Source organism: Colletes latitarsis, unplaced genomic scaffold, assembly GCF_051014445.1.
Source record: "Colletes latitarsis isolate SP2378_abdomen unplaced genomic scaffold, iyColLati1 scaffold0018, whole genome shotgun sequence".
In the NCBI taxonomy this organism is placed as follows: Eukaryota; Metazoa; Arthropoda; class Insecta; order Hymenoptera; family Colletidae; genus Colletes; species Colletes latitarsis.
Window position 1 is genome coordinate 16,937,879 of NW_027488369.1, and position 72,089 is coordinate 17,009,967.

Genomic DNA, 72,089 nt, shown 5'->3' on the forward strand with positions numbered 1-72,089 from the left:
CCAAACCAGAGAAAACCCAGGATCTGGCCAACAGGTATGCGAAAAACGCGAAAGTACGAGCCAGATGGGGGCAAATCCCAGACCTAACCGAGACATAACCAGCGTTATCCTCTAAAATATTAATCGCAACCACGTTTAATTGACTGTTTCGGAGTGGTACCGCATTACTACGTGATCCAAACCGGAAAGAGGCCAGGATTTGGCCAACAAGAATGCGAGAAATGCGAAAGTACGCGCCAGATGAGGGCAAATATCAGACCTAACCGAGACATAACCGGCGTTATCCTCTAAAATATTAATCGCAACCAGGTTTAATTGACTGTTTCAGTGTGGTACCACATTACTACGTGATCCAAACCAGAAAAAGCCCAGGATCTGGCCAACAAGTATGCGAAAAACGCGAATGTATGAGCCAGATGATTGCAAATACCAGAACTAACCCAGACATAACCAGCGTTATCCTCTAAAATACTGATCGGAACCAGCTTCTATTGACTGTTTCAGTGTGGTACCACATTACTACGTGATCCACACCCGAAAAAGGCCAGGATCTGGCCAACAAGTATGCGAAAAATGCGAAAGTATGAGCCGGATGATTGCAAATACCAGAACTAACCCAGACATAACCGACGTTATCCCCTAAAATATTAATCGCAACCAGGTTTAACTGACTGTTTCGGTGTGGTACCGCATTACTACGTGATCCAAACCAGAGAAAGGCCAGGATCTGGCCAACAAGTATGCGAAAAATGCGAAAGTACGATCCAGATGAGGGCAAATCCCAGACCTAACCGAGACATAACCGGCGTTATCCTCTAAAATATTAATCGCAACCACGTTTAATTGACTCTTTCGGTGTGGTACCGCATTACTACGTGATCCAAACCAGAAAAAGGCCATGATCTGGCCAACAAGTATGCGAAAAATGCGAAAGTATGTGCCAGATGATTGCAAATACCAGAACTATGCCTGACATAACCAGCGTTATCCTCTAAAATACGAATCGGAACATGCTTTTAATGACTGTTTCAGTGTGCTAACACATTACTACGCGATCCAAACCAGAAAAATCCCAGGATCGGGCCAACAAGTATGAGAAAAATGCGAAAGAACGATCCAGATGAGGGCAAATCCCAGACCTAACCGAGATATAACCGGCGTTATCCTCTAAAATATTAATCGCAACCAGGTATAATTGACTGTTTCGGTGTGGTAACACACTACTACGAGATCCAAACCAGAAAAATCCCAGGATCGGGCCACACAAGGATGCGAGAAACGCGAAAGTACGAGCCACATGAGGGAAAATCCCAGACCCAACCGAGACATAACCGGCGTTATCCTCTAAGATATTAATCGCAACCAGGTTTATTTGACTGTTTCGGTGTGGTACCACATTACTACGTGGTCCAAGCCAGAAAAAGGTCAGGATCTGGCCAACAAGAATGCGAGAAATGCGAAAGTACGCGCCAGATGAGGGCAAATATCAGACCTAACCGAGACATTACCGGCGTTAGCCACTACAATATTAATCGCAACCAGGTTTAATTGACTGTTTCAGTGTGGTAACACATTACTACGAGATCCAAACCAGAGAAAACCCAGGATCTGGCCAACAGGTATGCCAAAAATGCGAAAGTATGAGCCGGATGATTGCAAATACTACCACTAACCCAGACATAACCGGCGTTATCCTCTAAAATATTAATCGCAACCAGGTTCAGTTGACTGTTTCGGTGTGGAACCACATTACTACGGGATCCAAACCAGAAAAAACCCAGGATCTGTTCAACAACTATGAGAAAAACGCGAAAGTACGAGCCAGATGGGGGCAAATCCCAGACCTAACCGAGACATAACCAGCGTTATCCTCTAAAATATTAATCGCAACCAGGTTTAATTGACTGTTTCGGTGTGGTACCGCATTACTACGTGATCCAAACAAGAAAGAGGCCAGGATCTGGCCAACAAGAATGCGAAAAAAGCGAAAGTACGAGCCAGATGTGGGCAAATCCCAGACCTACCCGAGACATAACCGGCGTTATCCTCTAAAATATTAATCGCAACCAGGTTTAATTGACTGTTTCAGTGTGGTACCACATTACTACGTGATCCAAACCAGAAAAAGCCCAGGATCTGGCCAACAAGTATGCGAAAAACGTGAAAGTACGAGCCAGATGAGGACAAATCCCAGACCTAACCGAGACGTACCCGGCGTTATCCCCTAAAATATTAATCGCAACCAGGTATAATTGACTGTTTCGGTGTGGTACCGCATTGCTACGATGATCCAAACCAGAAAGAGGCCAGGATCTGGCCAACAAGTATGCGAAAAATGCGAAAGTATGAGCCAGATGATTGCAAATACCAGAACTAACCCAGACATAACCGGCGTTATCCTCTAAAATATTAATCGCAAACAGGTTTAATTGACTGTTTCGGTGTGGAACCACATTACTACGAGATCCAAACCAGAAAAATCTCAGGATCGGTCCAACAAGGATGCGAGAAACGCGAAAGTACGAGCCACATGAGGGAAAATCCCAGACCCAACCGAGACATAACCGGCGTTATCCTCTAAGATATTAATCGCAACCAGGTTTATTTGACTGTTTCGGTGTGGTACCACATTACTACGTGGTCCAAGCCAGAAAAAGGCCAGGATCTGGCCAACAAGAATGCGAGAAATGCGAAAGTACGCGCCAGATGAGGGCAAATATCAGACCTAACCGAGACATTACCGGCGTTATCCACTAAAATATTAATCGCAACTAGGTTCAATTGACTGTTTCGGTGTGGAACCACATTACTACGGGATCCAAACCAGAAAAAACCCAGGATCTGGCCAACAAGTATGCGAAAAATGCGAAAGTATGAGCCAGATGATTGCAAATACCAGAACTAACCCAGACATAACCGGCGTTATCCCCTAAAATATTAATCGCAACCATGTTTAATTGACTGTTTCGCTGTGGAACCACATTACTACGGGATCCAAACCAGAGAAAACCCAGGATCTGGCCAACAGGTAAGCGAAAAATGCGATAGTATGAGCCAGATGATTGCAAATACTAGCACTATCCCAGACATAACCAGCGTCATCCTCTAAAATACGAATCGGAACATGCTTTTAATGACTGTTTCAGTGTGGTAACAAATTACTACGTGATTGAAACCAGAAACATCCCAGGATCGGGCCAACAAGAATGCGAAAAATGCGAAAGTACGAACCAGATGAGGGAAAATCCCAGACCTAACCGAGACGTAACCGGCGTTATCCCCTAAAATATTAATCGCAACCAGGTTTAATTGACTGTTTCAGTGTGGTAACACATTACTACGTGGTCCAAGCCAGAAAAAGGCCAGGATCTGACCAACAAGTATCAGAAAAATGCGAAAGTTCGAGCCAGATGAGGGCAAATACCAGACCTAACCGAGACATAACCAGCGTTATCCCCTAAAATACGAATCGGAACACGCTTTTAATGACTGTTTCAGTGTGGTAACACATTACTACGAGATCCAAACCAGAAAAATCCCAGGATCGGGCCAACAAGAATGCGAGAAAAGCGAAAGTACGAGCCACATGAGGGAAAATCCCAGACCTAACCCAGACATAACCGGCGTTATCCGCTAAAATATTAATCGCAACCAGGTTTAATTGACTGTTTCGTTGTGGAACCACAATACTACGGGATCCAAACCAGAAAGAACCCAGGATCTGGCCAACAAAGTATGCGAAAAATGCGAAAGAACGATCCAGATGAGGGCAAATCCCAAACCTAACCGAGACATAACCGGCGTTATCCTCCAAAATATTAATTGCAACCAGGTTTAATTAACTGTTTCAGTGTGGTACCACATTCCTACCTGATCCAAATCAGAAAAAGCCGAGGATCTGGCCAACAAGTATGCGAAAAATGCGAAAGTACGAGCCAGATGAGGGCAAATCCCAGACCTAACCGAGACATAACCGGCGTTATCCTCTAAAATATTAATCGCAACCAGGTTTATTTGACTGTTTCGGTGTGGTAACGCATTACTGCGTGATCCAAACCAGATAAAGCCCAGGATCTGACCAACAAGTATCAGAAAAATGCGAAAGTTCGAGCCAGATGAGGGCAAATCCCAGACCTAACCGAGACATAACCGGCGTTATCCTCTAAAATATTAATCGCAACCAGGTTTATTTGACTGTTTCGGTGTGGTAACGCATTACTGCGTGATCCAAACCAGATACAGCCCAGGATCTGGCCAACAAGTATCAGAAAAATGCGAAAGTTCGAGCCAGATGAGGGCAAATCCCAGACCTAACCGAGACATAACCGGCGTTATCCTCTAAAATATTAATCGCAACCAGGTATAAGTGACTGTTTCGGTGTGGTAACACATTACTACGAGATCCAAACCAGAAAAATCCCAGGATCGGGCCAACAAGGATGCGAGAAACGCGAAAGTACGAGCCACATGAGGGAAAATCCCAGACCTAACCGAGACATAACCGGCGTTATCCTCTAAAATATTAATCGCAACCAGGTTTATTTGACTGTTTCGGTGTGGTAACGCATTACTGCGTGATCCAAACCAGATAAAGCCCAGGATCTGACCAACAAGTATCAGAAAAATGCGAAAGTTCGAGCCAGATGAGGGCAAATCCCAGACCTAACCGAGACATAACCGGCGTTATCCTCTAAGATATTAATCGCAACCAGGTTTATTTGACTGTTTCGGTGTGGTACCACATTACTACGTGGTCCAAGCCAGAAAAAGGCCAGGATCTGGCCAACAAGAATGCGAGAAATGCGAAAGTACGCGCCAGATGAGGGCAAATATCAGACCTAACCGAGACATTACCGGCGTTATCCCCTAAAATATTAATCGCAACCAGGTTTAATTGACCGTTTGAGTGTGGTAACACATTACTACGTGGTCCAAGCCAGAAAAAGGCCAGGATCTGACCAACAAGTATCAGAAAAATGCGAAAGTTCGAGCCGGATGAGGGCAAATACCAGACCTAACCGAGACATAACCGGCGTTATCCCCTAAAATATTAATCGCAACCAGGTTTGATTGACTGTTTCGGTGTGGTACCGCATTACTACGTGATCCAAACCAGAAAAAGGCCATGATCTGGCCAACAAGTATGCGAAAAATGCGAAAGTATGAGCCAGATGATTGCAAATACCAGAACTGTGCCTGACATAACCAGCGTTATCCTCTAAAATACGAATCGGAACACGCTTTTAATGACTGTTTCAGTGTGATAACACATTACTACGAGATCCAAATCAGAAAAAGCCGAGGATATGGCCAACAAGTATGCGAAAAATGCGAAACTACGAGCCAGATGAGGGCAAATCCCAGACCTAACCGAGACATAACCGGCGTTATCCTCTAAAATATTAATCGCAACCAGGTTTATTTGACTGTTTCGGTGTGGTAACGCATTACTGCGTGATCCAAACCAGATAAAGCCCAGGATCTGACCAACAAGTATCAGAAAAATGCGAAAGTTCGAGCCAGATGAGGGCAAATCCCAAACCTAACCGAGACATAACCGGCGTTATCCTCTAAAATATTAATCGCAACCAGGTTTATTTGACTGTTTCGGTGTGGTAACGCATTACTGCGTGATCCAAACCAGATAAAGCCCAGGATCTGGCCAACAAGTATCAGAAAAATGCGAAAGTTCGAGCCAGATGAGGGCAAATCCCAGACCTAACCGAGACATAACCGGCGTTATCCTCTAAAATATTAATCGCAACCAGGTATAGGTGACTGTTTCGGTGTGGTAACACATTACTACGAGATCCAAACCAGAAAAATCCCAGGATCGGGCCAACAAGGATGCGAGAAACGCGAAAGTACGAGCCACATGAGGGAAAATCCCAGACCTAACCGAGACATAACCGGCGTTATCCTCTAAAATATTAATCGCAACCAGGTTTATTTGTCTGTTTCGGTGTGGTAACGCATTACTGCGTGATCCAAACCAGATAAGGCCCAGGATCTGTTCAACAACTATGAGAAAAACGCGAAAGTACGAGCCAGATGGGGGCAAATCCCAGACCTAACCGAGACATAACCAGCGTTATCCTCTAAAATATTAATCGCAACCAGGTTTAATTGACTGTTACGGTGTGGTACCGCATTACTACGTGATCCAAACAAGAAAGAGGCCAGGATCTGGCCAACAAGTATGCGAAAAACGTGAAAGTACGAGCCAGATGAGGACAAATCCCAGACCTAACCGAGACATAACCAGCGTTATCCTCTAAAATATTAATCGCAACCAGGTTTGATTGACTGTTTCGGTGTGGTAACGCATTACTGCGTGATCTAAACCAGATAAAGCCCAGGATCTGGCCAACAAGTATCAGAAAAATGCGAAAGTTCGAGCCAGATGAGGGCAAATCCCAGACCTAACCGAGACATAACCGGCGTTATCCTCTAAAATATTAATCGCAACCAGGTATAGGTGACTGTTTCGGTGTGGTAACACATTACTACGAGATCCAAACCAGAAAAATCCCTGGATCGGGCCAACAAGGATGCGAGAAACGCGAAAGTACGAGCCACATGAGGGAAAATCCCAGACCTAACCGAGACATAACCGGCGTTATCCTCTAAAATATTAATCGCAACCAGGTTTATTTGTCTGTTTCGGTGTGGTAACGCATTACTGCGTGATCCAAACCAGATAAGGCCCAGGATCTGGCCAACAAGTATCAGAAAAATGCGAAAGTTCGAGCCAGATGAGGGCAAATCCCAGACCTAACCGAGACATAACCGGCGTTATCCTCTAAAATATTAATCGCAACCAGGTATAATTGACTGTTTCGGTGTGGTAACACATTACTACGAGATCCAAACCAGAAAAATCCCAGGATCGGGCCAACAAGGATGCGAGAAACGCGAAAGTACGAGCCACATGAGGGAAAATCCCAGACCTATCCGAGACATAACCGGCGTTATCCTCTAAAATATTAATCGCAAACAGGTTTATTTGACTGTTTCGGTGTGGTAACGCATTACTGCGTGATCCAAACCAGATAAAGCCCAGGATCTGACCAACAAGTATCAGAAAAATGCGAAAGTTCGAGCCAGATGAGGGCAAATCCCAGACCTAACCGAGACATAACCGGCGTTATCCTCTAAGATATTAATCGCAACCAGGTTTATTTGACTGTTTCGGTGTGGTACCACATTACTACGTGGTCCAAGCCAGAAAAAGGCCAGGATCTGGCCAACAAGAATGCGAGAAATGCGAAAGTACGCGCCAGATGAGGGCAAATATCAGACCTAACCGAGACATTACCGGCGTTATCCACTAAAATATTAATCGCAACCAGGTTCAATTGACTGTTTCGGTGTGGAACCACATTACTACGGGATCCAAACTAGAAAAAACCCACGATCTGTTCAACAACTATGAGAAAAACGCGAAAGTACGAGCCAGATGGGGGCAAATCCCAGACCTAACCGAGACATAACCAGCGTTATCCTCTAAAATATTAATCGCAACCAGGTTTAATTGACTGTTACGGTGTGGTACCGCATTACTACGTGATCCAAACAAGAAAGAGGCCAGGATCTGGCCAACAAGTATGCGAAAAACGTGAAAGTACGAGCCAGATGAGGACAAATCCCAGACCTAACCGAGACATAACCAGCGTTATCCTCTAAAATATTAATCGCAACCAGGTTTGATTGACTGTTTCGGTGTGGTAACGCATTACTGCGTGATCCAAACCAGATAAAGCCCAGGATCTGGCCAACAAGTATCAGAAAAATGCGAAAGTTCGAGCCAGATGAGGGCAAATCCCAGACCTAACCGAGACATAACCGGCGTTATCCTCTAAAATATTAATCGCAACCAGGTATAGGTGACTGTTTCGGTGTGGTAACACATTACTACGAGATCCAAACCAGAAAAATCCCAGGATCGGGCCAACAAGGATGCGAGAAACGCGAAAGTACGAGCCACATGAGGGAAAATCCCAGACCTAACCGAGACATAACCGGCGTTATCCTCTAAAATATTAATCGCAACCAGGTTTATTTGTCTGTTTCGGTGTGGTAACGCATTACTGCGTGATCCAAACCAGATAAGGCCCAGGATCTGGCCAACAAGTATCAGAAAAATGCGAAAGTTCGAGCCAGATGAGGGCAAATCCCAGACCTAACCGAGACATAACCGGCGTTATCCTCTAAAATATTAATCGCAACCAGGTATAATTAACTGTTTCGGTGTGGTAACGCATTACTACGAGATCCAAACCAGAAAAATCCCAGGATCGGGCCAACAAGGATGCGAGAAACGCGAAAGTACGAGCCACATGAGGGAAAATCCCAGACCTAACCGAGACGTAACCGGCGTTATCCTCTAAAATATTAATCGCAACCAGGTTTATTTGACTGTTTCGGTGTGGTAACGCATTACTGCGTGATCCAAACCAGATAAAGCCCAGGATCTGACCAACAAGTATCAGAAAAATGCGAAAGTTCGAGCCAGATGAGGGCAAATCCCAGACCTAACCGAGACATAACCGGCGTTATCCTCTAAGATATTAATCGCAACCAGGTTTATTTGACTGTTTCGGTGTGGTACCACATTACTACGTGGTCCAAGCCAGAAAAAGGCCAGGATCTGGCCAACAAGAATGCGAGAAATGCGAAAGTACGCGCCAGATGAGGGCAAATATCAGACCTAACCGAGACATTACCGGCGTTATCCACTAAAATATTAATCGCAACCAGGTTCAATTGACTGTTTCGGTGTGGAACCACATTACTACGGGATCCAAACCAGAAAAAACCCACGATCTGTTCAACAACTATGAGAAAAACGCGAAAGTACGAGCCAGATGGGGGCAAATCCCAGACCTAACCGAGACATAACCAGCGTTATCCTCTAAAATATTAATCGCAACCAGGTTTAATTGACTGTTACGGTGTGGTACCGCATTACTACGTGATCCAAACAAGAAAGAGGCCAGGATCTGGCCAACAAGTATGCGAAAAACGTGAAAGTACGAGCCAGATGAGGACAAATCCCAGACCTAACCGAGACGTAACCGGCGTTATCCCCTAAAATGTTAATCGCAACCAGGTATAATTGACTGTTTCGGTGTGGTACCGCATTGCTACGATGATCCAAACCAGAAAGAGGCCAGGATCTGGCCAAGAAGTATGCGAAAAATGCGAAAGTATGTGCCAGATACGGGGTCGCGGGCGGTTGCGAGTTGGGGCTCGCAGCCGCCACTAAACGCGGCCCCGTCCCGCCGCTATGAGGCAGTGTGTCTACTGGGGGGACCGATTGTCCCCCCGGGGGATGGGCGCGAAAGCGCTGGCACGAGGAGGATACCGGAAGAATGCTTCGAGCGATTCCCGGTATCCTCCCAAAGCGTGCCGAAGGGTCACCGTGGGGTTTTTAGTGGGTAGGTCCCGCGCCTGTCGTTGTACGGGCGCGGGGAATCCCACACACCCCTCCCACCTCTCCCCAAGGAGGTGGGAGGGAGTCTTTCGAAGATTTTCCCCACGACAAAAAAAGAAAAAAAAAAAAAAAAAAGAAAAAAAGTATGAGCCAGATGATTGCAAATACTAGCACTAACCCAGACATAATCAGCGTTATCCTCTAAAATATTAATCGCAACCAGGTTTAATTGACTGTTTCGGTGTGGCACCGCATTACTACGTGATCCAAACCAGAGAAAGGCCAGGATCTGGCCAACAAGGATGAGAAAAATGCGAAAGTATGAGCCAGATGATTGCAAATACTTGCACTAACCCAGACATAGTCGGCGTTATCCTCTAAAATATTAATCGCAACCGGGTTTAATTGACTGTTTCCGTGTGGACCCACATTACTACGGGATCCAAACCAGAAAAAACCCAGGATCTGGCCAACAAATATGAGAAAAAGCGAAAGTATGAGCCAGATGATTGCAAATACCGGAACTATCCCAGGCATAACCAGCGTTATCCTCTAAAATATTATTCGCAACCAGGTTTAATTGACTGTTTCAGTCTGCTGCCACTTTACTACGTGGTCCAAGCCAGAAGAAGGCCAGGATCTGGCCAACAAGTATGCGAAAAATGCGAAGGTCCGAGCCAGATGAGGGCAAATACCAGACCTATCCGAGACATAACCGGCGTTATCCTCTAAAATATTAATCGCAACCAGGTTCAATTGACTGTTTCGGTGTGGAACAACATTACTACGTGGTCCAAGCCAGAAAAAGGCCAGGATCTGGCCAACAAGAATGCGAAAAATGCGAAAGTACGCGCCAGATGAGGGCAAATACCAGACCTAACCGAGACATTACCGGCATTAACCTCTAAAATATTAATCGCAACCAGATTTAATTGACTGTTTCGGTGTGGTACCGCATTACTACGTTATCCAAACCAGAAGAAGGCCAGGATCTGGCCAACAAGTATGCGAAAAATCCGAAAGTACGAGCCAGATGATTGCAAATACCAGAACTATCCCAGACATAACCAGCGTTATCCTCTAAAATATTATTCGCAACCAGGTTTAATTGACTGTTTCAGTCTGCTGCCACTTTACTACGTGGTCCAAGCCAGAAGAAGGCCAGGATCTGGCCAACAAGTATGCGAAAAATGCGAAGGTCCGAGCCAGATGAGGGCAAATACCAGACCTATCCGAGACATAACCGGCGTTATCCTCTAAAATATTAATCGCAACCAGGTTCAATTGACTGTTTCGGTGTGGAACCACATTACTACGGGATCCAAACCAGAAAAAACCCAGGATCTGGCCAACAACTATGAGAAAAACGCGAAAGTATGAGCCAGATGATTGCAAATACCAGAACTATCCCAGGCATAACCAGCGTCATCCTCTAAAATATTATTCGCATCCAGGTTTAATTGACTGTTTCGGTGTGGTACCACACTACTACGTGGTCCAAGCCAGAAAAAGGCCAGGATCTGGCCAACAAGAATGCGAAAAATGCGAAAGTACGCGCCAGATGAGGGTAAATATCAGACCTAACCGAGACATTACCGGCGTTATCCTCTAAAATATTAATCGCAACCAGGTTCAGTTGACTGTTTCGGTGTGGGACCACATTACTGCGGGATCCAAACCAGAAAAAACCCAGGATCTGTTCAACAACTATGAGAAAAACGCGAAAGTACGAGCCAGGTGGGGGCAAATCCCAGACCTAACCGAGACATAACCAGCGTTATCCTCTAAAATATTAATCGCAACCAGGTTTAATTGACTGTTTCGGTGTGGTACCGCATTGGTACGATGATCCAAACCAGAAAGAGGCCAGGATCTGGCCAACAAGTATGCGAAAAACGTGAAAGTACGAGCCAGATGAGGACAAATCCCAGACCTAACCGAGACGTAACCGGCGTTATCCCCTAAAATATTAATCGCAACCAGGTATAATTGACTGTTCCGGTGTGGCACCGCATTGCTACGATGATCCAAACCAGAAAGAGGCCAGGATCTGGCCAACAAATATGCGAAAAATGCGAAAGTATGGGCCAGATGATTGCAAATACCAGAACTAACCCAGGCATAACCAGCGTTATCCACTAAAATATTATTCGCAACCAGGTTTAATTGACTGTTTCGGGGTGGTACCACATTACTACGTGGTCCAAGCCAGAGAAAGGCCAGGATCAGGCCAACAAGGATGAGAAAAATGCAAATATATGATCCAGATGATTGCAAATACCAGAACTAACCCTGACATAACCAGCGTTATCCTCTAAAATACGCATCGGAACATGCTTTTAATGACTGTTTCAGTGTGGTACCACATTACTACGTGATCCAAGCCAGAAAAAGCCCAGGATCGGGCCAACAAGAATGCGAAAAATGCGAAAGTACGCGCCAGATGAGGGCAAATACCAGACCTAACCGAGACATTACCGGCATTATCCTCTAAAATATTAATCGCAACCAGATTTAATTGACTGTTTCGGTGTGGTACCGCATTACTACGTTATCCAAACCAGAAAAAGGCCAGGATCTGGCCAACAAGTATGCGAAAAATCCGAAAGTACGAGCCAGATGTTTGCAAATACCAGAACTATCCCAGACATAACCAGCGTTATCCTCTAAAATATTATTCGCAACCAGGATTAATTGACTGTTTCAGTCTGCTGCCACTTTACTACGTGGTCCAAGCCAGAAGAAGGCCAGGATCTGGCCAACAAGTATGCGAAAAATGCGAAGGTCCGAGCCAGATGAGGGCAAATACCAGACCTAACCGAGACATAACCGGCGTTATCCTCTAAAATATTAATCGCAACCAGGTTCAATTGACTGTTTCGGTGTGGAACCACATTACTACGGGATCCAAACCAGAAAAAACCCAGGATCTGGCCAACAACTATGAGAAAAACGCGAAAGTATGAGCCAGATGATTGCAAATACCAGAACTATCCCAGGCATAACCAGCGTTATCCTCTAAAATATTATTCGCATCCAGGTTTAATTGACTGTTTCGGTGTGGTACCACACTACTGCGTGGTCCAAGCCAGAAAAAGGCCAGGATCTGGCCAACAAGAATGCGAAAAATGCGAAAGTACGCGCCAGATGAGGGTAAATATCAGACCTAACCGAGACATTACCGGCGTTATCCTCTAAAATATTAATCGCAACCAGGTTCGATTGACTGTTTCGGTGTGAGGCCACATTACTACGGGATCCAAACCAGAAAAAACCCAGGATCTGTTCAACAACTATGAGAAAAACGCGAAAGTACGAGCTAGATGGGGGCAAATCCCAGACCTAACCGAGACATAACCAGCGTTTTCCTCTAAAATATTAATCGCAACCAGGTATAATTGACTGTTCCGGTGTGGCACCGCATTGCTACGATGATCCAAACCAGAAAGAGGCCAGGATCTGGCCAACAAATATGCGAAAAATGCGAAAGTATGAGCCAGATGATTGCAAATACCAGAACTAACCCAGACATAACCGGCGTTATCCCCTAAAATATTAATCGCAACCAGGTTTAATTGACTGTTTCGGTGTGGTACCGCATTACTACGTGATCCAAACCAGAGAAAGGCCAGGATCAGGCCAACAAGGATGAGAAAAATGCAAATATATGATCCAGATGATTGCAAATACCAGAACTAACCCTGACATAACCAGCGTTATCCTCTAAAATACGCATCGGAACATGCTTTTAATGACTGTTTCAGTGTGGTACCACATTACTACGTGATCCAAGCCAGAAAAAGCCCAGGATCGGGCCAACAAGAATGCGAAAAATGCGAAAGTACGAGCCAGATGAGGGAAAATCCCAGACCTAACCGAAACGTAACCGGCGTTATCCCCTAAAATATTAATCGCAACCAGGTATAATTGACTGTTTCGGTGTGGTACCGCATTGCTACGATGATCCAAACCAGAAAGAGGCCAGGATCTGGCCAACAAGTATGCGAAAAATGCGAAAGTATGAGCCTGATCATTGCAAATACCAGAACTAACCCAGACATAACCGGCGTTATCCTCTAAAATATTAATCGCAACCAGGTTTAATTGACTGTTTCGGTGTGGTACTGCATTACTACGTGATCCAGACCAGAAAAAGGCCAGGATCTGGCCAACAAGTATGCGCAAAATGCGAAACTACGAGCCAGATGAGGGCAAATCCCGGACCAAACCGAGACATAAACGGCGTTATCGTCTAAAATATTAATCGCAACCAGGTTTAATTGACTGTTTCGGTGTGGTTCTGCATTACTACGTGATCCAGACTAGAAAAAGGCCAGGATCTGGCCAACAAGTATGCGAAAAATGCGAAAGTATGAGCCAGATGATTGCAAATCCCAGACCTAACCGAGACATAACCGGCGTTATCCTCTAAAATATTAATCGCAACCAGGTTTAATTGACTGTTTCGGTGTGGTACCGCATTGCTACGATGATCCAAACCAGAAAGAGGCCAGGATCTGGCCAACAAGTATGCGAAAAATGCGAAAGTATGAGCCAGATGATTGCAAATCCCAGACCTAACCGAGACATAACCGGCGTTATCCTCTAAAATACGCATCGGAACATGCTTTTAATGACTGTTTCAGTGTGGTAACACATTACTACGAGGTCCAAACCAGAAAAATCCCAGGATCGGGCCAACAAGAATGCGAGAAACGCGAAAGTACGAGCCACATGAGGGAAAATCCCAGACCTAACCCAGACATAACGGCGTTATCCGCTAAAATATTAATCGCAACCAGGTGTAATTGACTGTTTCGGTGTGGTACCGCATTGCTACGATGATCCAAACCAGAAAGAGGCCAGGATCTGGCCAACAAGTATGCGAAAAATGCGAAAGTATGAGCCAGATGATTGCAAATCCCAGACCTAACCGAGACATAACCGGCGCTATCCTCTAAAATATTAATCGCAACCAGGTATAATTGACTGTTTCGGTGTGGTACCGCATTGCTACGATGATCCAATCCAGAAAGAGGCCAGGATCTGGCTAACAAGTATTCGAAAAATGCGAAAGTATGAGCCAGATGATTGCAAATACCAGAACTATGCCTGACATAACCAGCGTTATCCTCTAAAATCCGAATCGGAACATGCTTTTAATGACTGTTTCAGTGTGGTAGCACATTACTACGAGATCCAAACCAGAAAAAACTCAGGATCTGGCCGACAAGTATTCGAAAAATGCGAAAGTATGAGCCAGATGATTGCAAATACCAGAACTATGCCTGACATAACCAGCGTTATCCTCTAAAATACGAATCGGAACATGCTTTCAATGACTGTTTCAGTGTGGTAGCACATTACTACGAGATCCAAACCAGAAAAATCCCAGGATCGGGCCAACAAGAATGCGAAAAATGCGAAAGAACGATCCAGATGAGGGCAAATCCCAGACCTATCCGAGACATAACCGGCGTTATCCTCTAAAATATTAATTGCAATCAGGTTTAATTAACTGTTTCAGTGTGGTACCACATTACTACGTGATCCAAATCAGAAAAAGCCCAGGATCTGGCCAACAAGTATGCGAAAAATGCGAAAGTACGAGCCAGATGAGGGCAAATCCCAGACCTAACCGAGACATAACCGGCGTTATCGTCTAAAATATTAATCGCAACCAGGTTTATTTGACTGTTTCGGTGTGGTAACGCATTACTACGTGATCCAAACCAGATAAAGCCCAGGATCCGGCCAACAAGTATCAGAAAAATGCGAAAGTTCGAGCCAGATGAGGGCAAATACCAGACCTAACCCAGACAAAACCGGCGTTATCCCATAAAATATTAATCGCAACCAGGTTTAATTGACTGTTTCAGTGTGGTACCGCATTGCTACGATGTTCCAAACCAGAAAGAGGCCAGGATCTGGCTAACAAGTATGCGAAAAATGCGAAAGTACGAGCCAGATGAGGGCAAATCCCAGACCAAGCCGAGACATAACCTGCGTTATCCTGTAAAATATTAATCGCAACCAGGTTTAATTGACTGTTTCGGTGTGGTACCGCATTACTACGTGATCCAAACCAGAAAAAGGCCAGGATCTGGCCAACAAGTATGAGAAATATGCGAAAGTTCGAGCCAGATGAGGGCAAATACCAGACCTAACCCAGACAAAATCGGCGTTATCCCCTAAAATATTAATCGCAACCAGGTATAATTGACTGTTTCGGTGTGGTACCGTATTGCTACGATGATCCAAACCAGAAAGAGGCCAGGATCTGGCAAACAAGTATGCGAAAAATGCGAAAGTATGAGCCAGATGATTGCAAATACCAGAACTATGCCTGACATAACCAGCGTTATCCTCTAAAATACGAATCGGAACATGCTTTTAATGACTGTTTCAGTGTGGTAGCACATTACTACGAGATCCAAACCAGAAAAATCCCAGGATCGGGCCAACAAGAATGCGAGAAACGCGAAAGTACGAGCCACATGAGGGAAAATCCCAGACCTAACCCAGACATAACCGGCGTTATCCGCTAAAATATTAATCGCAACCAGGTTTAATTGACTGTTTCGTTGTGGAACCACATTACTACGGGATCCAAACCAGAAGGAACCCAGGATCTGGCCAACAAGTATGCGAAAAATGCGAAAGAACGATCCAGATGAGGGCAAATCCCAGACCTATCCGAGACATAACCGGCGTTATCCTCTAAAATATTAATTGCAATCAGGTTTAATTAACTGTTTCAGTGTGGTACCACATTACTACGTGATCCAAATCAGAAAAAGCCCAGGATCTGGCCAACAAGTATGCGAAAAATGCGAAAGTACGAGCCAGATGAGGGCAAATCCCAGACCTAACCGAGACATAACCGGCGTTATCCTCTAAAATATTAATCGCAACCAGGTTTAATTGACTGTTTCGGTGTGGTACCGCATTACTACGTGATCCAAACCAGAAAAAGGCCAGGATCTGGCCAACAAGTATGAGAAATATGCGAGAGTTCGAGCCAGATGAGGGCAAATACCAGACCTAACCCAGACAAAATCGGCGTTATCCCCTAAAATATTAATCGCAACCAGGTATAATTGACTGTTTCGGTGTGGTACCGTATTGCTACGATGATCCAAACCAGAAAGAGGCCAGGATCTGGCCAACAAGTATGCGAAAAATGCGAAAGTATGAGCCAGATGATTGCAAATACCAGAACTATGCCTGACATAACCAGCGTTATCCTCTAAAATACGAATCGGAACATGCTTTTAATGACTGTTTCAGTGTGGTAGCACATCACTACGAGATCCAAACCAGAAAAATCCCAGGATCTGGCCAACAAGGATGAGAAAAATGCGAATATATGATCAAGATGATTGCAAATACCTGAACTAACCCTGACATAACCAGCGTTATCCTCTAAAATACGCATCGGAACATGCTTTTAATGATTGTTTCAGTGTGGTACCACATTCCTACGTAATCCAAACCAGAAAAAGCCCAGGATCGGGCCAACAAGTATGCGAAAAATGCGAAAGTACGAGCCAGATGAGGGAAAATCCCAGACCTAACCGAGACGTAACCGGCGTTATCCCCTAAAATATTAATCGCAACCAGGTTTAATTGACTGTTTCGGTGCGGTACTGCATTACTGCGTGATCCAGACCAGAAAAAACCCAGGATCTGTTCAACAACTATGAGAAAAACGCGAAAGTACGAGCCAGATGGGGGCAAATCCCAGACCTAACCGAGACATAACCAGCGTTATCCCGTAAAATATTAATCGCAACCAGGTTTAATTGACTGTTTCGGTGTGGTACCGCATTACTACGTGATCCAAACCAGAGAAAGGCCAGGATCTGGCCAACAAGGATGAGAAAAATGCGAATATATGATCAAGATGATTGCAAATACCAGAACTAACCCAGACATAACCAGCGTTATCCTCTAAAATACGAATCGGAACATGCTTTTAATGACTGTTTCAGTGTGGTAACACATTACTACGTGATCCAAACCAGAAACATCCCAGGATCTGGCCGACAAGTATTCGAAAAATGCGATAGTATGAGCCTGAGGAGGGCAAATACCTGAGTTAACACAGACATAACCGCCGTTATGCTCTAAAATATTAATCGCAACCGGGTTTAATTGACTGTTTCCGTGTGGAACCACATTACTACGGGATCCAAACCAGAAGAAACCCAGGATCTGGCCAACAACTATGAGAAAAACGCGAAAGTATGAGCCAGATGATTGCAAATACCAGAACTGTCCCAGGCATAACCAGCGTTATCCTCTAAAATATTATTCGCAACCAGGTTTAATTGACTGTTTCGGTGCGGTACCACATTACTACATGGTCCAAGCCAGAATAAGGCCAGGATCTGGCCTACAAGAATGCGAAAAATGCGAAAGTACGAGCCAGATGAGGGCAAACACCAGACCTAACCCAGTCATAGCCGGCGTTATCCGCTAAAATATTAATCGCAACCAGGTTTAATTGACTGTTTCGTTGTGGAACCGCATTTCTACGGGATCCAAACCAGAAAAAAACCCAGGATCTGGCCAACAACTATGAGAAAAAGCGAAAGTATGAGCCAGATGATTGCAAATACCAGAACTATCCCAGGCATAACCAGCGTTATCCTCTAAAATATTATTCGCAACCAGGTTTAATTGACTGTTTCGGTGCGGTACCACATTACTACGTGATCCAAACCAGAAAGAGGCCAGGATCTGGCCAACAAGAATGCGAAAAATGCGAAAGTACGCGCCAGATGAGGGCAAATATCAGACCTAACCGAGACATAACCAGCGTTATCCTCTGAAATAGTAATCGCAACCCGGGTCAATTGACTGTTTCGGTGTGGAACCACATTACTACGGGATCCAAACCAGAGAAAACCCAGGATCTGGCCAACAGGTATGCGAAAAATGCGAAAGTATGAGCCAGATGATTGCAAATACCAGAACTAACCCCGACATAACAAGCGTTATCCTCTAAAATACGAATCGGAACATGCTTTTAATGACTGTTTCAGTGTGGTAACACATTACTACGTGATCCAAACCAGAAGCATCCCAGGATCGGGCCAACAAGAATGCGAAAAATGCGAAAGTACGAACCAGATGAGGGAAAATCCCAGACCTAACCGAGACATGACCGGCGTTATCCTCTAAAATATTAATCGCAACCAGGTTTAATTGACTGTTTCGGTGTGGTACCGCATTACTACGTGATCCAAACCAGAAAAAGGCCAGGATCTGGCCAAAAAGTATGAGAAATATGCGAAAGTTCGAGCCAGATGAGGGCAAATACCAGACCTAACCCAGACAAAATCGGCGTTATCCCCTAAAATATTAATCGCAACCAGGTATAATTGACTGTTTCGGTGTGGTACCGCATTGCTACGATGATCCAAACCAGAAAGAGGCCAGGATCTGGCCAACAAGTATGCGAAAAATGCGAAAGTATGAGCCAGATGATTGCAAATCCCAGACCTAACCGAGACATAACCGGCGTTATCCTCTAAAATACGCATCGGAACATGCTTTTAATGACTGTTTCAGTGTGGTAACACATTACTACGAGGTCCAAACCAGAAAAATCCCAGGATCGGGCCAACAAGAATGCGAGAAACGCGAAAGTACGAGCCACATGAGGGAAAATCCCAGACCTAACCCAGACATAACGGCGTTATCCGCTAAAATATTAATCGCAACCAGGTGTAATTGACTGTTTCGGTGTGGTACCGCATTGCTACGATGATCCAAACCAGAAAGAGGCCAGGATCTGGCCAACAAGTATGCGAAAAATGCGAAAGTATGAGCCAGATGATTGCAAATCCCAGACCTAACCGAGACATAACCGGCGCTATCCTCTAAAATATTAATCGCAACCAGGTATAATTGACTGTTTCGGTGTGGTACCGCATTGCTACGATGATCCAATCCAGAAAGAGGCCAGGATCTGGCTAACAAGTATTCGAAAAATGCGAAAGTATGAGCCAGATGATTGCAAATACCAGAACTATGCCTGACATAACCAGCGTTATCCTCTAAAATCCGAATCGGAACATGCTTTTAATGACTGTTTCAGTGTGGTAGCACATTACTACGAGATCCAAACCAGAAAAAACTCAGGATCTGGCCGACAAGTATTCGAAAAATGCGAAAGTATGAGCCAGATGATTGCAAATACCAGAACTATGCCTGACATAACCAGCGTTATCCTCTAAAATACGAATCGGAACATGCTTTTAATGACTGTTTCAGTGTGGTAGCACATTACTACGAGATCCAAACCAGAAAAATCCCAGGATCGGGCCAACAAGAATGCGAGAAACGCGAAAGTACGAGCCACATGAGGGAAAATCCCAGACCTAACCCAGACATAACCGGCGTTATCCGCTAAAATATTAATCGCAACCAGGTTTAATTGACTGTTTCGTTGTGGAACCACATTACTACGGGATCCAAACCAGAAAGAACCCAGGATCTGGCCAACAAGTATGCGAAAAATGCGAAAGAACGATCCAGATGAGGGCAAATCCCAGACCTATCCGAGACATAACCGGCGTTATCCTCTAAAATATTAATTGCAATCAGGTTTAATTAACTGTTTCAGTGTGGTACCACATTACTACGTGATCCAAATCAGAAAAAGCCCAGGATCTGGCCAACAAGTATGCGAAAAATGCGAAAGTACGAGCCAGATGAGGGCAAATCCCAGACCTAACCGAGACATAACCGGCGTTATCCTCTAAAATATTAATCGCAACCAGGTTTATTTGACTGTTTCGGTGTGGTAACGCATTACTACGTGATCCAAACCAGATAAAGCCCAGGATCCGGCCAACAAGTATCAGAAAAATGCGAAAGTTCGAGCCAGATGAGGGCAAATACCAGACCTAACCCAGACAAAACCGGCGTTATCCCATAAAATATTAATCGCAACCAGGTTTAATTGACTGTTTCGGTGTGGTACCGCATTGCTACGATGTTCCAAACCAGAAAGAGGCCAGGATCTGGCTAACAAGTATGCGAAAAATGCGAAAGTACGAGCCAGATGAGGGCAAATCCCAGACCAAGCCGAGACATAACCTGCGTTATCCTGTAAAATATTAATCGCAACCAGGTTTAATTGACTGTTTCGGTGTGGTACCGCATTACTACGTGATCCAAACCAGAAAAAGGCCAGGATCTGGCCAACAAGTATGAGAAATATGCGAAAGTTCGAGCCAGATGAGGGCAAATACCAGACCTAACCCAGACAAAATCGGCGTTATCCCCTAAAATATTAATCGCAACCAGGTATAATTGACTGTTTCGGTGTGGTACCGTATTGCTACGATGATCCAAACCAGAAAGAGGCCAGGATCTGGCAAACAAGTATGCGAAAAATGCGAAAGTATGAGCCAGATGATTGCAAATACCAGAACTATGCCTGACATAACCAGCGTTATCCTCTAAAATACGAATCGGAACATGCTTTTAATGACTGTTTCAGTGTGGTAGCACATTACTACGAGATCCAAACTAGAAAAATCCCAGGATCGGGCCAACAAGAATGCGAGAAACGCGAAAGTACGAGCCACATGAGGGAAAATCCCAGACCTAACCCAGACATAACCGGCGTTATCCGCTAAAATATTAATCGCAACCAGGTTTAATTGACTGTTTCGTTGTGGAACCACATTACTACGGGATCCAAACCAGAAGGAACCCAGGATCTGGCCAACAAGTATGCGAAAAATGCGAAAGAACGATCCAGATGAGGGCAAATCCCAGACCTATCCGAGACATAACCGGCGTTATCCTCTAAAATATTAATTGCAATCAGGTTTAATTAACTGTTTCAGTGTGGTACCACATTACTACGTGATCCAAATCAGAAAAAGCCCAGGATCTGGCCAACAAGTATGCGAAAAATGCGAAAGTACGAGCCAGATGAGGGCAAATCCCAGACCTAACCGAGACATAACCGGCGTTATCCTCTAAAATATTAATCGCAACCAGGTTTAATTGACTGTTTCGGTGTGGTACTGCATTACTACGTGATCCAAACCAGAAAAAGGCCAGGATCTGGCCAACAAGTATGAGAAATATGCGAGAGTTCGAGCCAGATGAGGGCAAATACCAGACCTAACCCAGACAAAATCGGCGTTATCCCCTAAAATATTAATCGCAACCAGGTATAATTGACTGTTTCGGTGTGGTACCGCATTGCTACGATGATCCAAACCAGAAAGAGGCCAGGATCTGGCCAACAAGTATGCGAAAAATGCGAAAGTATGAGCCAGATGATTGCAAATACCAGAACTATGCCTGACATAACCAGCGTTATCCTCTAAAATACGAATCGGAACATGCTTTTAATGACTGTTTCAGTGTGGTAGCACATTACTACGAGATCCAAACCAGAAAAATCCCAGGATCTGGCCAACAAGGATGAGAAAAATGCGAATATATGATCAAGATGATTGCAAATACCTGAACTAACCCTGACATAACCAGCGTTATCCTCTAAAATACGCATCGGAACATGCTTTTAATGACTGTTTCAGTGTGGTACCACATTCCTACGTAATCCAAACCAGAAAAAGCCCAGGATCGGGCCAACAAGTATGCGAAAAATGCGAAAGTACGAGCCAGATGAGGGAAAATCCCAGACCTAACCGAGACGTACCCGGCGTTATCCCCTAAAATATTAATCGCAACCAGGTTTAATTGACTGTTTCGGTGCGGTACTGCATTACTACGTGATCCAGACCAGAAAAAACCCAGGATCTGTTCAACAACTATGAGAAAAACGCGAAAGTACGAGCCAGATGGGGGCAAATCCCAGACCTAACCGAGACATAACCAGCGTTATCCCGTAAAATATTAATCGCAACCAGGTTTAATTGACTGTTTCGGTGTGGTACCGCATTACTACGTGATCCAAACCAGAGAAAGGCCAGGATCTGGCCAACAAGGATGAGAAAAATGCGAATATATGATCAAGATGATTGCAAATACCAGAACTAACCCAGACATAACCAGCGTTATCCTCTAAAATACGAATCGGAACATGCTTTTAATGACTGTTTCAGTGTCGTAACACATTACTACGTGATCCAAACCAGAAACATCCCAGGATCTGGCCGACAAGTATTCGAAAAATGCGATAGTATGAGCCTGAGGAGGGCAAATACCTGAGTTAACACAGACATAACCGCCGTTATGCTCTAAAATATTAATCGCAACCGGGTTTAATTGACTGTTTCCGTGTGGAACCACATTACTACGGGATCCAAACCAGAAGAAACCCAGGATCTGGCCAACAACTATGAGAAAAACGCGAAAGTATGAGCCAGATGATTGCAAATACCAGAACTGTCCCAGGCATAACCAGCGTTATCCTCTAAAATATTATTCGCAACCAGGTTTAATTGACTGTTTCGGTGCGGTACCACATTACTACATGGTCCAAGCCAGAATAAGGCCAGGATCTGGCCTACAAGAATGCGAAAAATGCGAAAGTACGAGCCAGATGAGGGCAAACACCAGACCTAACCCAGTCATAGCCGGCGTTATCCGCTAAAATATTAATCGCAACCAGGTTTAATTGACTGTTTCGTTGTGGAACCGCATTTCTACGGGATCCAAACCAGAAAAAAACCCAGGATCTGGCCAACAACTATGAGAAAGGCGAAAGTATGAGCCAGATGATTGCAAATACCAGAACTATCCCAGGCATAACCAGCGTTATCCTCTAAAATATTATTCGCAACCAGGTTTAATTGACTGTTTCGGTGCGGTACCACATTACTACGTGATCCAAACCAGAAAGAGGCCAGGATCTGGCCAACAAGAATGCGAAAAATGCGAAAGTACGCGCCAGATGAGGGCAAATATCAGACCTAACCGAGACATAACCAGCGTTATCCTCTGAAATAGTAATCGCAACCCGGGTCAATTGACTGTTTCGGTGTGGAACCACATTACTACGGGATCCAAACCAGAGAAAACCCAGGATCTGGCCAACAGGTATGCGAAAAATGCGAAAGTATGAGCCAGATGATTGCAAATACCAGAACTAACCCCGACATAACAAGCGTTATCCTCTAAAATACGAATCGGAACATGCTTTTAATGACTGTTTCAGTGTGGTAACACATTACTACGTGATCCAAACCAGAAGCATCCCAGGATCGGGCCAACAAGAATGCGAAAAATGCGAAAGTCCGAGCCAGATGAGGGCAAATACCAAACCTAACCGAGACATAACCGGCGTTATCCTCTAAAATATTAATCGCAACCCGGGTCACTTGACTGTTTCGGTGTGGAACCACATTACTACGGGATCCAAACCAGAGAAAACCCAGGGTCTGGCCAACAGGTATGCGAAAAATGCGAAAGTATGAGCCAGATGATTGCAAATACCAGAACTAACCCAGACATAACCAGCGTTATCCTCTAAAATATTAAACGCCACCAGGTTTAATTGACTGTTTCGGTGTTGTACCGCATTACTACGTGATCCAAACCAGAAAGAGGCCAGGATCTGGCCAAAAAGAATGCGAAAAAAGCGAAAGTACGAGCCAGATGTGGGCAAATCCCAGACCTACCCGAGACATAACCAGCGTTATCCTCTGAAATAGTAATCGCAACCAGGTTTAATTGACTGGTTCAGTGTGGTACTACATTACTACGTGATCCAAACCAGAAAAAGCCCAGGATCTGGCCAACAAGTATGCGAAAAACGCGAATGTATGAGCCAGATGATTGCAAATACCAGAACTAACTCAGACATAACCAGCGTTATCCTCTAAAATACAGATCGAAAGCAGCTTATATTGACTGTTTCAGTGTGGTACCACATTACTACGTGATCCAAACCAGAAAAAGGCCTGGATCTGGCCAACAAGTATGCGAAAAACGTGAAAGTACGAGTCAGATGAGGACAAATCCCAGACCTACCCGAGACATAACCGGCCTTTATCCTCTAAAATATTAATCAAATCCAGTTTAATTGACTGTTTCGTTGTGGAACCACATTACTACGGGATCCAAACCAGAGAAAACCCAGGATCTGGCCAACAGGTATGCGAAAAATGCGAAAGTATGAGCCAGATGATTGCAAATACCAGAACCAACCCAGACATAACCAGCGTTATCCTCTAAAATATTAATCGCAACCAGGTTTAATTGACTGTTTCGGTGTGGTGCCGCATTGCTACGTGATCCAAACCAGAGAAAGGCCAGGATCTGGCCAACAAGGATGAGAAAAATGCGAAAGTACGAGCCAGATAAGGGCAAATCCCAGACCTAACCGAGACATAACCGGCGTTATCCTCTAAAATATTAATCGCACCCAGATTTAATTGACTGTTTCGGTGTGGTAACGCATTACTACGAGATCCAAACCAGAAAAAGCCCAGGATCTGGCCAACAACTATGAGAAAAACGCGAAAGTACGAGCCAGATGGGGGCAAATCCCAGACCCAACCGCGACATAACCAGCGTTATCCTCTAAAATATTAATCGCAACCAGGTTTAATTGACTGTTTCGGTGTGGTACCGCATTACTACGTGATCCAAACCAGAGAAAGGCCAGGATCTGGCCAACAAGGATGAGAAAAATGCGAATATATGATCCAGATGATTGCAAATACCAGAACTAACCCTGGCATAGCCAGCGTTATCCTCTAAAATACGCATCGGAACATGCTTTTAATGACTGTTTCCGTGTGGAACCACATTACTACGGGATCCAAACCAGAAAAAACCCAGGATCTGGCCAACAACTATGAGAAAAACGCGAAAGTATGAGCCAGATGATTGCAAATACCAGAACTATCCCAGGCATAACCAGCGTTATCCTCTAAAATATTATTCGCAACCAGGTTTAATTGACTGTTTCGGTGTGGTACCACATTACTACGTGGTCCAAGCCAGAAAAAGGCCAGGATCTGGCCAACAAGGATGAGAAAAATGCGAATATTTGATCCAGATGATTGCAAATACCAGAACTAACCCTGACATAACCAGCGTTATCCTCTAAAATACGCATCGGAACATGCTTTTAATGACTGTTTCAGTGTGGTACCACATTACTACGTGATCCAAACCAGAAAAAGCCCAGGATCGGGCCAACAAGAATGCGAAAAATGCGAAAGTACGAGCCAGATCCCCTCAGGGGCTGCCGGCCTTTCAGCTGCAGTACGGGCTTAACGAACCCGGGGTACCCGAGTCATACACACACCGTAAGCCTCCTGTTGGTCGTCACAACGACCCATTCACAATTCCCTATTGGTTTTGTGAATGGTACGTGACGGCAGGAGGAACGGGGGTCTTGGCTTAACCGCCTGGGCCACGAGTATGGCGACTCTATAAAATCGCCCTCCAATCCTAAGCTATGGTGCGCGGCGATGGGATGCATGTTTGGGGGAGAAGGCCCAATCCCAAGCGACCACCTCCGGGGAACCTGCCGAACCCCCGGAGTATTAGGCTTACCCGGGTAAGGCGGCTCTGCCCGGGTGGACCTTTATTTCCGACCATCTCGTGGGATTTTTATGGACACAGAAAATAAAATGGGGATGGGGCGGGTTTTGTCGGTTGGGGAGGACGGAAACGGGGTTGGGGTTAGGGTGGCGGCGCTCGCGCCCCACTCAGCGCCAGGTCCGGCTTCGTGGAGGGTGGAGGAGGACGACGAGACGGCGTCGGTCTCGTCCTTCTCCTCCAGCACGAGCCACATAGGCTCTAAGAGGAAGAGGACGGGGCAGGCCGTCGTCGAGGTGGGCGGGGCGATGAGCCCGTCGGTGAGGCTGAGTTGCCTCAGGGACGAGGTGACCGAGGAGATATCGGAGAGGATCTCCTCGTCCCTGAGGCGGGTGGAGAAAGTCGCCGCTGCCTGCGCCTTTAAGGGGCAGAAAAGCGGTGGCGCGGAGGCCCTGAAGGCCGCGGCGGAGGAAATGAGGGAGGCGGCGCGGGAGCTCAGAGGGCGGAACGCCCGTCTGCAGCTCCTGTTGGTGGAGGAGCGACAGGGGAGGAGGAGGGTAGAGGCGCTGTGGAACAGCGCGGCCCTCCCTCCCATCCTCCCTCCTCCTCCACCGCCGCGTCCCTCGGCGGAGGTAAATAAGCGGAGTGCGATGGCAGTGTTGCGGGGCACCGCGGGCCCCTCCACCCGCACTCCGCCCGTAAAGAAGTCCCCGTCCTCCTCAGAAGACGATCTTCTGAGGAGGATTGGGGACATGATTGATGGCAAGCTGGCCGCCTTCCGGGAGGAGCTCCTCGCCGGAAGAGCGGTCAGCAGGAAGGCGGTGCCTCCCCGACCTGTTCCGGTACAGTCGGGGAAGGCAAAGAAGGGCGGAGTGAAGGCTCCGCCCAGCGTTGCGGCACCAGGGCCCCGGGTCGCGACCCCCAAGGGGGGTGGTGTACCCGTGGTCGCGGTGGTCGCGTCCTCCACAGCACCCTCCCAAGGGGGGGTGGCGTGGAGTGAGGTGGTGGGGTGGAAGGCGAAGCGGGCGGCGAGGAAGGCCTCGCAACCGCAGCCTCCGCCTCCGCCGTCGGCGGCCAAGGTAAAGGCCGCGAAGGTCGGGAAGGCACGACCAGGTCGTCCCCCAAAAACGGCAGCGGTGACGCTGACCGTTGCGCAGGGGGGCGACCTGACCCTCGCGGAGGCGATGCGGCTCGCCAGGGAGAATATCTCCCTGGAAGAGCTGGGCATCGCCTCCGTGAGGGCGAAGAGGGCCGTGACCGGGGGTCTCTTGCTGGAGATCCCCGGTGCAGAAGGCGGCGCGAAGGCGGATCGTCTCGCCCAGAGGCTCCGGGAGCAGCTGGGCGAGCGAGGTGTCCGGGTCGCCCGGCCCACGAAGCGCACGGAGATGCGCGTTTGTGGGCTGGACGACTCGGTCAGCGCACAGGATGTGTCCCGTGCCCTTGCGAGGGCGGGGGACTGTCCTGTGGAGGACCTGCGGATCGGAGAGATCCGCAGGTCGCCCTCCGGCCTCGGGTCGGTGTGGGCCCGGTGCCCCCTCTCCGCCGCCCGTAAGGTGGCGGAATCCGGGAGGGTGTTGGTGGGGTGGGTTTCGGCGCGAGTGGAAATCCTCGCGCCGCGCCCGCTCCAGTGTCACCGCTGCCTCGAATTGGGGCACGTGAGGCAGTGGTGCACCTCGCCGGTGGACCGCAGCGGTCAGTGTTACCGCTGCGGTGCCAAAGAGCACCGTGCGAGCCAGTGCTCGGCGGCCCCCCACTGCCCGCTGTGTGCGGACATGGGGAGGCCAGCCGATCACAGGCTGGGGAGCAAGAAGTGCTCCCCCCCCTCCCGGAAGGAGAGGAGGAGGCGGGCTGCACCGGCTCCGGTGCCGAGGGCGGTGGCATCGTCCTCCATGGAGGTGGACGGTGCTACGGGGACGGACGGCCGGGAGGAGGCTGGCGCGGCCATTAATTAATGCCGCCCCGCCTCCTCCTCCAGGCCAACCTCAACCACTGCCGCGCGGCACAGGACTTGATGTCCCAAGTCCTCGCGGAGTGGGGGGTTGGCCTGGCGGTCGCCGCCGAGCCGTACCGCGTCCCTGATCACCCTCATTGGGTGGGCGACGCGGACGGCTTGGTGGCGACGGTATGGGGAGGGGGCGACGGGTCCCCACCGTTCTCCTTGTTGGAGCGCGGTCGGGGATTCGTCGCCGTGGACTGGGGGGGAGTCGCTGTGGTGGGGTGCTACATTTCGCCCCGTAGCGGTCACGCTGCGTTCGAGCTGTACTTGGCCGAGGTCGCGGCATGCGTGCAGCGCTACGCGGCCCGGCCGGTGCTGGTCCTGGGGGATTTTAATGCCAAGTCGGTGGCTTGGGGATCCCCCAGGACCTCCGTTCGCGGCGGGATCCTGGGCGATTGGGCGGCGGGGCTCGACCTCCGGGTATTGAACCGGGGGTCGGAGCACACATGCGTGCGGCGATATGGGGGGTCTATCGTGGATGTTGGATTCGCGACCCCCAACGCCGTGCGCATGGTGTCGGGTTGGCACGTGGTCGCGGGGGCAGAGACACTCTCCGATCACCGGTACATCCGGATGGAGGTCTCTGCCGCCGCGAGTGCATCCCGACACGGCCGCCTGCGTGGCACCCCACCACGCCGCTGGGCGCTTCGGCGCCTGGACAAGGACGCCCTGATGGCAGCTGCCCTCGCTGCAACTTGGCCGCAGGGAGCGGCCGAGTTGCCGAGCATAGAGGAGGAGGTCGCCCGGCTCGGAGCATTGGTCGCGGGTATTTGCAACGCGGCGATGCCTCGGGTCGGGCGGGCTTCTCCTCGCCGGGCGGTGTACTGGTGGTCGGACGCGATCGCGGAGTTGCGAGTCGCGACTGTCCGCGCCCGACGCCAGTACACCCGCGCGCGCCGTCGGCAACGTACAGGCGACGGCGTGGCGCGAGCGAGGGCAGCTGATGACCTGTATGGAGCATACCGCGTGTCGCGGGTTGCTCTGCAGGTCGCCATCAAACGGGCCAAGACCCAGGCATGGAAGGAGCTCCTCCAGACCCTTGATGACGATCCATGGGGGCGCCCATATAAGGTGGTGCTGAATAAGCTCCGCCCGTGGGCGCCCCCCGTCACCGAGGGTCTTGACCCCCGGCTGCTGGAGGACGTGGTCAATACACTCTTCCCAATTGGGGAGAGGGAACCGCGTCCTCCGGCGGCGGCGGCTGTCCCAGTGGAGTGGACGGCCGAGCTGGGGGTCACGCAGGAGGAGCTGGCAGCGGCCATCAGACGGCTCGGGGTTCGTAACACGGCCCCGGGTCCGGATGGTGTGCCCGGCCGGGTTTGGGTCTTGACCCAGGGCGTCCTTGGGGCCGACCTCAGGCGGTTGTTCGACCGCTGCCTGAGGGACGGGCTATTCCCCCCCAGTTGGAAGGTGGCGAGGATGGTCCTCCTCCGGAAGGAGGGTCGGCCCGCGGAGTCTCCCTCCGCATACCGGCCCATTTGTCTCCTCGACGAGGTGGGCAAGCTCTTCGAGCGTGTGATTGCTGCCCGCCTCGTCGAGCACCTGTCGCGGGGTGATCCCGGTCTGGCCGACTGCCAGTTCGGTTTCCGGGGGGGCCGATCGACTATCGACGCGATAGGTCGTGTGAGGGCCCTCTCGGAGGCGGCCGTCTCCCGGGGAGGGGTGGCATTGGCAATATCCTTGGATATTGCCAATGCCTTTAACACCCTCCCCTGGGAAGAGATAAGGAGGGGACTCGAATATCATCGAGTCCCCCCTTGTCTCAGGGCGGTCGTCGGGGATTATCTCCGCGGCAGGTGGATCGAGTATCCGGGCCGGGATGGTGATATGCGGAGGGAGGTGTACTGCGGTGTTCCGCAGGGGTCGGTCCTCGGGCCACTCCTGTGGAACATCGCGTACGACTCGGTGTTGCGGGCCGGCCTCCCCGACGGCGTCAGCACGGTGTGTTATGCGGATGACACACTGGTGCTGGCCGTCGGGGCGCACTGGGAGAGGGCCATGCGTCGCGCGGAGGAGGGGTCGCAACGCGTCGTCGACCGGATCAGGGGGATGGGGATGACGGTGGCGGTCCATAAGACCGAGGTGATTGCGTTTCATTCACCTCGGCAGGATCCGCCACCCCCTCTGATTCGGGTGGGTGGGGCTGACATCGAGGTGAAGCCCCAGATCAGGTATCTAGGGCTGATCCTCGATAGCCACTGGCGTTTCGAGAAGCATTTCCGCTGCCTGGTCCCCCGGTTGGAAAGGATGGTTGCGGCTCTGGGCCGGATCCTGCCCAACCTGGGGGGCCCGGCGGGCCGAGTTCGTCGCCTCTATGTGGCAATGGTCCAGTCGGTGGCCCTATATGGGGCCCCCGTCTGGGCGGACGACCTGGCTGCCTCCCGGCGCAGCATGACTATGCTGCGTCGGGTGCAGAGGCGCATGGCGCTCAGGGTCGTCCGCGGGTATCGGACCATGTCACATGAGGCGGCGACGGTTCTAGCGGGGATGCCGCCCATGGACCTGCTCGCGCGGTCGCACGCGGTGATGTACCGGCACCGCGTCGACCGTCGCGCGGGGGTGGGGGCGGTCCCGGGCGGGCAGGAACCTGCTTGGGGCGATTTGAAGCGCCAGGCCCGGCAGTCCGTGTTGCTCGCGTGGCAGGAGCGGCTGGCTCAGCCAACCGCGGGGCACCGGACTGTCGGGGCTGTTCGGCCACTCCTGAAGGAGTGGCTGGACAGAGGCCATGGCAGCCTCACCTACCGGCTGGCACAGGTGTTTTCCGGGCATGGCAGCTTCGGAAGATACCTGTGCCGGATAGGGAAGGAGCCGACGGCGCGTTGCTGCCACTGCGACGCTGAGCAGGACACGGCGGATCATACCCTGGAGGTATGCCCCGCGTGGGAGAGGGAGCGCCGTGTCCTGGTCGGCGTCGTCGGGCGGGATGTCTCGCTGCCGGGCGTGGTGCGCGCCATGCTCGGCAGCGAGGAGAAGTGGAGGGCCGTGGCCTCCTTCTGCGAGAACGTAATGTTGCAGAAGGAGGCCGCGGGGAGGGAGCGCGAGCTTCAGCGGCGCGCTGAAGCTCGCGCTCGTGCGGTGGCCCGAGGTCGTCGCCCGGTCGCGAGGCGTCGCGGGCGGCCGCCTCGGCGTGGCGGATGACCTAGGCTGGGAGGGGGGTCCTGAGGGGACCCTCCTCCCGCCAGGCGGCGCCGGGTCGGACCGGTTGGGAGTAGGAGTGCCTCCCCCTACCGGTCCGACGCAAGGGGAGGCACCCTCGACGGTCTGGTGCGGCCATGAACGCCCGGCTGCCGAGGGGTGGAAACGGGGTCGCGGGCGGTTGCGAGTTGGGGCTCGCAGCCGCCACTAAACGCGGCCCCGGGACGGATAGCGGCGGGATGGAGTGGCCCCGTCCCGCCGCTATGAGGCAGTGTGTCTACTGGGGGGACCGATTGTCCCCCCGGGGGATGGGCGCCAAAGCGCGGGCACGGGGAGGATACCGGAAGAATGCTTCGAGCGATTCCCGGTATCCTCCCAAAGCGTGCCGAAGGGTCACCGTGGGGTTTTTAGTGGGTAGGTCCCGCGCCTGTCGTTGTACGGGCGCGGGGAATCCCACACACCCCTCCCACCTCTCCCCAAGGAGGTGGGAGGGAGTCTTTCGAAGATTTTCCCCACGACAAAAAAAAAAAAAAAAAAAAAAAAAAAGTACGAGCCAGATGAGGGAAAATCCCAGACCTAACCGAGACGTAACCGGCGTTATCCCCTAAAATATTAATCGCAACCAGGTATAATTGACTGTTTCGGTGTGGTACCGCATTGCTACGATGATCCAAACCAGAAAGAGGCCAGGATCTGGCCAACAAGTATGCGAAAAATGCGAAAGTATGAGCCAGATGATTGCAAATACCAGAACTAACCCAGACATAACCAGCGTTATCCTCTAAAATATTAATCGCAACCAGGTTTAATTGACTGTTTCGGTGTGGTACTGCATTACTACGTGATCCAGACCAGAAAAAGGCCAGGATCTGGCCAACAAGTATGCGCAAAATGCGAAAGTACGAGCCAGATGAGGGCAAATCCCAGACCTAACCGAGACATAACCGGTGTTATCCTGTAAAATATTAATCGCAACCAGGTTTAATTGACTGTTTCGGTGTGGAACCACATTACTACGGGATCCAAACCAGAAAAAACTCAGGATCTGGCCGACAAGTATGCGCAAAATGCGGAAGTACGAGCCAGATGAGGGTAAATCCCAGACCTAACCGAGACATAACCGGCGCTATCCTCTAAAATATTAATCGCAACCAGGTATAATTGACTGTTTCGGTGTGGTACCGCATTGCTACGATAATCCAATCCAGAAAGAGGCCAGGATCTGGCTAACAAGTATGCGAAAAATGCGAAAGTACGAGCCAGATGAGGGCAAATCCCAGACCTAACCGAGACATAACCGGCGCTATCCTCTAAAATATTAATCGCAACCAGGTATAATTGACTGTTTCGGTGTGGTACTGCATTACTACGTGATCCAGACCAGAAAAAGGCCAGGATCTGGCCAACAAGGATGAGAAAAATGCGAATATTTGATCCAGATGATTGCAAATACCAGAACTAACCCTGACATAACCAGCGTTATCCTCTAAAATACGAATCGGAACATGCTTTTAATGACTGTTTCAGTGTGGTAACACATTACTACGTGATCCAAACCAGAAAAAGGCCTGGATCTGGCCAACAAGTATGCGAAAAACGTGAAAGTACGAGTCAGATGAGGACAAATCCCAGACCTACCCGAGACATAACCGGCCTTTATCCTCTAAAATATTAATCAAATCCAGTTTAATTGACTGTTTCGTTGTGGAACCACATTACTACGGGATCCAAACCAGAGAAAACCCAGGATCTGGCCAACAGGTATGCGAAAAATGCGAAAGTATGAGCCAGATGATTGCAAATACCAGAACCAACCCAGACATAACCAGCGTTATCCTCTAAAATATTAATCGCAACCAGGTTTAATTGACTGTTTCGGTGTGGTGCCGCATTGCTACGTGATCCAAACCAGAGAAAGGCCAGGATCTGGCCAACAAGGATGAGAAAAATGCGAAAGTACGAGCCAGATAAGGGCAAATCCCAGACCTAACCGAGACATAACCGGCGTTATCCTCTAAAATATTAATCGCACCCAGATTTAATTGACTGTTTCGGTGTGGTAACGCATTACTACGAGATCCAAACCAGAAAAAGCCCAGGATCTGGCCAACAACTATGAGAAAAACGCGAAAGTACGAGCCAGATGGGGGCAAATCCCAGACCCAACCGCGACATAACCAGCGTTATCCTCTAAAATATTAATCGCAACCAGGTTTAATTGACTGTTTCGGTGTGGTACTGCATTACTACGTGATCCAGACCAGAAAAAGGCCAGGATCTGGCCAACAAGGATGAGAAAAATGCGAATATATGATCCAGATGATTGCAAATACCAGAACTAACCCTGGCATAGCCAGCGTTATCCTCTAAAATACGCATCGGAACATGCTTTTAATGACTGTTTCCGTGTGGAACCACATTACTACGGGATCCAAACCAGAAAAAACCCAGGATCTGGCCAACAACTATGAGAAAAACGCGAAAGTATGAGCCAGATGATTGCAAATACCAGAACTATCCCAGGCATAACCAGCGTTATCCTCTAAAATATTATTCGCAACCAGGTTTAATTGACTGTTTCGGTGTGGTACCACATTACTACGTGGTCCAAGCCAGAAAAAGGCCAGGATCTGGCCAACAAGGATGAGAAAAATGCGAATATTTGATCCAGATGATTGCAAATACCAGAACTAACCCTGACATAACCAGCGTTATCCTCTAAAATACGCATCGGAACATGCTTTTAATGACTGTTTCAGTGTGGTACCACATTACTACGTGATCCAAACCAGAAAAAGCCCAGGATCGGGCCAACAAGAATGCGAAAAATGCGAAAGTACGAGCCAGATGAGGGAAAATCCCAGACCTAACCGAGACGTAACCGGCGTTATCCCCTAAAATATTAATCGCAACCAGGTATAATTGACTGTTTCGGTGTGGTACCGCATTGCTACGATGATCCAAACCAGAAAGAGGCCAGGATCTGGCCAACAAGTATGCGAAAAATGCGAAAGTATGAGCCAGATGATTGCAAATACCAGAACTAACCCAGACATAACCAGCGTTATCCTCTAAAATATTAATCGCAACCAGGTTTAATTGACTGTTTCGGTGTGGTACTGCATTACTACGTGATCCAGACCAGAAAAAGGCCAGGATCTGGCCAACAAGTATGCGCAAAATGCGAAAGTACGAGCCAGATGAGGGCAAATCCCAGACCTAACCGAGACATAACCGGCGTTATCCCCTAAAATATTAATCGCAACCAGGTTTAATTGACTGTTTCGGTGTGGTACTGCATTACTACGTGATCCAGACCAGAAAAAGGCCAGGATCTGGCCAACAAGTATGCGCAAAATGCGAAAGTACGAGCCAGATGAGGGCAAATCCCAGACCTAACCGAGACATAACCGGTGTTATCCTGTAAAATATTAATCGCAACCAGGTTTAATTGACTGTTTCGGTGTGGAACCACATTACTACGGGATCCAAACCAGAAAAAACTCAGGATCTGGCCGACAAGGATGAGAAAAATGCGAATATTTGATCCAGATGATTGCAAATACCAGAACTAACCCTGACATAACCAGCGTTATCCTCTAAAATACGAATCGGAACATGCTTTTAATGACTGTTTCAGTGTGGTAACACATTACTACGAGGTCCAAACCAGAAAAATCCCAGGATCGGGCCAACAAGAATGCGAGAAACGCGAAAGTACGAGCCACATGAGGGAAAATCCCAGACCTAACCCAGACATAACGGCGTTATCCGCTAAAATATTAATCGCAACCAGGTGTAATTGCCTGTTTCGCTGTGGTACCCCATTGCTACGATGATCCAAACCAGAAAGAGGCCAGGATCTGGCCAACAAGTATGCGAAAAATGCGAAAGTATGAGCCAGATGATTGCAAATCCCAGACCTAACCGAGACATAACCGGCGTTATCCCCTAAAATATTAATCGCAACCAGGTTTAATTGACTGTTTCGGTGTGGTACTGCATTACTACGTGATCCAGACCAGAAAAAGGCCAGGATCTGGCCAACAAGTATGCGCAAAATGCGAAAGTTCGAGCCAGATGAGGGCAAATCCCAGACCTAACCGAGACATAACCGGCGCTATCCTCTAAAATATTAATCGGAACCAGGTATAATTGACTGTTTCGGTGTGGTACCGCATTGCTACGATGATCCAATCCAGAAAGAGGCCAGGATCTGGCTAACAAGTATGCGAAAAATGCGAAAGTACGAGCCAGATGAGGGCAAATCCCAGACCAAACCGAGACATAACCGGTGTTATCCTGTAAAATATTAATCGCAACCAGGTTTAATTGACAGTTTCGGTGTGGAACCACATTACTACGGGATCCAAACCAGAAAAAACTCAGGATCTGGCCGACAAGCATTCGAAAAATGCGAAAGTATGAGCCAGATGATTGGAAATACCAGAACTATGCCTGACATAAACAGCGTTATCCTCTAAAATACGAATCGGAACATGCTTTTAATGACTGTTTCAGTGTGGTAGCACATTACTACGAGATCCAAACCAGAAAAATCCCAGGATCGGGCCAACAAGAATGCGAGAAACGCGAAAGTACGAGCCACATGAGGGAAAATCCCAGACCTAACCCAGACATAACCGGCGTTATCCGCTAAAATATTAATCGCAACCAGGTTTAATTGACTGTTTCGTTGTGGAACCACATTACTACGGGATCCAAACCAGAAAGAACCCAGGATCTGGTCAACAAGTATGCGAAAAATGCGAAAGAACGATCCAGATGAGGGCAAATACCAGACCTATCCGAGACATAACCGGCGTTATCCTCTAAAATAGTAATTGCAATCAGGTTTAATTAACTGTTTCAGTGTGGTACCACATTACTACGTGATCCAAATCAGAAAAAGCCCAGGAACTGGCCAACAAGTATGCGAAAAATGTGAAAGTACGAGCCAGATGAGGGCAAATCCCAGACCTAACCGAGACATAACCGGCGTTATCCTCTAAAATATTAATCGCAACCAGGTTTATTTGACTGTTTCGGTGAGGTAACGCATTACTACGTGGTCCAAACCAGATAAAGCCCAGGATCTGGCCAACAAGTATCAGAAAAATGCGAAAGTTCGAGCCAGATGAGGGCAAATACCAGACCTAACCCAGACAAAACCGGCGTTATCCCATAAAATATTAATCGCAACCAGGTTTAATTGACTGTTTCGGTGTGGTACCGCATTGCTACGATGTTCCAAACCAGAAAGAGGCCAGGATCTGGCTAACAAGTATGCGAAAAATGCGAAAGTACGAGCCAGATGAGGGCAAATCCCAGACCAAGCCGAGACATAACCTGCGTTATCCTGTAAAATATTAATCGCAACCAGGTATAATTGACTGTTTCGGTGTGGTACCGCATTGCTACGATGATCCAAACCAGAAAGAGGCCAGGATCTGGCCAACAAGTATGCGAATAATGCGAAAGTATGAGCCAGATGATTGCAAATACCAGAACTAACCCAGACATAACCGACGTTATCCCCTAAAATATTAATCGCAACCAGGTTTAATTGACTGTTTCGGTGTGGTACCGCATTACTACGTGATCCAAACCAGAGAAAGGCCAGGATCTGGCCAACAAGGATGAGAAAAATGCGAATATATGATCAAGATGATTGCAAATACCAGAACTAACCCAGACATAACCAGCGTTATCCTCTAAAATACGAATCGGAACATGCTTTTAATGACTGTTTCAGTGTGGTAACACATTACTACGTGATCCAAACCAGAAACATCCCAGGATCTGGCCGACAAGTATTCGAAAAATGCGATAGTATGAGCCTGAGGAGGGCAAATACCTGAGTTAACACAGACATAACCGCCGTTATCCTCTAAAATATTAATCGCAACCGGGTTTAATTGGCTGTTACCGTGTGGAACCACATTACTACGGGATCCAAACCAGAAAAAACCCAGGATCTGGCCAACAAGTATGCGAAAAATGCGAAAGTATGAGACAGATGATTGCAAATACCAGAACTAACCCAGACATAACCGCCGTTATCCCCTAAAATATTAATCGCAACCAGGTTTAATTGACTGTTTCGTTGTGGAACCGCATTTCTACGGGATCCAAACCAGAAAAAAACCCAGGATCTGGCCAACAACTATGAGAAAAAGCGAAAGTATGAGCCAGATGATTGCAAATACCAGAACTATCCCAGACATAACCAGCGTTATCCTCTAAAATATTATTCGCAACCAGGTTTAATTGACTGTTTCGGTGCGGTACCACATTACTACGTGGTCCAAGCCAGAATAAGGCCAGGATCTGGCCTACAAGAATGCGAAAAATGCGAAAGTACGAGCCAGATGAGGGCAAATACCAGACCTAACCCAGTCATAACCGGCGTTATCCGCTAAAATATTAATCGCAACCAGGTTTAATTGACTGTTTCGTTGTGGAACCGCATTTCTACGGGATCCAAACCAGAAAAAAACCCAGGATCTGGCCAACAACTATGAGAAAAAGCGAAAGTATGAGCCAGATGATTGCAAATACCAGAACTATCCCAGACATAACCAGCGTTATCCTCTAAAATATTATTCGCAGCCAGGTTTAATTGACTGTTTCAGTCTGGTGCCACTTTACTACGTGGTCCAAGCCAGAAGAAGGCCAGGATCTGGCCAACAAGTATGCGAAAAATGCGAAAGTACGCGCCAGATGAGGGCAATTATCAGACCTAACCGAGACATTACCGGCGTTATCCTCTAAAATATTAATCGCAACCAGGTTCAATTGACTGTTTCGGTGTGGAACCACATTACGACGGGATCCAAACCAGAGAAAGGCCAGGATCTGGCCAACAAGGATGAGAAAAATGCGAAAGTATGAGCAAGATGATTGCAAATACCAGAACTAACCCTGACATAACAAGCGTTATCCTCTAAAATACGAATCGGAACATACTTTTAATGACTGTTTCAGTGTGGTAACACATTACTACGTGATCCAAACCAGAAGCATCCCAGGATCGGGCCAACAAGAATGCGCAAAATGCGAAAGTACGAACCAGATGAGGGAAAATCCCAGACCTAACCGAGACGTAACCGGCGTTATCCCCTAAAATATTAATCGCAACCAGGTATAATTGACTGTTTCGGTGTAGAACCGCATTACTACGTGATCCAAACCAGTAAAAACCCAGGATCTGGCCCACAACTATGAGAAAAACGCGAAAGTATGAGCCAGATGATTGCAAATACCAGAACTATCCCAGACATAACCAGCGTTATCCTCTAAAATACTTATTGGAACCAGCTTCTATTGACAGTTTCAGTGTGGTACCACATTACTACGTGATCCAAACCAGAAAAGGGCCAGGGTCTGGCCAACAAGTATGCGAAAAATGCGAAAGTCCGAGCCAGATGAGGGCAAATACCAGACCTAACCGAGACATAACCGGCGTTATCCTCTAAAATGTTAATCGCAACCCGGGTCAATTGACTGTTTCGGTGTGGAACCACATTACTACGGGATCCAAACCAGAGAAAACCCAGGATCTGGCCAACAGGTATGCGAAAAATGCGAAAGTATGAGCCAGATGATTGCAAATAGCAGAACTAACCCAGACATAGCCAGCGTTATCCTCTAAAATATTAAACGCAACCAGGTTTAATTGACTGTTTCAGTGTGGTACCACATTACTACGTGATCCAAACCAGAAAAAGCCCAGGATCTGGCCAACAAGTATGCGAAAAACGTGAAAGTACGAGCCAGATGAGGACAAATCCCAGACCTACCCGAGACATAACCGGCGTTATCCTCCAAAATATTAATCTCAACCAGGTTTAATTGACTGTTTCGTTGTGGAACCACATTACTACGGGATCGAAACCAGACAAAACCCAGGATCTGGCCAACTAGTATGCGAAAAATGCGAAAGTATGAGCCAGATGATTGCAAATACCACAACTAACCCAGACATAACCGCCGTTATCCCCTAAAATATTAATCGCAACCACGTTTAATTGACTGTTTCGGTGTGGTACCGCATTACTACGTGATCCAAACCAGAGAAAGGCCAGGATCTGGCCAACAAGGATGAGAAAAATGCGAATATACGATCCAGATGATTGCAAATACCAGAACTAACCCTGACATAACCAGCGTTATCCTCTAAAATATTAATCGCAACCAGGTATAATTGACTGTTTCGGTGTGGTACCGCATTGGTACGATGATCCAAACCAGAAAAACGCCATGATCTGGCCAACAAGTATGCGAAAAATGCGAAAGTATGAGCCAGATGACTGGAAATACCAGAACTATGCCTGACATAACCAGCGTTATCCTCTAAAATACGAATCGGAACATGCTTCTAATGACTGATTCAGTGTGGTAACACATTACTACGAGATCCAAACCAGAAAAATCCCAGGTTCAGGCCAACAAGAATGCGAGAAACGCGAAAGTACGAGCCAAATGAGGGAAAATCCCGGACCTAACCCAGACATGACCGGCGTTATCCTCTAAAATATTAATCGCAACCAGGTTTAATTGACTGTTTCAGTGTGGTACCACATGACTACGTGATCCAAACCAGAAAAAGCCCAGGATCTGGCCAACAAGTATGCGAAAAACGCGAATGTATGAGCCAGATGATTGCAAATAACAGAACTAACTCAGACATAACCGGCGTTATCCTCTAAAATATTAATCAAATCCAGTTTAATTGACTGTTTCGTTGTGGAACCACATTACTACGGGATCCAAACCAGAGAAAACCCAGGATCTGGCCGACAGGTATGCGAAAAATGCGAAAGTATGAGCCAGATGATTGCAAATACCAGAACCAACCCAGACATAACCAGCGTTATCCTCTAAAATATTAATCGCAACCAGGTTTAATTGACTGTTTCGGTGTGGTGCCGCATTGCTACGTGATCCAAAAAAGAGAAAGGCCAGGATCTGGCCAACAAGGATGAGAAAATTGCGAAAGTACGAGCCAGATAAGGGCAAATCCCAGACCTAACCGAGACATAACCGGCGTTATCCTCTAAAATATTAATCGCACCCAGATTTAATTGACTGTTTCGGTGTGGTACCGCATTACTACGAGATCCAAACCAGAAAAAGCCCAGGATCTGGCCAACAACTATGAGAAAAACGCGAAAGTACGAGCCAGATGGGGGCAAATCCCAGACCCAACCGCGACATAACCAGCGTTATCCTCTAAAATATTAATCGCAACCAGGTTTAATTGACTGTTTCGGTGTGGTACCGCATTACTACGTGATCCAAACCAGAGAAAGGCCAGGATCTGGCCAACAAGGATGAGAAAAATGCGAATATATGATCCAGATGATTGCAAATACCAGAACTAACCCTGACATAGCCAGCGTTATCCTCTAAAATACGCATCGGAACATGCTTTTAATGACTGTTTCAGTGACATAGCCAGCGTTATCCTCCAAAATACGCATCGGAACATGCTTTTAATGACTGTTTCAGTGTGGTACCACATTACTACGTTATCCAAACCAGAAAAAGCCCAGGATCTGGCCAACAAGTATGCGAAAAACGTGAAAGTACGAGCCAGATGAGGACAAATCCCAGACCTACCCGAGACATAACCGGCGTTATCCTCCAAAATATTAATCTCAACCAGGTTTAATTGACTGTTTCGTTGTGGACCCACATTACTACGGTACCCAAACCAGACAAAACCCAGGATCTGGCCAACAAGTATGCGAAAAATGCGAAAGTATGAGCCAGATGATTGCAAATACCAGAACTAACCCACACATAACCGGCGTTATCCCCTAAAATATTAATCGCAACCAGGTTTAATTGACTGTTTCGGTGTGGTACTGCATTACTACGTGAACCAGACCAGAAAAAGGCCAGGATCTGGCCAACAAGTATGCGAAAAATGCGAAAGTATGAGCCAGATGATTGCAAATACCAGAACTAACCCAGACATAACCAGCGTTATCCTCTAAAATATTAATCGCAACCAGGTTTAATTGACTGTTTCGGTGTTGTACCGCATTACTACGTGATCCAAACCAGAAAGAGGCCAGGATCTGGCCAACAAGAATGCGAAAAAAGCGAAAGTACGAGCCAGATGTGGGCAAATCCCAGACCTACCCGAGACATAACCGGCGTTATCCTCTAAAATAGTAATCGCAACCAGGTTTAATTGACTGTTTCAGTGTGGTACCACATTACTACGTGATCGAAACCAGAAAAAGCCCAGGATCTGGCCAAGTATGCGAAAAACGTGAAAGTACGAGCCAGATGAGGACAAATCCCAGACCTATCCGAGACATAACCGGCGTTATCCTCCAAAATATTAATCTCAACCAGGTTTAATTGACTGTTTCGTTGTGGAACCACATTACTACGGTATCCAAACCAGACAAAACCCAGGATCTGGCCAACAAGTATGCGAAAAATGCGAAAGTATGAGCCAGATGATTGCAAATACCAGAACTAACCCAGACATAACCGGCGTTATCCCCTAAAATATTAATCGCAACCAGGTTTAATTGACTGTTTCGGTGTGGTACCGTATTACTACGTGATCCAAACAAGAGAAAGGCCAGGGTCTGGCCAACAAGGATGAGAAAAATGCGAATATATGATCCAGATGATTGCAAATACCAGAACTAACCCTGACATAACCAGGGTTATCCTCTAAAATACGCATCGGAACATGCTTTTAATGACTGTTTCAGTGTGATACCACATTACTACGTTATCCAAACCAGAAAAAGCCCAGGATCGGGCCAACAAGAATGCGAAAAATGCGAAAGTACGAGCCAGATGAGGGAAAATCCCAGACCTAACCGAGACGTAACCGGCGCTATTCCCTAAAATATTAATCGCAACCATGTATAATTGACTGTTTCGGTGTGGTACCGCATTGCTACGATGATCCAAACCAGAAAAAGGCCAGGATCTGTCCAACAAGTATGCGAAAAATGAGAAAGTCCGAGCCAGATGAGGGCAAATACCAGACCTATCCGAGACATAACCACCGTTATCCTCTAAAATACTTATCGGAACCAGCTTCTATTGACTGTTTCAGTGTGGTACCACATTACTACGTGATCCAAACCAGAAATGGGTCAGGGTCTGGCCAACAAGTATGCGAAAAATGCGAAAGTCCGAGCCAGATGAGGGCAAATACCAGACCTAACCGAGACATAACCAGCGTTATCCTCTAAAATATTAATCGCAACCAGATTCAATTGACTGTTTCGGTGTGGAACCACATTACTACGGGATCCAAACCAGAAAAAACCCAGGATCTGGCCGACAACTATGAGAAAAACGCGAAGGTACGAGCCAGATGGGGGCAAATCCCAGACCTAACTGAGACATAACCAGCGTTATCCTCTAAAATAGTAATCGCAACCAGGTTTAATTGACTGCTTCAGTGTGGTACCACATTACTACGTGATGCAAACCAGAAAAAGCCCAGGATCTGGCCACCAAGTATGCGAAATCGTGAATGTACGAGCCAGATGAGGACAAATCCCAGACCTACGCGAGACATAACCGGCGTTATCCTCTAAAATATTAATCTCAACCAGGTTTAATTGACTGTTTCGTTGTGGAACCACATAACTACGGGATCCAAACCAGACAAAACCCAGGATCTGGCCAACAAGTATGCGAAAAATGCGAAAGTATGAGCCAGATGATTGCAAATACCAGAACTAACCCAGACATAACCAGCGTTATCCTCTAAAATATAAATCGCAACCAGGTTTAATTGACTGTTCCGTTGTGGAACCGCATTACTACGTGATCCAAACCAGTAAAAACCCAGGATCTGGCCAACAACTATGAGAAAAACGCGAAAGTATGAGCCAGATGATTGCAAATACCAGAACTATCCCAGACATAACCAGCGTTATCCTCTAAAATACTTATCGGAACCAGCTTCTATTGACTGTTTCAGTGTGGTACCACATTACTACGTGATCCAAACCAGAAAAGGGCCAGGGTCTGGCCAACAAGTATGCGAAAAATGCGAAAGTCCGAGCCAGATGAGGGCAAATACCAGACCTAACCGAGACATAACCGGCGTTATCCTCTAAAATATTAATCGCAACCCGGGTCAATTGACTGTTTCGGTGTGGAACCACATTACTACGGGATCCAAACCAGAGAAAACCCAGGATCTGGCCAACAGGTATGCGAAAAATGCGAAAGTATGAGCCAGATGATTGCAAATACCAGAACTAACCCAGACATAACCAGCGTTATCCTCTAAAATATTAAACGCAACCAGGTTTAATTGACTGTTTCAGTGTGGTACCACATTACTACGTGATCCAAACCAGAAAAAGCCCAGGATCTGGCCAACAAGTATGCGAAAAACGTGAAAGTACGAGCCAGATGAGGACAAATCCCAGACCTACCCGAGACATAACCGGCGTTATCCTCCAAAATATTAATCTCAACCAGGTTTAATTGACTGTTTCGTTGTGGAACCACATTACTACGGGATCCAAACCAGACAAAACCCAGGATCTGGCCAACAAGTATGCGAAAAATGCGAAAGTATGAGCCAGATGATTGCAAATACCAGAACTAACCCAGACATAACCGCCGTTATCCCCTAAAATATTAATCGCAACCAGGTTTAATTGACTGTTTCGGTGTGGTACCGCATTACTACGTGATCCAAACCAGAGAAATCCCAGGATCAGGCCAACAAGAATGCGAGAAACGCGAAAGTACGAGCCAAATGAGGGAAAATCCCGGACCTAACCCAGACATGACCGGCGTTATCCTCTAAAATATTAATCGCAACCAGGTTTAATTGACTGTTTCAGTGTAGTACCACATTACTACGTGATCCAAACCAGAAAAAGCCCAGGATCTGGCCAACAAGTATGCGAAAAACGCGAATGTATGAGCCAGATGATTGCAAATACCAGAACTAACTCAGACATAACCAGCGTTATCCTCTAAAATACAGATCGGAAGCAGCTTCTATTGACTGTTTCAGTGTGGTACCACATTACTACGTGATCCAAACCAGAAAAAGGCCTGGATCTGGCCAACAAGTATGCGAAAAACGTGAAAGTACGAGTCAGATGAGGACAAATCCCAGACCTACCGGAGACATAACCGGCGTTATCCTCTAAAATATTAATCAAATCCAGTTTAATTGACTGTTTCGTTGTGGAACCACATTACTACGGGATCCAAACCAGAGAAAACCCAGGATCTGGCCAACAGGTATGCGAAAAATGCGAAAGTATGAGCCAGATGATTGCAAATACCAGAACCAACCCAGACATAACCCGCGTTATCCTCTAAAGTATTATTCGGAACCAGCTTCTATTGACTGTTTCAGTGTGGTACCACATTACTACGTGATCCAAACCAGAAAAAGCCCAGGATCTGGCCAACAAGTATGCGAAAAACGCGAATATATGAGCCATCTCATGATTGCAAATACCAGAACTAACCCTGACATAACCAGCGTTATCCTCTAAAATACGCATCGGAACATGCTTTTAATGACTGTTTCAGTGTGGTACCATATTACTACGTGATCCAAACCAGAAAAAGCCCAGGATCGGGCCAACAAGAATGCGAAAAATGCGAAAGTACGAGCCTGATGAGGGAAAATCCCAGACCTAACCGAGACGTAACCGGCGTTATCCCCTAAAATATTAATCGCGACCAGGTATAATTGACTGTTTCGGTGTGGTACCGCATTGCTACGATGATCCAAACCAGAAAGAGGCCAGGATCTGGCCAACAAGTATGCGAAAAACGCGAAAGTATATGCCAGATGATAGCATATACCAGAACTAACCCAGACATAACCAGCGTTATCCTCTAAAATATTATTCGCAACCAGGTTTAATTGACTGTTTCGGTGTGGAACCACATTACTACGGGATCCAAACCAGAAAAAAACCCAGGATCTGGCCAACAACTATGAGAAAAACGCGAAAGTATGAGCCAGATGATTGCAAATACCAGAACTAACCCAGACATAACCAGCGTTATCCTCTAAAATATTAATCGCAACCAGGTTTAATTGACTGCTTCAATGTGGTACCACAATACTACGTGATCCAAACCAGAAAAAGCCCAGGATCTGGCCAACAAGTATGCGAAAAACGCGAAAGTATATGCCAGATGATAGCATATACCAGAACTAACCCAGACATGACCAGCGTTATCCTCTAAAATACTAATCGGAACCAGCTTCTATTGACCGTTTCAGTGTGGTACCACATTACTACGTGATCCGAACCAGAAAAAGGCTAGCATCAGGCCATCAAGTAAGCGAAAAACGCGAAAGTATGAGCCAGATGATTGCAAATACCAGAACTAACCCAGACATAACCAGCGTTATCCTCTAAAGTACTAATCGGAACCAGCTTCTATTGACCGTTTCAGTGTGGTACCACATTACTACGTGATCCGAACCAGAAAAAGGCTAGCATCAGGCCATCAAGTAAGCGAAAAACGCGAAAGTATGAGCCAGATGATTGCAAATACCAGAACTAACACAGACATAACCAGCGTTATCCTCTAAAATATTAATCGCAGCCAGGTTTACTTGACAGCTTCAGTGTGGTACCACATTACTACGTGATCCAAACCAGAAAAAGCCGAGGATCTGGCCAACAAGTATGCGAATAACGCGAAAGTATGTGCCAGATGATTGCAAATACCAGAACTATCCCAGGCATAACCAGCGTTATCCACTAAAATATTATTCGCAACCAGGTTCAATTGACTGTTTCGGTGTGGAACCACATTACTACGGGATCCAAACCAGAAAAAAACCCAGGATCTGGCCAACAACTATGAGAAAAACGCGAAAGTATGAGCCAGATGATTGCAAATACCAGAACTATCCCAGGCATAACCAGCGTTATCCTCTAAAATATTAATCGCAACCAGGTTTAATTGACTGTTTCGGTGTGGTACCACATTACTACGTGGTCCAAGCCAGAAAAAGGCCAGGATCTGGCCAACAAGGATGCGAAAAATGCGAAAGTACGAGCCTGATGAGGGAAAATCCCAGACCTAACCAAGACGTAACCGGCGTTATCCCCTAAAATATTAATCGCAACCAGGTTTAATTGACTGTTTCGGTGTGGAACCACATTACTACGGGATCCAAACCAGAAAAAACTCAGGACCTGGCCGACAAGTATACGAAAAATGCGATAGTATGAGCCAGAGGAGGGCAAATACCAGACCTAACACAGATATAACCGGCGTTATCCTCTAAAATATTAATCGCAACCGGGTTTAATTGACTGTTTCGGTGTGGAACCACATTACTACGGGATCCAAACCAGAAAAAACCCAGGATCTGGCCAACAACTATAAGAAAAACGCGAAAGTACGAGCCAGGTGATTGCAAATACCAGAACTATCCCAGGCATAACCAGGGTTATCCGCTAAAATATTATTCGCAACCAGGTTTAATTGACTGTTTCGGTGTGGTACCACATTACTACGTGGTCCAAGCCAGAAAAGGGCCAGGATCTGGCCAACAAGTATGCGAAAAATGCGAAAGTACGAGCCAGATGAGGGCAAATACCATACCTAACCGAGACATTACCGGCTTTATCCTCTAAAATATTAATCGCAACCAGATTTAATTGACTGTTTCAGTCTGGTGCCACTTTACTACGTGGTCCAAACCAGAAAAAGCCCAGGATCTGGCCAACAAGTATGCGAAAAACGCGAGTGTATGAGCCAGATGATTGCAAATACCAGAACTAACCCAGACATAACCAGCGTTATCCTCTAAAATACTAATCGGAACCAGCTTCTATTGACTGTTTCAGTGTGGTACAACATTTCTACGTGATCCAAACCAGAAAAAGGCCAGGATCTGGCCAACAAGTATGCGAAAAACGCGAAAGTACGAGCCAGATGAGGACAAATCCCAGACCTACCCGAGACATAACCAGCGTTATCCTCTAAAATACAAATCGGAGCCAGCTTCTATTGACTGTTTCAGTGTGGTACCACATTACTACGTGATCCAAACCAGAAAAAGGCCAGGATCTGGCCAACAAGTATGCGAAAAATGCGAAAGTACGAGCCTGATGAGGGAAAATCCCAGACCTAACCGAGACGTAACCGGCGATATCCCCTAAAATATTAATCGCAACCAGGTATAATTGACTGTTTCGGTGTGGTACCGCATTGCTACGATGATCCAAACCAGAAAAAGCCCAGGATCGGGCCAACAAGAATGCGAAAAATGCGAAAGTACGAGCCTGATGAGGGAAAATCCCAGACCTAACCGAGACGTAACCGGCGTTATCCCCTAAAATATTAATCGCAACCAGGTATAATTGACTGTTTCGGTGTGGTACCGCATTGCTACGATGATCCAAACCAGAAAGAGGCCAGGATCTGGCCAACAAGTATGCGAAAAATGCGAAAGTATGAGCCAGATGATTGCAAATACCAGAACTAACCCAGACATAACCAGCGTTATCCTCTAAAATATTAATCGCAACCAGGTTTAATTGACTGTTTCAATGTGGTACCACAATACTACGTGATCCAAACCGGAAAAAGCCCAGGATCTGGCCAACAAGTATGCGAAAAACGCGAAAGTATATGCCAGATGATAGCATATACCAGAACTAACCCAGACATAACCAGCGTTATCCTCTAAAATACTAATCGGAACCAGCTTCTATTGACCGTTTCAGTGTGGTACCACATTACTACGTGATCCGAACCAGAAAAAGGCTAGGATCAGGCCATCAAGTAAGCGAAAAACGCGAAAGTATGAGCCAGATGATTGCAAATACCAGAACTAACACAGACATAACCAGCGTTATCCTCTAAAATATTAATCGCAACCAGGTTTACTTGACAGCTTCAGTGTGGTACCACATTACTACGTGATCCAAACCAGAAAAAGCCGAGGATCTGGCCAACAAGTATGCGAATAACGCGAAAGTATGTGCCAGATGATTGCAAATACCAGAATTATCCCAGGCATAACCAGCGTTATCCACTAAAATATTATTCGCAACCAGGTTTAATTGACTGTTTCGGTGTGGTACCACATTACTACGTGGGGTAAGCCAGAAAAGGGCCAGGATCTGGCCAACAAGTATGCGAAAAATGCGAAAGTATGAGCCAGATGATTGCAAATACCGGAACTAACCCAGACATAACCAGCGTTTTCCTCTAAAATATTAATCGCAACCAGGTTTAATTGACTGCTTCGGTGTGGTGCCGCATTACTACGTGATCCAAAACAGAAAAAGGCCAGGGTCTGGCCACCAAGAATGCGAAAAATGCGAAAGTACGAGCCAGATGATTGCAAATACCAGAATTATCCCAGACATAACCAGCGTTATCCTCTAAAATACAAATCGGAACCAGCTTCTATTGACTGTTTCAGTGTGGTACCACATTACTACGTGATCCAAACCAGAAAAAGGCCAGGATCTGGCCAACAAGTATGCGAAAAACGCGAAAGTACGAGCCAGATAAGGACAAATCCCAGACCTACCCGAGACATAACCGGCGTTATCCTCTAAAATATTAATCGCAACCAGGTTCAATTGACTGTTTCGGTGTGGAACCACATTACTACGATGATCCAAACCAGAAAGAGGCCAGGATCTGGCCAACAAGTATGCGAAAAACGCGAAAGTACAAGCCAGATAAGGACAAATCCCAGACCTACCCGAGACATAACCGGCGTTATCCTCTAAAATATTAATCGCAACCAGGTTCAATTGACTGTTTCGGTGTGGAACCACATTACTACGATGATCCAAACCAGAAAGAGGCCAGGATCTGGCCAACAAGTAAGCGAAAAACGCGAAAGTATGAGCCAGATGATTTCAAATACCAGAACTAACACAGGCATAACCCGCGTTATCCTCTAAAGTATTATTCCGAACCAGCTTCTATTGACTGTTTCAGTGTGGTACCACATTACTACGTGATCCAAACCAGAAAAAGCCCAGGATCTGGCCAACAAGTATGCGAAAAACGCGAATATATGAGCCATCTCATGATTGCAAATACCAGAACTAACCCTGACATAACCAGCGTTATCCTCTAAAATACGCATCGGAACATGCTTTTAATGACTGTTTCAGTGTGGTACCATATTACTACGTGATCCAAACCAGAAAAAGCCCAGGATCGGGCCAACAAGAATGCGAAAAATGCGAAAGTACGAGCCAGATGAGGGAAAATCCCAGACCTAACCGAGACGTAACCGGCGTTATCCCCTAAAATATTAATCGCAACCTGGTATAATTGACTGTTTCGGTGTGGTACCGCATTGCTACGATGATCCAAACCAGAAAGAGGCCAGGATCTGGCCAACAAGTATGCGAAAAATGCGAAAATATGAGCCAGATGATTGCAAATACCAGAACTAACCCAGACATAACCAGCGTTATCCTCTAAAATATTAATCGCAACCAGGTTTAATTGACTGTTTCAATGTGGTACCACAATACTACGTGATCCAAACCGGAAAAAGCCCAGGATCTGGCCAACAAGTATGCGAAAAACGCGAAAGTATATGCCAGATGATAGCATATACCAGAACTAACCCAGACATAACCAGCGTTATCCTCTAAAATACTAATCGGAACCAGCTTCTATTGACCGTTTCAGTGTGGTACCACATTACTACGTGATCCGAACCAGAAAAAGGCTAGGATCAGGCCATCAAGTAAGCGAAAAACGCGAAAGTATGAGCCAGATGATTGCAAATACCAGAACTATCCCAGGCATAACCAGCGTTATCCACTAAAATATTATTCGCAACCAGGTTTAATTGACTGTTTCGGTGTGGTACCACATTACTACGTGGGGTAAGCCAGAAAAGGGCCAGGATCTGGCCAACAAGTATGCGAAAAATGCGAAGGTCCGAGCCAGATGAGGGCAAATACCAGACCTAACCGAGACATAACCGGCGTTATCCTCTAAAATATTAATCGCAACCAGGTTCAATTGACTGTTTCGGTGTGGAACCACATTACTACGGGATCCAAACCAGAAAAAAACCCAGGATCTGGCCAACAACTATGAGAAAAACGCGAAAGTATGAGCCAGATGATTGCAAATACCAGAACTATCCCAGGCATAACCAGCGTTATCCTCTAAAATATTATTCGCAACCAGGTTTAATTGACTGTTTCGGTGTGGTACCACATTACTACGTGGTCCAAGCCAGAAAAAGGCCAGGATCTGGCCAACAAGGATGCGAAAAATGCGAAAGTACGAGCCTGATGAGGGAAAATCCCAGACCTAACCAAGACGTAACCGGCGTTATCCCCTAAAATATTAATCGCAACCAGGTTTAATTGACTGTTTCGGTGTGGAACCACATTACTACGGGATCCAAACCAGAAAAAACTCAGGACCTGGCCGACAAGTATACGAAAAATGCGATAGTATGAGCCAGAGGAGGGCAAATACCAGACCTAACACAGACATAACCGGCGTTATCCTCTAAAATATTAATCGCAACCGGGTTTAATTGACTGTTTCGGTGTGGAATCACATTACTACGGGATCCAAACCAGAAAAAACCCAGAATCTGGCCAACAACTATGAGAAAAACGCGAAAGTATGAGCCAGATGGTTGCAAATACCAGAACTATCCCAGACATACCCAGCGTTATCCACTAAAATATTATTCGCAACCAGGTTTAATTGACTGTTTCGGTGTGGTACCACATTACTACGTGGTCCAAGCCAGAAAAGGGCCAGGATCTGGTCAACAAGTATGCGAAAAATGCGAAAGTACGAGCCAGATGAGGGCAAATACCATACCTAACCGAGACATTACCGGCTTTATCCTCTAAAATATTAATCGCAACCAGGTTTAATTGACTGTTTCGGTGTGGTGCCGCATTACTACGTGATCCAAAACAGAAAAAGGCCAGGGTCTGGCCACCAAGAATGCGAAAAATGCGAAAGTACGAGCCAGATGATTGCAAATACCAGAATTCTCCCAGACATAACCAGCGTTATCCTCTAAAATACAAATCGGAACCAGCTTCTATTGACTGTTTCAGTGTGGTACCACATTACTACGTGATCCAAACCAGAAAAAGGCCAGGATCTGGCCAACAAGTATGCGAAAAACGCGAAAGTACGAGCCAGATAAGGACAAATCCCAGACCTACCCGAGACATAACCGGCGTTATCCTCTAAAATATTAATCGCAACCAGTTTAATTGACTGTTTCGGTGTGGAAACTCATTACTACGGGATCCAAAGCAGAAAAAACCCAGGATCTGGTCAACAAGTATGCGAAAAACGCGAAAGTATGAGCCAGATGATTTCAAATACCAGAACTAACACAGGCATAACCCGCGTTATCCTCTAAAGTATTATTCGGAACCAGCTTCTATTGACTGTTTCAGTGTGGTACCACATTACTACGTGATCCAAACCAGAAAAAGCCCAGGATCTGGCCAACAAGTATGCGAAAAACGCGAATATATGAGCCATCTCATGATTGCAAATACCAGAACTAACCCTGACATAACCAGCGTTATCCTCTAAAATACGCATCGGAACATGCTTTTAATGACTGTTTCAGTGTGGTACCATATTACTACGTGATCCAAACCAGAAAAAGCCCAGGATCGGGCCAACAAGAATGCGAAAAATGCGAAAGTACGAGCCTGATGAGGGAAAATCCCAGACCTAACCGAGACGTAACCGGCGTTATCCCCTAAAATATTAATCGCGACCAGGTATAATTGACTGTTTCGGTGTGGTACCGCATTGCTACGATGATCCAAACCAGAAAGAGGCCAGGATCTGGCCAACAAGTATGCGAAAAATGCGAAAGTATGAGCCAGATGATTGCAAATACCAGAACTAACCCAGACATAACCAGCGTTATCCTCTAAAATATTAATCGCAACCAGGTTTAATTGACTGTTTCAATGTGGTACCACAATACTACGTGATCCAAACCAGAAAAAGCCCAGGATCTGGCCAACAAGTATGCGAAAAACGCGAAAGTATATGCCAGATGATAGCATATACCAGAACTAACCCAGACATAACCAGCGTTATCCTCTAAAATACTAATCGGAACCAGCTTCTATTGACCGTTTCAGTGTGGTACCACATTACCACGTGATCCGAACCAGAAAAAGGCTAGGATCAGGCCATCAAGTAAGCGAAAAACGCGAAAGTATGAGCCAGATGATTGCAAATACCAGAACTAACACAGACATAACCAGCGTTATCCTCTAAAATATTAATCGCAACCAGGTTTACTTGACAGCTTCAGTGTGGTACCACATTACTACGTGATCCAAACCAGAAAAAGCCGAGGATCTGGCCAACAAGTATGCGAATAACGCGAAAGTATGTGCCAGATGATTGCAAATACCAGAACTATCCCAGGCATAACCAGCGTTATCCACTAAAATATTATTCGCAACCAGGTTTAATTGACTGTTTCGGTGTGGTACCACATTACTACGTGGTCCAAGCCAGAAAAGGGCCAGGATCTGGCCAACAAGTATGCGAAAAATGCGAAAGTACGAGCCAGATGAGGGCAAATACCAGACCTAACCGAGACATAACCGGCGTTATCCTCTAAAATATTAATCGCAACCAGGTTCAATTGACTGTTTCGGTGTGGAACCACATTACTACGGGATCCAAACCAGAATAAAACCCAGGATCTGGCCAACAACTATGAGAAAAACGCGAAAGTATGAGCCAGATGATTGCAAATACCAGAACTATCCCAGGCATAACTAGCGTTATCCTCTAAAATATTATTCGCAACCAGGTTTAATTGACTGTTTCGGTGTGGTACCACATTACTACGTGGTCCAAGCCAGAAAAAGGCCAGGATCTGGCCAACAAGGATGCGAAAAACGCGAATGTATGAGCCAGATGATTGCAAATACCAGAACTATCCCAGGCATAACTAGCGTTATCCTCTAAAATATTATTCGCAACCAGGTTTAATTGACTGTTTCGGTGTGGAACCACATTACTACGGGATCCAAACCAGAATAAAACCCAGGATCTGGCCAACAACTATGAGAAAAACGCGAAAGTATGAGCCAGATGATTGCAAATACCAGAACTATCCCAGGCATAACTAGCGTTATCCTCTAAAATATTATTCGCAACCAGGTTTAATTGACTGTTTCGGTGTGGTACCACATTACTACGTGGTCCAAGCCAGAAAAAGGCCAGGGTCTGGCCAACAAGAATGCGAAAAATGCGAAAGTACGCGCCAGATGAGGGCAAATACCAGACCTAACCGAGACATTACCGGCATTATCCTCTAAAATATTAATCGCAACCAGGTTTAATTGACTGTTTCGGTGTGGAACCACATTACTACGGGATCCAAACCAGAAAAAACCCAGAATCTGGCCAACAACTATGAGAAAAACGCGAAAGTATGAGCCAGATGGTTGCAAATACCAGAACTATCCCAGACATACCCAGCGTTATCCACTAAAATATTATTCGCAACCAGGTTTAATTGACTGTTTCGGTGTGGTACCACATTACTACGTGGTCCAAGCCAGAAAAGGGCCAGGATCTGGCCAACAAGTATGCGAAAAATGCGAAAGTACGAGCCAGATGAGGGCAAATACCATACCTAACCGAGACATTACCGGCTTTATCCTCTAAAATATTAATCGCAACCAGATTTAATTGACTGTTTCGGTGTGGTAACGCATTACTACGTGATCCGAACCTGAAAGAGGCCAGGATCTGGCCAACAAGTATGCGAAAAATGCGAAAGTATGAGCCATATGATTGCAAATACCGGAACTAACCCAGACATAACCAGCGTTATCCTCTAAAATATTAATCGCAACCAGGTTTAATTGACTGTTTCGGTGTGGTGCCGCATTACTACGTGATCCAAAACAGAAAAAGGCCAGGGTCTGGCCACCAAGAATGCGAAAAATGCGAAAGTACGAGCCAGATGATTGCAAATACCAGAATTATCCCAGACATAACCAGCGTTATCCTGTAAAATACAAATCGGAACCAGCTTCTATTGACCGTTTCGGTGTGGTACCACATTACCACGTGATCCAAACCAGAAAAAGGCCAGGATCTGGCCAACAAGTATGCGAAAAACGCGAAAGTACGAGCCAGATAAGGACAAATCCCAGACCTACCCGAGACATAACCGGCGTTATCCTCTAAAATATTAATCGCAACCAGTTTAATTGACTGTTTCGGTGTGGAAACTCATTACTACGGGATCCAAAGCAGAAAAAACCCAGGATCTGGTCAACAAGTATGCGAAAAACGCGAAAGTATGAGCCAGATGATTTCAAATACCAGAACTAACACAGGCATAACCCGCGTTATCCTCTAAAGTATTATTCGGAACCAGCTTCTATTGACTGTTTCAGTGTGGTACCACATTACTACGTGATCCAAACCAGAAAAAGCCCAGGATCTGGCCAACAAGTATGCGAAAAACGCGAATATATGAGCCATCTCATGATTGCAAATACCAGAACTAACCCTGACATAACCAGCGTTATCCTCTAAAATACGCATCGGAACATGCTTTTAATGACTGTTTCAGTGTGGTACCATATTACTACGTGATCCAAACCAGAAAAAGCCCAGGATCGGGCCAACAAGAATGCGAAAAATGCGAAAGTACGAGCCTGATGAGGGAAAATCCCAGACCTAACCGAGACGTAACCGGCGTTATCCCCTAAAATATTAATCGCGACCAGGTATAATTGACTGTTTCGGTGTGGTACCGCATTGCTACGATGATCCAAACCAGAAAGAGGCCAGGATCTGGCCAACAAGTATGCGAAAAATGCGAAAGTATGAGCCAGATGATTGCAAATACCAGAACTAACCCAGACATAACCAGCGTTATCCTCTAAAATATTAATCGCAACCAGGTTTAATTGACTGTTTCAATGTGGTACCACAATACTACGTGATCCAAACCAGAAAAAGCCCAGGATCTGGCCAACAAGTATGCGAAAAACGCGAAAGTATATGCCAGATGATAGCATATACCAGAACTAACCCAGACATAACCAGCGTTATCCTCTAAAATACTAATCGGAACCAGCTTCTATTGACCGTTTCAGTGTGGTACCACATTACCACGTGATCCGAACCAGAAAAAGGCTAGGATCAGGCCATCAAGTAAGCGAAAAACGCGAAAGTATGAGCCAGATGATTGCAAATACCAGAACTAACACAGACATAACCAGCGTTATCCTCTAAAATATTAATCGCAACCAGGTTTACTTGACAGCTTCAGTGTGGTACCACATTACTACGTGATCCAAACCAGAAAAAGCCGAGGATCTGGCCAACAACTATGAGAAAAACGCGAAAGTATGAGCCAGATGATTGCAAATACCAGAACTATCCCAGGCATAACTAGCGTTATCCTCTAAAATATTATTCGCAACCAGGTTTAATTGACTGTTTCGGTGTGGTACCACATTACTACGTGGTCCAAGCCAGAAAAAGGCCAGGGTCTGGCCAACAAGAATGCGAAAAATGCGAAAGTACGCGCCAGATGAGGGCAAATACCAGACCTAACCGAGACATTACCGGCATTATCCTCTAAAATATTAATTGCAACCAGATTTAATTGACTGTTTCGGTGTGGTACCGCATTGCTACGATGATCCAAACCAGAAAGAGGCCAGGATCTGGCTGACAAGTATGCGAAAAATGCGAAAGTACGAGGCTGATGAGGGAAAATCCCAGACCTAACCAAGACGTAACCGGCGTTATCCCCTAAAATATTAATCGCAACCAGGTTTAATTGACTGTTTCAATGTGGTACCACAATACTACGTGATCCAAACCAGAAAAAGCCCAGGATCTGGCCAACAAGTATGCGAATAACGCGAAAGTATGTGCCAGATGATTGCAAATACCAGAACTATCCCAGGCATAACCAGCGTTATCCACTAAAATATTATTCGCAACCAGGTTTAATTGACTGTTTCGGTGTGGTACCACATTACTACGTGGTCCAATCCAGAAAAGGGCCAGGATCTGGCCAACAAGTATGCGAAAAATGCGAAAGTACGAGCCAGATGAGGGCAAATACCAGACCTAACCGAGACATAACCGGCGTTATCCTCTAAAATATTAATCGCAACCAGGTTCAATTGACTGTTTCGGTGTGGAACCACATTACTACGGGATCCAAACCAGAATAAAACCCAGGATCTGGCCAACAACTATGAGAAAAACGCGAAAGTATGAGCCAGATGATTGCAAATACCAGAACTATCCCAGGCATAACTAGCGTTATCCTCTAAAATATTATTCGCAACCAGGTTTAATTGACTGTTTCGGTGTGGTACCACATTACTACGTGGTCCAAGCCAGAAAAAGGCCAGGATCTGGCCAACAAGGATGCGAAAAACGCGAATGTATGAGCCAGATGATTGCAAATACCAGAACTATCCCAGGCATAACTAGCGTTATCCTCTAAAATATTATTCGCAACCAGGTTTAATTGACTGTTTCGGTGTGGAACCACATTACTACGGGATCCAAACCAGAATAAAACCCAGGATCTGGCCAACAACTATGAGAAAAACGCGAAAGTATGAGCCAGATGATTGCAAATACCAGAACTATCCCAGGCATAACTAGCGTTATCCTCTAAAATATTATTCGCAACCAGGTTTAATTGACTGTTTCGGTGTGGTACCACATTACTACGTGGTCCAAGCCAGAAAAAGGCCAGGGTCTGGCCAACAAGAATGCGAAAAATGCGAAAGTACGCGCCAGATGAGGGCAAATACCAGACCTAACCGAGACATTACCGGCATTATCCTCTAAAATATTAATTGCAACCAGATTTAATTGACTGTTTCGGTGTGGTACCGCATTGCTACGATGATCCAAACCAGAAAGAGGCCAGGATCTGGCTGACAAGTATGCGAAAAATGCGAAAGTACGAGGCTGATGAGGGAAAATCCCAGACCTAACCAAGACGTAACCGGCGTTATCCCCTAAAATATTAATCGCAACCAGGTTTAATTGACTGTTTCGGTGTGGAACCACATTACTACGGGATCCAAACCAGAAAAAACTCAGGACCTGGCCGACAAGTATACGAAAAATGCGATAGTATGAGCCAGAGGAGGGCAAATACCAGACCTAACCGAGACATAACCGGCGCTATCCTCTAAAATATTAATCGCAACCAGGTATAATTGACTGTTTCGGTGTGGTACCGCATTGCTACGATGATCCAAACCAGAAAGAGGCCAGGATCTGGCTGACAAGTATGCGAAAAATGCGAAAGTACGAGGCTGATGAGGGAAAATCCCAGACCTAACCAAGACGTAACCGGCGTTATCCCCTAAAATATTAATCGCAACCAGGTTTAATTGACTGTTTCGGTGTGGAACCACATTACTACGGGATCCAAACCAGAAAAAACTCAGGACCTGGCCGACAAGTATACGAAAAATGCGATAGTATGAGCCAGAGGAGGGCAAATACCAGACCTAACACAGACATAACCGGCGTTATCCTCTAAAATATTAATCGCAACCGGGTTTAATTGACTGTTTCGGTGTGGAACCACATTACTACGGGATCCAAACCAGAAAAAAACCCAGGATCTGGCCAACAACTATAAGAAAAACGCGAAAGTATGAGCCAGATGATTGCAAATACCAGAACTATCCCAGGCATAACCAGGGTTATCCGCTAAAATATTATTCGCAACCAGGTTTAATTGACTGTTTCGGTGTGGTACCACATTACTACGTGGTCCAAGCCAGAAAAAGGCCAGGGTCTGGCCAACAAGAATGCGAAAAATGCGAAAGTACGCGCCAGATGAGGGCAAATACCAGACCTAACCGAGACATTACCGGCATTATCCTCTAAAATATTAATTGCAACCAGATTTAATTGACTGTTTCGGTGTGGTACCGCATTACTACGTGATCCAAACCAGAAAAAGCCCTGGATCTGGCCAACAAGTATGCGAAAAACGCGAAAGTATGTGCCCGATGAGGGGTAATCCCAGACCTAACCGAGACATAACCGGTGTTATCCTCTAAAATATTAATCGCAACCAGGTTCAATTGACTGTTTCGGTGTGGAACCACATTACTACGGGATCCAAACCAGAAAAAACCCAGGATCTGGCCAACAACTATGTGAAAAACGCCAAAGTATGAGCCAGATGATTGCAAATACCAGAACTATCCCAGGCATAACCAGCGTTATCCTCTAAAATATTATTCGCAACCAGGTTTAATTGACTGTTTCGGTGTGGTACCACATTACTACGTGGTCCAAGCCAGAAAAAGGCCAGGATCTGGCCAACAAGAATGCGATAAATGCGAAAGTACGCGCCAGATGAGGGCAAATACCAGACCTAACCGAGACATTACCGGCATTATCCTCTAAAATATTAATTGCAACCAGATTTAATTGACTGTTTCGGTGTGGTACCGCATTACTACGTGATCCAAACCAGAAAAAGCCCAGGATCTGGCCAACAAGTATGCGAAAAACGCGAAAGTATGTGCCCGATGAGGGGTAATCCCAGACCTAACCGAGACATAACCGGCGTTATCCTCTAAAATATTAATCGCAACCAGGTATAATTGACTGTTTCAGTGTGGTACCACATTACTACGTGATCCAAACCAGAAAAGGGCCAGGGTCTGGCCAATAAGTATGCGAAAAATGCGAAAGTCCGAGCCAGATGAGGGCAAATACCAGACCTAACCGAGACATAACCGGCGTTATCCTCTAAAATATTAATCGCAACCAGGTTCAATTGACTGTTTCTGTGTGGAACCACATTACTACGGGATCCAAACCAGAAAAAGGCCATGATCTCGCCAATAAGTATGCGAAAAATGCGAAAGTATGAGCCAGATGATTGCAAATACCAGAACTATGCCTGAAATAACCACCGTTATCCTCTAAAATACGAATCGGAACATGCTTTTAATGACGGTCTCAGTGTGGTAACACATTACTACGAGATCCAAACCAGAAAAATCCCAGGATCGGGCCAACAAGAATGCGAAAAAAGCGAAAGTACGAGCCAGATGAGGGCAAATCCCAGACCTAACCGAGACATAACCGGCGGTATCCTCTAAAATATTAATCGCAACCAGGTTTATTTGACAGTTTCGGTGTGGTAACGCATTACTACGTGATCCAAACCAGATAAAGCCCAGGATCTGGCCAACAAGTATGAGAAAAATGCGAAAGTTCGAGCCAGATGAGGGCAAATACCAGACCTAACCCAGACAAAACCGGCGTTATCCCCTAAAATATTATCCGCAACCAGGTATAATTGACTGTTTCGGTGTGGTACCGCATTGCTACGATGATCCAAGCACGAAAAAACCAAGGATCTGGCCAACAAGTATGCGAAAATGCGAAAGTACGATCCAGATGAGGGCAAATCCCAGACCTACCCGAGACATAACCGGCGTTATCCTCTAAAATATTATTCGCAACCAGGATTAATTGACTGTTTCGGTGTGGTGCCGCATTACTACGTGATCCAAACCAGAAAAAGGCCAGGATCTGGCAACCAAGAATGCGAAAAATGCGAAAGTACGAGCCAGATGATTGCATATACCAGAACTATCCCAGACATAACCAGCGTTATCCTCTAAAATACGCATCGGAACATGCTTTTAATGACTGTTTCAGTGTGGTACCACATTACTACCTGATCCAAACCAGAAAAAGCCGAGGATCGGGCCATCAACAATGCGGAAAACGCGAAAGTATGAGCCAGATGATTGCAGATACCAGAACTAACACAGACATATCCTGCGTTATCCTCTAAAATACTAATCGGAACCAGCTTTTATTGACAGTGTGGTACCACATTACTACGTGATCCAAACCAGAAAAAGCCCAGGATCTGGCCAACAAGTATGCGAAAAACGCGAAAGTATGAGCCAGATGATTGCAAATACCAGAACTAACCCAGACATAACCAGCGTTATCCTCTAAAATACTAATCGGAACCAGCTTCTAGTGACTGTTTCGGTGTGGTACCACATTACTACGTGATCCAAACCAGAAAAAGGCCAGGATCTGGCCAACAAGTATGCGGATAGTGCGAAAGTACGAGGCAGTTCAGGGCAAATCCCAGACATAACCGTGACATAACCGGCCTTATCCTGTAAAATACAAATCGGAGCCAGCTTCTATTGACTGTTTCAGTGTGGTACCACATTACTACGTTATCCAAACCAGAAAAAGGCCAGGATCTGGCCAACAAGTATGCGAAAAACGCGAAAGTACGAGCCAGATAAGGACAAATCCCAGACCTACCCGAGACATAACCGGCGTTATCCTCTAAAATATTAATCGCAACCAGTTTAATTGACTGTTTCGGTGTGGAACCTCATTACTACGGGATCCAAAACAGAAAAAACCCAGGATCTGGTCAACAAGTATGCGAAAAACGCGAAAGTATGAGCCAGGTGATTGCAAATACCAGAACTAACCCAGACATAACCAGCGTTATCCCCTAAAATTCTTATCGGAACCAGCTTCTATTGATCGTTTCAGTGTGGTACCACATTACTACGTTATCCAAACGAGAAAAGGGCCAGGGTCTGGCCAACAAGTGTGCGAAAAACGCGAAAGTATGAGCCAGATGATTTCAAATACCAGAACTAACACAGACATAACCAGCGTTATCCTCTAAAATACTAATCGGAACCAGCTTTTATTGACAGTTTCAGTGTGGTACCACTTCACTACGCGGTCCAATCCAGAAGAAGGCCAGTATGTGGCCAACAAGTATGCGAAAACTGCGAAAGTACGAGCCAGTTGAGGGCAAATACCAGACCTAACCGAGACATAACCGGCGTTATCCTCTAAAATATTAATCGCAACCAGGTTTAATTGACTGTTTCGGTGTGGAACCACATTACTGCGGGATCCAAACCAGAAAAAACCCAGAATCTGGTCAACAACTATGAGAAAAACGCGAAAGTGTGAGCCAGATGGTTGCAAATACCAGAACTATCCCAGACATACCCAGCGTTATCCACTAAAATATTATTCGCAACCAGGTTTAATTGACTGTTTCGGTGTGGTACCACATTACTACGTGGTCCAAGCCAGAAAAGGGCCAGGATCTGGCCAACAACTATGCGAAAAATGCGGAAGTACGAGCCAGATGAGGGCAAATACCATACCTAACCGAGACATTACCGGCTTTATCCTCTAAAATATTAATCGCAACCAGATTTAATTGACTGTTTCGGTGTGGTAACGCATTACTACGTGATCCGAATCTGAAAGAGGCCAGGATCTGGCCAACAAGTATGCGAAAAATGCGAAGGTATGAGCCAGATGATTGCAAATACCGGAACTAACCCAGACATAACCAGCGTTATCCTCTAAAATATTAATCGCAACCAGGTTTAATTGACTGTTTCGGTGTGGTGCCGCATTACTACGTGATCCAAAACAGAAAAAGGCCAGGATCTGGCCAACAAGTACGCGAAAAACGCGAAAGTACGTGCCAGATAAGGACAAATCCCAGACCTACCCGAGACATAATCGGCGTTATCCTCTAAAATATTAATCGCAATCAGTTTAATTGACTGTTTCGGTGTGGAAACTCATTACTACGGGATCCAAAGCAGAAAAAACCCAGGATCTGGTCAACAAGTATGCGAAAAACGCGAAAGTATGAGCCAGATGATTTCAAATACCAGAACTAACACAGGCATAACCCGCGTTATCCTCTAAAGTATTATTCGGAACCAGCTTCTATTGACTGTTTCAGTGTGGTACCACATTACTACGTGATCCAAACCAGAAAAAGCCCAGGATCTGGCCAACAAGTATGCGAAAAACGCGAATATATGAGCCATCTCATGATTGCAAATACCAGAACTAACCCTGACATAACCAGCGTTATCCTCCAGAATACGCATCGGAACATGCTTTTAATGACTGTTTCAGTGTGGTACCATATTACTACGTGATCCAAACCAGAAAAAGCCCAGGATCGGGCCAACAAGAATGCGAAAAATGCGAAAGTACGAGCCTGATGAGGGAAAATCCCTGACCTAACCGAGACGTAACCGGCGTTATCCCCTAAAATATTAATCGCAACCAGGTATAATTGACTGTTTCGGTGTGGTACCGCATTGCTACGATGACCCAAACCAGAAAGAGGCCAGGATCTGGCCAACAAGTATGCGAAAAATGCGAAAGTATGAGCCAGATGATTGCAAATACCAGAACTAACCCAAACATAACCAGCGTTATCCTCTAAAATATTAATCGCAACCAGGTTTAATTGACTGTTTCAATGCGGTACCACAATACTACGTGATCCAAACCAGAAAAAGCCCAGGATCTGGCCAACAAGTATGCGAAAAACGCGAAAGTATATGCCAGATGATAGCATATACCAGAACTAACCCAGACATAACCAGCGTTATCCTCTAAAATACTAATCGGAACCAGCTTCTATTGACCGTTTCAGTGTGGTACCACATTACTACGTGATCCGAACCAGAAAAAGACTAGGATCAGGCCATCAAGTAAGCGAAAAACGCGAAAGTATGAGCCAGATGATTGCAAATACCAGAACTAACACAGACATAACCAGCGTTATCCTCTAAAATATTAATCGCAACCAGGTTTACTTGACAGCTTCAGTGTGGTACCACATTACTACGTGATCCAAACCAGAAAAAGCCGAGGATCTGGCCAACAAGTATGCGAATAACGCGAAAGTATGTGCCAGATGATTGCAAATACCAGAACTAACACAGACATAACCAGCGTTATCCTCTAAAATACTAATCGGAACCAGCTTTTATTGACTGTTTCAGTGTGGTACCACATTACTACGTGATCCAAACCAGGAAGAGCCCAGGATCGGGCCAACAAGAATGCGCAAAATGCGAAAGTATGAGCCAGATGATTGCAAATACCAGAACTAACCCTGACATAACCAGCGTTATCCTCTAAAATACGAATCGGAACAAGCTTTTAATGACTGTTTCAGTGTGGTACCACATTACTACGTGATCCAAACCAGGAAAAGCCCAGGATCGGGCCAACACGAATGCGCAAAATGCGAAAGTATGAGCCAGATGATTGCAAATACCAGAACTAACCCAGACATAACCAGCGTTATCCTCTAAAATATTAATCGCAACCAGGTTTAATTGACTGTTTCGGTGTGGCACTGCATTACTACGTGATCCAGACCAGAAAAAGGCCAGGATCTGGCCTACAAGTATGCGAAAAACGTGAAAGTATAAGCCAGATGATTGCAAATACCAGAACTAACCCAGGCATAACCAGCGTTATCCTCTAGAATACTAAGCGGAACCAGCTTCTATTGACTGTTTCAGTGTGGTACCACATTACTACGTGATCCAAACCAAAAAAAGGCCAGGATCTGGCCAGCAAGTATGCGAAAAACGCGAAAGTACGAGCCAGATGAGGACAAATCCGAGACCTACCCGTGACGTAACCGGTGTTATCCTCTAAAATATTAATCGCAACCAGTTTAATTAACTGCTTCGGTGTGGAACCTCATAACTACGGGATCCAAAACTGAAAAAACCCAGGATCTGGGTAACAGGGATGCGAAAAACGCGAAAGTATGAGCCAGATGATTGCAAATACCAGAACAATCCCAGGCATAACCAGCGTTATCCTCTAAAATACTAAGCGGAACCAGCTTTTATTGACAGTGTGGTACCACATTACTACGTGATCCAAACCTGAAAAAGCCCTGGATCTGGCCAACAAGTAAGCGAAAGATGCGAAATTACGAGCGACATGTGGGCAAATACTAGACCTAACCTAGACATAACCGGCGTTATCCTCTAAAATATTAATCGCAACCAGGTTTAATTGACTGTTTCGGTGTGGAACCACAATACGACGGGATCCAATCTACAAAAAACCCAAGACCTGGCCAACAAGTATGCGAAAAATGCGAAAGTATGAGCCTGATGACGGCAAATACCAGACCTAACCCAGACATAACCGGCGTTATCCTCTAAAATATTAATCGCAACCAGGTTTAATTGACTGTTTCGGTGTGGAACCACAATACGACGGGATCCAATCTACAAAAAACCCAAGACCTGGCCAACAAGTATGCGAAAAATGCGAAAGTATGAGCCAGATGAGGGCAAATACCAGACCTAACCCAGACATAACCGGCGTTATCCTCTAAAATATTAATCGGACCCAGGTTTAATTGACTGTTTCGGTGTGGAACCACATTACTACGGGATCCAAACCAGAAAAACCCAGGATCTGGCCAACAACTATGAGAAAAACGCGAAAGTATGAGCCAGATGATTGCAAATACCAGAACTATCCCAGACATAACCAGCGTTATCCTCTAAAATGTTATTCGCAACCAGGTTTAATTGACTGTTTCAGTCTGGTACCACTTTACTACGTGGTCCAAGCCAGAAAAGGGCCAGGGTCTGGCCAACAAGTGTGCGAAAAACGCGTAAGTATGAGCCAGATGATTGCAAATACCAGAACTAACACAGACATAACCAGCGTTATCCCCTAAAATACTAATCGGAACCTGCTTTTATTGACTGTTTCAGTGTGGTACCACATTACTACGGGATCCAAATCAGAAAATGCCCAGGATCTTGCCAACAAGAATGCGAAAAATACGAAAGTACGAGCCAGATGGGGGCAAATCCCAGACCTAACCGAGACATAACCAGCGTTATCCGCTAAAATATTAATAACAACCAGGTTTAATTGACTGTTTCGATGTGGTACCGCATTACTACGTGATTCAAACCAGAAAAGGGCCAGGGTCTGGCCAACAAGTGTGCGAAAAACGCGTAAGTATGAGCCAGATGATTGCAAATACCAGAACTAACACAGACATAACCAGCGTTATCCCCTAAAATACTAATCGGAACCAGCTTCTATTGACTGTTTCGGTGTGGAACCACATTACTACGTGATCCAAACCAGAAAAAGGCCAGGATCTGGCCAACAAGTATGCGAAAAACGTGATAGTACGAGCCAGATGAGGACAAATCCCAGACCTACCCGAGACATAACCGGCGTTATCCTCTAAAATATTAATCGCAACCAGTTTAATTGAGAGTTCCGGTGTGGAGCCTCATTACTACGGGATCCAAAACAGAAAAAGCACAGGATCTGGCCAACTAGTATGCGAAAAACGCGGAAGTATGTGCCAGATGATAGCAAATACCAGAACTAACCCAGACATAACCAGCGTTATCCTCTAAAATACTTATAGGAACCAGCTTCTATTCACTGTTTCAGTGTGGTACCACATTGCTACGTGATCCAAACCAGAAATGGGCCACGGTCTGGCCAACAAGTATGCGAAAAATGGGAATGTCCGAGCCAGATGAGGGCAAATACCAGACCTAACCGAGACATAACCGGCGTTATCCTCTAAAATATTAATCGCAACCAGGTTCAATTGACTGTTTCTGTGTGGAACCACATTACTACGGGATCCAAACCAGAAAAAACCCAGGATCTGGCCAACAACTATGAGAAAAACGCAAAAGTACGAGCCAGATGTGGGCAAATCCCAGACCTAACCGAGACATAACCAGCGTTATCCTCTAAAATATTAATCGCAACCAGGTTTAATTGACTGTTTCGGTGTGGTACCGCATTACTACGTGATCCAAACCAGAGAAAGGCCAGGATCTGGCCAACAAGGATGAGAAAAATGCGAATATATGATCCAGATGAGGGCAAATCCCAGGAAAAACCGAGACATAACCGGCGTTATCCTCTAAAATATTAATCGCAAGCAGGTTTAATTGACTGTTTCGGTGTGGTGACGCATTACTACGTGATCCAAACCAGAAAAAGGCCAGGATCTGGCCAACCAGTATGCGAAAAATGCGAAAGTACGAGCCAGATGAGGACAAATCCCAGACCTACCCGAGACATAACCGGCGTTATCCTTTAAAATATTAATCTCAACCAGGTTTAATTTACTGTTTCGGTGTGGTACCGCATTACTACGTGATCCAAACCAGAAAAATCCCAGGATCGGGCCAACAAGAATGCGAGAAACGCGAAAGTACGAGCCAGATGAGGGAAAATCCCAGACCTAACCCAGACATAACCGGCGTTATCCTCTAAAATGTTATTCGCAACCAGGTTTAATTGACTGTTTCAGTCTGGTACCACTTTACTACGTGGTCCAAGCCAGAAAAGGGCCAGGGTCTGGCCAACAAGTGTGCGAAAAACGCGTAAGTATGAGCCAGATGATTGCAAATACCAGACCTAACCCAGACATAACCGGCGTTATCCTCTAAAATGTTATTCGCAACCAGGTTTAATTGACTGTTTGAGTCTGGTGCATCTTTACTACGTGATCCAAACCAGAAAAAGCCCAGGATCTGGTCAACAAGTATGCGAAAAATGCGAAAGTATGAGCCAGATGATTGCAAATACCAGAACTAACCCAGACATAACTGGCGTTATCCCGTAAAATATTAATCGCAACCAGGTTTAATTGACTGTTTCGGTGTGGTGCCGCATTACTACGTGATCCAAAACAGAAAAAGGCCAGTGTCTGGCCACCAAGAATGCGAAAAATGCGAAAGTACGAGCCAGATGATTGCAAATACCAGAACTAACCCTGACATAACCAGCGTTATCCTCTAAAATACGAATCGGAACATGCTTTTAATGACTGTTTCAGTGTGGTACCACATTACTACGTGATCCAAACCAGGAATAGCCCAGGATCGGGCCAACAAGAATGCGCAAAATGCGAAAGTATGAGCCAGATGATTGCAAATACCAGAACTAACCCTGACATAACCAGCGTTATCCTCTAAAATACGAATCGGAACAAGCTTTTAATGTCTGTGTCAGTGTGGTACCACATTACTACGTGATCCAAACCAGGAAAAGCCCAGGATCGGGCCAACACGAATGCGCAAAATGCGAAAGTATGAGCCAGATGATTGCAAATACCAGAACTAACCCAGACATAACCAGCGTTATCCTCTAAAATATTAATCGCAACCAGGTTTAATTGACTGTTTCGGTGTGGCACTGCATTACTACGTGATCCAGACCAGAAAAAGGCCAGGATCTGGCCTACAGGTTTGCGCAAAATGCGAAAGTACGAGCCAGATGAGGGCAAATCCCAGACCAAACCGAGACATAACCGGCGTTATCCTCTAAAATATTAATCGCAACCAGGTTTAATTTACTGTTTCGGTGTGGTACCGCATTACTACGTGATCCAAACCAGAAAAATCCCAGGATCGGGCCAACAAGAATGCGAGAAACGCGAAAGTACGAGCCAGATGAGGGAAAATCCCAGACCTAACCGAGACGTAACCGGCGTTATCCCCTAAAATATTAATCGCAACCAGGTTTAATTGACTGTTTCGGTGTGGAACCACATTACTACGGGATCCAAACCAGAAAAAACCCAGGATCTGGCCAACAAGTATGCGAAAAACGCGAAAGTATAAGCCAGATGATTGCAAATACCAGAACTAACCCAGGCATAACCAGCGTTATCCTCTAGAATACTAAGCGGAACCAGCTTCTATTGACTGTTTCAGTGTGGTACCACATTACTACGTGATCCAAACCAAAAAAAGGCCAGGATCTGGCCAGCAAGTATGCGAAAAACGCGAAAGTACGAGCCAGATGAGGACAAATCCGAGACCTACCCGAGACGTAACCGGTGTTATCCTCTAAAATATTAATCGCAACCAGTTTAATTAACTGTTTCGGTGTGGAACCTCATAACTACGGGATCCAAAACTGAAAAAACCCAGGATCTGGGTAACAAGTATGCGAAAAACGCGAAAGTATGAGCCAGATGATTGCAAATACCAGAACAATCCCAGGCATAACCAGCGTTATCCTCTAAAATACTAAGCGGATCCAGCTTTTATTGACAGTGCGGTACCACATTACTACGTGATCCAAACCAGAAAAAGCCCAGGATCTGGCCAACAAGTAAGCGAAAGATGCGAAAGTACGAGCGACATGAGGGCAAATACTAGACCTAACCTAGACATAACCGGCGTTATCCTCTAAAATATTAATCGCAACCAGGTTTAATTGACTGTTTCGGTGTGGAACCACAATACGACGGTATCCAATCTACAAAAAACCCAAGACCTGGCCAACAAGTATGCGAAAAATGCGAAAGTATGAGCCAGATGAGGGCAAATACCAGACCTAACCCAGACATAACCGGCGTTATCCTCTAAAATATTAATCGCAACCAGGTTTATTTGACTGTTTCGGTGTGGAACCACATTACTACGTGATCCAAACCAGGAATAGCCCAGGATCGGGCCAACAAGAATGCGCACAATGCGAAAGTATGAGCCAGATGATTGCAAATACCAGAACTAACCCTGACATAACCAGCGTTATCCTCTAAAATACGAATCGGAACAAGCTTTTAATGACTGTTTCAGTGTGGTACCACATTACTACGTGATCCAAACCAGGAAAAGCCCAGGATCGGGCCAACACGAATGCGCAAAATGCGAAAGTATGAGCCAGATGATTGCAAATGCCAGAACTCACCCAGACATAACCAGCGTTATCCTCTAAAATATTAATCGCAACCAGGTTTAATTGACTGTTTCGGTGTGGCACTGCATTACTACGTGATCCAGACCAGAAAAAGGCCAGGATCTGGCCTACAGGTATGCGCAAAATGCGAAAGTACGAGCCAGATGAGGGCAAATCCCAGACCTAACCGAGACATAACCAGCGTTATCCTCTAAAATACGAATCGGAACAAGCTTTTAATGACTGTTTCAGTGTGGTACCACATTACTACGTGATCCAAACCAGGAAAAGCCCAGGATCGGGCCAACACGAATGCGCAAAATGCGAAAGTATGAGCCAGATGATTGCAAATGCCAGAACTCACCCAGACATAACCAGCGTTATCCTCTAAAATATTAATCGCAACCAGGTTTAATTGACTGTTTCAGTGTGGTACCATATTACTACGTGATCCAAACCAGAAAAAGCCCAGGATCGGGCCAACAAGAATGCGAAAAATGCGAAAGTACGAGCCTGATGAGGGAAAATCCCAGACCTAACCGAGACGTAACCGGCGTTATCCCCTAAAATATTAATCGCAACCAGGTATAATTGACTGTTTCGGTGTGGTACCGCATTGCTACGATGATCCAAACCAGAAAGAGGCCAGGATCTGGCCAACAAGTATGCGAAAAATGCGAAAGTATGAGCCAGATGATTGCAAATACCAGAACTAACCCAGACATAACCAGCGTTATCCTCTAAAATATTAATCGCAACCAGGTTTAATTGACTGTTTCAATGTGGTACCACAATACTACGTGATCCAAACCAGAAAAAGCCCAGGATCTGGCCAACAAGTATGCGAAAAACGCGAAAGTATATGCCAGATGATAGCATATACCAGAACTAACCCAGACATAACCAGCGTTATCCTCTAAAATACTAATCGGAACCAGCTTCTATTGACCGTTTCAGTGTGGTACCACATTACTACGTGATCCGAACCAGAAAAAGGCTAGGATCAGGCCATCAAGTAAGCGAAAAACGCGAAAGTATGAGCCAGATGATTGCAAATACCAGAACTAACACAGACATAACCAGCGTTATCCTCTAAAATATTAATCGCAACCAGGTTTACTTGGCAGCTTCAGTGTGGTACCACATTACTACGTGATCCAAACCAGAAAAAGCCGAGGATCTGGCCAACAAGTATGCGAATAACGCGAAAGTATGTGCCAGATGATTGCAAATACCAGAACTAACACAGACATAACCAGCGTTATCCTCTAAAATACGAATCGGAACATGCTTTTAATGACTGTTTCAGTGTGGTACCACATTACTACGTGATCCAAACCAGGAATAGCCCAGGATCGGGCCAACAAGAATGCGCAAAATGCGAAAGTATGAGCCAGATGGTTGCAAATACCAGAACTAACCCTGACATAACCAGCGTTATCCTCTAAAATACGAATCGGAACAAGCTTTTAATGACTGTTTCAGTGTGGTACCACATTACTACGTGATCCAAACCAGGAAAAGCCCAGGATCGGGCCAACACGAATGCGCAAAATGCGAAAGTATGAGCCAGATGATTGCAAATACCAGAACTAACCCAGACATAACCAGCGTTATCCTCTAAAATATTAATCGCAACCAGGTTTAATTGACTGTTTCGGTGTGGCACTGCATTACTACGTGATCCAGACCAGAAAAAGGCCAGGATCTGGCCTACAGGTATGCGCAAAATGCGAAAGTACGAGCCAGATGAGGGCAAATCCCAGACCAAACCGAGACATAACCGGCGTTATCCTCTAAAATATTAATCGCAACCAGGTTTAATTTACTGTTTCGGTGTGGTACCGCATTACTACGTGATCCAAACCAGAAAAAGGCCAGGATCTGGCCAACAAGTATGCGAAAAATGCGAAAGTATGAGCCAGATGATTGCAAATTCCAGAACTAACCCTGACATAACCAGCGTTATCCTCTAGAATACGAATCGGAACATGCTTTTAATGACTGTTTCAGTGTTGTAACACATTACTACGTGATCCAAACCAGAAAAATCCCAGGATCGGGCCAACAAGAATGCGAGAAACGCGAAAGTACGAGCCAGATGAGGGAAAATCCCAGACCTAACCGAGACGTAACCGGCGTTATCCCCTAAAATATTAATCGCAACCAGGTTTAATTGACTGTTTCGGTGTGGAACCACATTACTACGGGATCCAAACCAGAAAAAACCCAGGATCTGGCCAACAAGTATGCGAAAAACGCGAAAGTATAAGCCAGATGATTGCAAATACCAGAACTAACCCAGGCATAACCAGCGTTATCCTCTAGAATACTAAGCGGAACCAGCTTCTATTGACTGTTTCAGTGTGGTACCACATTACTACGTGATCCAAACCAAAAAAAGGCCAGGATCTGGCCAGCAAGTATGCGAAAAACGCGAAAGTACGAGCCAGATGAGGACAAATCCGAGACCTACCCGAGACGTAACCGGTGTTATCCTCTAAAATATTAATCGCAACCGGTTTAATTAACTGTTTCGGTGTGGAACCTCATAACTACGGGATCCAAAACTGAAAAAACCCAGGATCTGGGTAACAAGTATGCGACAAACGCGAAAGTATGAGCCAGATGATTGCAAATACCAGAACAATCCCAGGCATAACCAGCGTTATCCTCTAAAATACTAAGCGGAACCAGCTTTTATTGACAGTGTGGTACCACATTACTACGTGATCCAAACCAGAAAAAGCCCAGGATCTGGCCAACAAGTAAGCGAAAGATGCGAAAGTACGAGCGACATGAGGGCAAATACTAGACCTAACCTAGACATAACCGGCGTTATCCTCTAAAATATTAATCGCAATCAGGTTTAATTGACTGTTTCGGTGTGGAACCACAATACGACGGGATCCAATCGACAAAAAACCCAAGACCTGGCCAACAAGTATGCGAAAAATGCGAAAGTATGAGCCAGATGAGGGCAAATACCAGACCTAACCCAGACATAACCGGCGTTATCCTCTAAAATATTAATCGCAACCAGGTTTAATTGACTGTTTCGGTGTGGAACCACATTACTACGTGATCCAAACCAGGAATAGCCCAGGATCGGGCCAACAAGAATGCGCACAATGCGAAAGTATGAGCCAGATGATTGCAAATACCAGAACTAACACTGACATAACCAGCGTTATCCTCTAAAATACGAATCGGAACAAGCTTTTAATGACTGTTTCAGTGTGGTACCACATTACTACGTGATCCAAACCAGGAAAAGCCCAGGATCGGGCCAACACGAATGCGCAAAATGCGAAAGTATGAGCCAGATGATTGCAAATGCCAGAACTCACCCAGACATAACCAGCGTTATCCTCTAAAATATTAATCGCAACCAGGTTTAGTTGACTGTTTCAGTGTGGTACCATA